We start from the raw sequence: 60948 nt of genomic DNA, 5'->3' as shown, positions 1-60948 counted from the left end.
CCCAGGCACAGGCCCTACCTCGGATATAGGCCAGGACATGTTGCTTTCCCACCTGATCTACCAAGGCCCCAGCTCCCACCTTCCCAGTTTCTCTGGCCTTCCTGGTTCTAGATCTGAATTTCTGCCTCCCCCTTAGACACCTACCTTCAGTAAGGGTCTGACCTGCCCCCGGCCCTAATCCCTGCTAGCAGACAGTTAACTCCAGGGCTACAAAGCCAGGTCTACAGGGTGTGAGGGTGGTCGTGTGGAAGAAACCAGCCCCGAGGCCAAAAGGGACGTCTTCAATCTGATGATCTATTTTCAACTCCTCATCTTTAATTTTCTGTAGCTTTGGTAATGTCCACTCTTCCTACCTTCTTAAAATTTTCCCCAAATTCCAGAATGTCACTTTCCCAGCATTCCTACCACATTGCAAGCAAGGCACTGGGGGTAGCAGGGGGAAGGATATTTAAGACGTAGTTTCTACAAGACAAGCACAGTTTCATGGGGGCTGTGAGGCAGACAGAGAAGGTCTACGGAATATCATTGCAAACCAGCAGGAGAGTTTCCGTGCTGAGGATTATATTATACAAGGTACGAGTGGTGCACAGAGGACGGGGTATGCATTTCCTACGACTGCTCTAATGAAAGGCACAAACTTTGTGGCTTACAATGCACAAATGTTTCCCCTTACAGTTCGGGAGGTCAGAAGTCTCAAATGAGTGGGCAAGGCTGCATTGCTTCTAGATGCTCCAGGGGAGAACTCACTTCTTGTGGCTTCTCCTGCTTCCCTTCTCCCCCTATGAGGATGCTTGTGACTACACTGACGTCACCTGGGTAGCCTAGGAGAGCCCCCATCTCAAGATCCTTAGTTTTATCACATTGCAAAGTCTCTTTTGCCCTGTAAGGTGATAGAGTCACAGGTTCTGGGGACAGGATAAGGATATCATGGGGTGACCGTGACTCTGCCTACCAAAGACAGAGTGTTCATTCTCCCTAGAGTGTCTGGAACTCTTCAAAGAGAAGAATCTTGGAGCTGAATCCTATAAGTCTGGTTATCATCCTCACTCACCAGAAGAAAGGCAGAGTGGATCAGGGAGTGTAAGCAAAGGAATCGTATTTGCTGGAACACTGGGCAGAGGAAAAGAAGCAAGCCCAGAGATCTGAAGCTTGCCAATGTGGAGGAACAACTGGAAGAGGGGACCTTCTGGAGCTCAGATTACAGAAGAAAAAAATAGAATCTAGATCCTGAAGGGTTTTTGTTTGCTTGTTTTGTTTTCTACCCTATTAATGAGTCTGAAATGTATCCTGTAGCTACTATTTGCTTGGCCAATGCTATTACATTAGTCTGCGCTACTGCTTCTTTAAACTTTTCTTTCAATCGACTCACTTTTTATTCTGAACATCAATGTCAGGGAAATCGCAGGTTTTACGTATTTGTTACTTCTCTCCAGTGGATGTTGACATGAATACCTAACTACAAAAAGAAAACGTTCTTCAGTGTGCCACCTAAACTCATCGGTGCACAGCCATGAATGAGGATCAGACTTTGAGACACGGGGCCGCAGACGAGGGGAGCTCCTTCCTGATTGTTAGCAGGGGAGAGATGTGATCAGCTTTGCCTTTGATAAATGTCATTATGGCAGCTCGAGTGACTTCGGGCAGACGGAAATGAGCAGAACAGCAAAAAGGCTATAAATTAGTATATGTCCACAATAGTGGAGGTGAGAGAGGAGAAATTAACAAAGCCACGAACCGTGGGGGTGGAGGAGAGGACCTGAATGTGAAAAGTATGCAGGAGGTAGAATCAACTGATAATAAATTAGGGACAGTCCCGAAAGACAGGGCAGAATCGGGGGGAGGGCCAGGGTTCTAGCATGTGCAACGCCGCAGACAGTTGTCCATTAGCCAAGACAGTGCACAGAGGGAGAGTAGGTGTGGGAGAGTTAGAAGGAAAATGATTATTTTGGTCTGGAACATGTTGACTTTGAAGTGTTAGTGTTTGTGGAACACTCGTGTAAGGACTTGAACATCTGTTTCTGGGGCTCCCGGGTGTAGGAATCCCCTTAGGACAGTGCTGTCCAGTGGAAAGGGAATGTCACCCACATGCTGCATCTCAGATGATCAATGGCCACATTTAGAAAGTAAAAAGGAACAGATGACATGAACTTTAATGATACATCTTATATAACTCAACATTTCCAAAATATCCTATTTCAAGATGAATCAACATACAAATTATTGAGATATTTTATGCATTTTGTTTGTTTAAGTCTTCGAAATTCGGTGTGCATTTTACACATAGATTACTGTCAATTCAGACATTTCCAGCGCTCAAAAGCCGCAGGTGGGGGTGGCTACTGTATTGGACAGCACCGTTCTAGAAGCCACAGGCAGCCTAAAAAGGAGACCGGCTTTGTAACACAACATATTCACAGTTCAATTCACAGGGATTGAACATAGACATCCTTGGGTGGGCCACCACTCTCTCTGCCCACCACCAGGGGTGTTCCATAGAGTTTCTCAGATCGGCCCCAACAGGGCCCAGCTCCAGTCACCTGTGGGGACACCCCACTCTCTGGCTTTTCCCCTTCTCTGTCTCATCTTGCCCACTTCGTGACATACGGTTCCTGGGGTCACCTCCCAAATCAACTTGCTTCTCCCTAAGCCTTGTCTCGAGGTCTGCTTTGGGGGAACCCAAACCAAGACAGTCACTTTAGGCAAGTTACTGAATCGGTCTGAGCCCTGGGTTTCCTCCCCTATGAAAGGAAAATACCTATAGTCCCTTCGTCACGGGGCTGTTGGGAGAACACACTTTGTAAAGTGGGTTATGGCATCATTCCTCGACAAGGTTAGCTATTGTTGGAGGGTGGAACTGGGGTGCAGTCAGGGAGCAGCCTTGGACAGAGAGCAGTCCTACCTCTGAGACACTGACCCTGGTGGTCAGAGGGGTGGAGTGGGTGGGGCAGGGTGGGGAAGGGGGTCAAGGGGTTCCTCCGAGGACATCCATTTTATCCTTAAGGTGCATCTGCTCTTGAAGGCAGTAAAGTGTAGACCAGCCCTTGGGAGAATCACGAACATCGGGAATAACATACTCAAGGATTTTTGAGCTGTCCAAAAAGCCCAGCTGCCACTGAAGATCACACATTCATAACGGCAGGATCTCCAAGCTCTTTTTCTCCAGCCCCGTGATGACAGGACACAGAAGAAGGTGGGTAGAGAGACCTAAGGCTGGGCATTTGGGGGTGAACATGGTCAAAGAAGGGGGCAGAGCGGGAGTGAGGCTGCAGGGCTAACCTCGGGGTCCAGGCTGGAAGGAAGATAATGGGACCCCTTTGGGAGACTAGTGGCCACCATGAGATTGGAGCACAGGTGTCAGGGTTTAAAGAAAGGAGAGGACTGCTGGATGCCAGATGGGAGACAGGGTGTTGGCATTTCGATTTCCAGGGTTGAGAAGGTTCACAGCACTGCCACAAGCATGGGTGGCGGAAGTCAGTGAACGTAGGCTCATTAGATTTGTGACTCCATTGCCTACCAGTGCTAGTCCTGAGAATGAATGCCCCCCACCTACAATGACAGATCAGGGGCCACTTGTGAATGGGCGTGAGTCAAAGAATGGAAGAGAGTAACAACCCTGGTGACAGATGGTGGCAATGCTGGACAGCACAAGCTTGGACGAGAAAGGCAGGTGATGGGAAGGTAATGTCACCAAAGCTGCTTTGGGGCGAGCAGAATGTGGGGTGCAGAAGAATGGGCAGGCTTTCATCCCTCTGGGTTTCAGAGGAAGCAGAATTCTCAGGGCAGTGTCCCTGCACAGCATCGGGATCACCCAGGGACCCTGAGAAAAGTGGACTCTGGCATCCCTCCCCACCACACACACCTCAGATCTGCGGGGTTCCCTTCCTGGGGCTCCCATAACAAAGGACTACAAACTGGGTGGTTTGAAACCACAGGACTGCATTCTCTCACAGTCCCAGAGGCTGGAAGTTGGGAATCAAGGTGTCACTAGGGAAGAATCCCTCCCTGCCTCTCTCAGCTTCTGCTGTGTGCTGGCAACCCACGGTGTGCCTTGGCTTGTGGCCTCATCACCCCAGCCTCTCTCGCGGTCTTCACACGGCTGCCTTCCCCACGTGTCTGCCCTGTGTTGCTGTCTCCAATTCTCCCTTTTCTTATAAGGATGTGAACCATTGGATTCAGGGTGCACTCTGATCTAGTATGACTTCATCTTACTTTGATTAAATCTGCAAAGACTTTATTTCCAAATGAGGCCACATTCACAGGTACCAGTGGTAAGGACTTCAAAACATCTTTTGCGGGAGGACACACTTCAACCCATTACACCTGCTAGATGTAACCTTGCCAGTAGGGCTGGTAAATGAATATTTTTAACAAGCCCCAGCCAGGTAATGCAAACCAGAACCATTGCTCAGATGGAGAGAGCAGCACCTGAGAGCCCGGGACTGCGGTGGGGTGGGGGTGGGGAGGGAGGGTGATTCCCCAGAATGGGGTTCTGTTGTGCCCGTGGGGGAGGACTTGGAGAGGGCTGTCCGAAGGGAGCAAGAGAGAGCAAAGCAATACCCAAGGGAGAAAGAAGCTTGAGTCTGGGGCAAAGGAAGGCAGGGGTGAGATGATCTTGAACTGGTGCCAAGGTTGTAGTCTGGCTCCAGATGAATCGAGGCATGTGTGGCTGACAGCCCTGCTTCAGACAACAGTTTCAGAGCTGGTAAGAGCTCCAACCCCGGTGGCGGGTGGGGGAGGAAGAGCTTGGTTCTGAGGATGCTTTCACCTCCCGCCTCCCGCAGACTTTGCAGGGATCAGCCTCTGGCCGGCCTCACCACTCGATTGATTTCCAAGTTCTGCAGAGCTCTGTCCAAGGTCTCTTTCACTTTTTTCCGGAGCTCTCCCTCCGAGTTAATCTCACCTCTTTCAGAGGCTTCAAACACCATTTACATACAGATGGAGCCCAGATTCGCATCTCAAACCCCAAGTCTCATCCCACCTCAAGCTCCAGATCAGTTTCCCAATGACCTTCGGTCTGGAATGTCCGACAGACCAGAAATTTAACATTTCCAAAGCTGAACTCACCCCAAAACTTGTTTGCCTCCCAGTAGTTGCTCTATCAGTTAGTAGCATCACGACTCACCCAGTCCCCCCAAAGTAGAAACCTAGGGATCATCTTATGCTTCTTCTTCTCCTTGATAACACTAAATTACATCCTTGTGGTTTTCAGGTCCTTGTCCTTGGTGGCGTTCCCCCAGCTTTCAGTTCAAGTACATCTCCAGGCTTGACTAGTACAATAACCTCTTGACTAGAAATGTGGCCGTTTTCCCTTCTGAAGAGGGCATCCTCTAACATCATCACCAGAGCTAAATTTGTAAAAGACAAATCTGACAAACCCTGCTGGTTATGGCATAAATGCCAAACTCCTCAGTGTGACATACAAACCTTCACATAGGGCCCCTACTCACCTCTGCTATATCACCTTTCCTCTACCCCACAAAATCTTTTTTCTAGTTGTAATTTTTTTTTCGCTTAAAAAAGACCCCCCTCCTCCCAAATTCCCATGACCCAAAATGTAAAATCTATTTTAAAAGGGGGAGGAGGAGGAGGGGAATAAAGAGATCTGCATCCTCCTTCCCTGATTTCTGTCCCAGAGGACTTTGTGTGTCCTTCATGGGGATTCCAAGGCAAATCCAGGTTGTCAAGCAGAGTCACGCCGTTCTTACAAAAGCCTAACCCATCACATTAAAGAACCCAGGCTACCATGTTCTTTCCAAACTCATTGTAGAGTATGGAGAAAGGACACAAAGACAGAGGGAGCCTGCATCCACCTGGTCTTCCAGGTGGCATCCCATCACGTCTGCATGCACACCTAGATTAAAACTCCGGGGAAGTGGCAAGCACAAGTTTTAAGAACGAAAAGGGCATCTGCGCAGCGTGCAGACGGTAACCCAAAACATTTCTGTCCCCAAGCACATCTGTAAAATGCTGACCCACCGCCTCGAAAAGTTTGGCCGGCATCCCTCCACGCTGCGCAGTTTTAAGGGAAGCCCTAAAATGTCTCGTCTTAAAGCATTTGCTTTATTTTCATCAGCGATGTATTAGAAACCCAAAAACCTTCAAAGCAGTTATTTCACCAGCCTAAGCTCCCCCATTTCGACGTCAATTCAAACATATATGATCGGGGCGCCACGTTTGCTGGGACGTGTGAGGGAAGGACAGTATAACGGGGGAGCCTTAAGCTTTCTGCCAAGACTTCCTACTAAGCACCCTGAGTGTTCAAGAAACTTTGCAGGGCATGTCCACATGTCCCCGGGGCTCCGGAGCCGAGCCAAACAATGGGAGGGACAGCGGACGGGAGTCACTGTGCACCGAACGCGCCGTTTGTTTTCGAGTCTCTGCCTGGGCAGAGGCCGCGTTCCTGGGCTCCTCTGCAAACTGTTTCAGGGCCATTGTCTTGGGGGCCGCTCGGACAGCGGTGCCCGGGGAGCGCGGCGCGGCCCGGCCAGGTGGCGGGAGCCGCTCCCGGCCCTTCCAGAGGGCCGCGGAGAAGGAGGTGGCCCCGGCGCCAAGTGCTGCTGCCAATGCAACTTGCAACTTTTGAAATCAATCCTTTTTGCATCATGCAACGGATGCCACCGCTCCTCGGGCTCGCAACCCCCCACCCCTCCCCCGAGACCAATCATTGCCGCGCTCGGGCCTGCACAGCGCCCCCGCCCCCTTCCCGGGCCGCACGCAGCCACCGAGCCGCCCCGGCCGCGGCCCGCCGCCTCTTAAAGGGAGGCGGCCGGCCCTAAAGCACCCTCGGCGCCCAGCCGGCGGGAGCGCGGCCGCCCGGTTGGCGCAGGGCCGCGCCGACCCAGGCGAGCCCCCACGGCGCCCCGGCCTGGGCCCGGGCCCGCCGCCGCCGCCGGAGCCGCATTTTTATTCAGGCGACGCTTAAGGGCGCCCGGCGCGCCCGGTGCATTGTGGGAGCGGCCGCGGCCCGCTCTCGGGAGGAGGCGGAGGGCGCAAAGCGAGCCGGTAAGCGGCGGGCCTGGCGAGGGGGGGCGAGACACCAGGCTTAAAGGGGAACATGGGTCCGCAGGCCCGCGGCGGCCGTTGCAAATCCCCCTCCGGGCCGCCCGGGACCGCCGGGGAGCGGTGCACGGCGGCCCCGCCAGCGCTGCCTGGAGAGGGGCAGAGCCGGGCTTGGTGGGGCCGCTTTAAAAAAGAAGCGCCGCCCGCGCCGCCGCCGCCGCGCGGGGCCGGGGAAGGAGGGAGGGAGGGCGGGGAGGAGTGGAGGGGAGGGCGGCGGCGGCTACGCAGGGGTTAATTTTTTCGCCCGCCGACATTTTTGCGCGGCGGTGGCGGCGGCCCGCGCGCGCGGCGTGGGGAGCCGGCCCGGTGTCCGGGGCGCGGCGCGCGGCGCCTCCGGGCCCTCCCCGCCCCCCGCGGGCCCCGCCGGCCCGGGGAGCCCCGGCCGGGCCGCTGGGCCGCGCGCGCCTCCCGCCGCCCCCGCCGTCGGGCGCCCGGCGCGGGATGGCCCGGCTGGGGGCTCCGCACCGCCTCCGCCCGCCCGCCGGCCCGCGGAGCCTCTAAAGGCGGCAGCCCGAGACTTAAGGTGTCCCCGAGTGCCGTCCTCCGCGCTCGGGCCGCCTCCGCCGCGGGCTTCATGGAGAGCGCCGGGCCCTGCGCCCACGCCGCGGGGGCCGCCCCTTTGTGCACTTGCGGGGCTCGGGGTGCGGGGGTAGGTAGGTCAGGGGGGCCAGGGTCGCGCCTGTCTCCGCCCCGCTGGCCGGGCTCCCCGGCTTCTCGGGCTCCGCGCCCCGCGCTCGTTTGAACAAATGGAAATGTGTCTGGGCTGGAAAGGGTTAAACGTTAGCTTTAAATATTCATGTCATTGTTTTAAAGGTGTAAACATGTGGCTTCTGGGTCGGTGTAGACGGTGTCTTATTTTGCACCTTTAGCTCCCACCCCCTTTGTTTAATTACTCCAAATTTCCCCAAGCACCCCCTCCCCCCTCCCAGCCCCTCCAGAAATGTAAGAATTTGTTCTTTCTTAAGGTCGAGATGTGATTCTGTGGTTCGCGTCCCTCGTTCCATTTGGAATTTTAAAACTCTCGAGCGCTTTCTTGATTGAAGGTGTTTCAAACTTTTTTTCCCTCAAAACTCTGGGAAAGTTAGTCCCCCAAATTCTCCTCCCCACTTTTTGAGGCTGGGGAGAGGGATATAGGGCTTGGAGGTAGGAAAATAACTGGATACCTCGTGAGTTGGATTTTTTTTTTTCCTGGTAGTGGTGAGGCGGTGTTAAATGCAAGGCATTTTGTGAGAGAAGGACTTTGTTGTTTTTGTTCCAAGGCCTTCCTAGTCTAAGTGGTGTGTTCAGACTTTTTGCTAGCTCTAAGATGGCTTCAGAAGTCCCATCTCTGTAACTTCCTTTGCTCGCCTGCTCTTTTGGGGCAGGTTGGTTTCTGGGAATCGTGTTGGAAGGTTTACTCCTGTAGAGTTGTAGGTTTCCCACTGAAATTCCTGCTCAACTGTTCATCCCAAACATGTTTTTGTGTAACGAGGACAGTCTGGATGACTGCCCATACTCAGGCTTTGTGAGATTTATTTTAAATGAGTGATATGCTTCCCAGGGGATGGAAAACTCTATAAATGGGAATTATGTTCTTAATCATAAATTTTATGGGGAAAACTGACCCTAAAACTTGGGGTGTCTGTAATTCTATGCCCAATAAAGCATCAGTCTGGAGGTTTGTAAACCCTAGGAGCACATGTTGGTTTTTTGTGTGAGCCCCAAAGGCTAAAAAACTTAGAAGGTCTTAGTCCAGAAACTTATGGTGGTACCCAGTACTATAAATGCTAGTGATTTAGTATGGTTAAATTTATTGTATTACTTCTGCAATGAAATGGTAATGAGCAGTAGCATGTTTTGTCAGTGATGTGTGTACTGGTTTGTTGGGCGGGATGTTTGCTTTCTAGGAAATAGCATTGCATTAAAACACCAGAGAACTTTCCAAGCGTTCTCTTGAAGAACACAAACCTTGCTGTGCTAAACAGCCATTTCAGTTTTTAAGTCGTGCCCTTGAGCAAGGCCTCCTATTGGGTTTGGATTGTTTTGTATAGTCCTGGCTCAGAGGGAAAACGTGTTTTTCTAAGATGAGGATTTAGCATCAAAAGGAATTTCGTCCAGTGCCTTTGAATGATTGTCCTTTTCCACTAAGTTTCTATATTAGGCGGTTCATTGTGCTGTGTGAGATACCAAAAGATATCAAAAGGTTTTCCAGAAAAGTCACCTTAGCGAGAACCTCTACTTTCTAAACCATAGTGCTCCCAGGTTGACAGACGAAGGGACCAGCAGTGCAGTTGTAATACCGCACCCTAGAAGAACCTTTGGGACTTACTGTTCGACCTGCTGTCCTGTCCTGTCCTTCCTTCTTCGGAGGAAACTTTCCTTGCTGGCCCTCTTGCCACAATTATAACCACACTCCAGGTGTCAGGTCTTCTTCCATAGCTGACTGTGGTGGTGTAGTCCCTTTATGAAATGATTTGTTCTGGCATGTGTATCACTGTGATGAGAGGATCAGTAGCCCTGAATCACATTTACTTTTCCCTATCATGTGTTCACCCAATTCTTGACAGTACCATGGGAATCCTTTGAATGGTGTCTTTGTGTTTTGGCAATACCTAGGTGGATCTGTCAAGAAGTCAACCAACCAGGAGAGGGAGGGGAGGGGCTGAGCTGTGAGGAGTGGGCCCAAGAACCATGTCTACGCGGGAGTCCTTTAACCCGGAGAGTTATGAGTTGGACAAGAGCTTCCGGCTAACCAGATTCACCGAGCTGAAGGGCACAGGCTGCAAGGTGCCCCAAGATGTCCTGCAGAAATTGCTGGAACCCTTGCAAGAGAACCACTTCCAAGAAGATGAGCAGTTTCTGGGAGCCGTTATGCCAAGGCTTGGTATGTATACAGTTGTTTCCTTGATAGTCTGCAACCCATCAGTGAGTAAAAAACCAGACTTCTCTACTTACCTCCTCCTATGTTGCCTTTTTTTTTCTTTCTTCAATTTTTGTAGGGATTCAAAGAGCAATCTAATGATAACTATTTTATGTTGTTCTAACTTATTTGGGGGAAGTACTTGAAAAGCATCAAGATATGCACTATAATGATTTTTAAACTATGGAGTATGCAATTGAGATAATTATATTACAGTAAAAGCATGTTTTAATTAAGTCAAATTTTCTGCTTAGCTGAAGATTAAGCAGAAACTCCTTTATGCCCTTTTCCTGAAGTGACCCCCAAAATGCTTACATTTGCTTCATTGCTCTAAGAAAGGCGGTACTTTAAGCATCCTCTACAGTACTTGGAGAACAGTGATTGTCGAGGAGGGAATTGGGGGTCCTCTGCAGTGTGCATTCATTGAAAATTTCGGGGTGGAGGGGAGTGGGGGACAGGACTGTCCCAGACACAGAAGGGGCAGAGACGACCAGATGAATTTGTGCTTGACGCCAGGATGTCATCAGGGATCCAGGGCAGTGTTTTTTTTCCGTACCAAATTCCTGAAAAAAATTTCTTTTTTCTCCGAACAGAGAGCTTGGAAAGAAATTCTAGGTGCTTGGGATATTGTTTATTAGTGTTTATTGTGTGGTTTATTAAGTACCTGATGCACGACTGTGATCACTTTGCCCGTGCGTGTTTGACATGTATTCTGGGAGTTTGGGTATTCTGTAGCGACCTTGTGACTTGATCAACTTTCTTAATATAAGATTTTCATTTCATTTTTGCCCATTATTTTGTTATAAAGTCCTGTCTTACCACATTGGTTCTGAGCCCAGGGTGTAGATAAAAGCAGAGTTGCCTTGGTTGGGAAGGAGGAAAACTTACAGCCCAGGCTCTAGTGGCCTGTAGGACTCAAGGAGTTCAGTTTGAAAACTGTCCCTCTTGTCCCGCTGATGTGTAAGCTGTGGGTACATAACGGTGAGTGAGTTGGATTCCATGTCAGCTTACTTGTCAAGAAATGAGAATGTACTGGGGAAGCTCTTAGGTAGCTGTCAAGAAAGATAATTGTTTAATGGTCAAAAACAAATGAAATAGAAACCTTATGGATGAAGTAATAATTCCTATTTATAACTGCCCCAACACTGTCACTTACTAGTCACTAATGTTGTTTAATTCTCCTGAGTCTCAGTTTCCGAATCTATGAAATGGGATAATGATGCTGTTAGACACTGTGGGTACCAGAAGTTTTCTGTGTATGTGTACAGTGTGTATTTGTACCTACATGCATAACACATATGTGTTTATGTATGCGTTCACATGTATATGTTTTTTGTGTATATACATATATGTATGTTTATGGTTTTAATTTTTTTCTAACTGAATGTCAATATTTCCTGGATTCTGAGATGGTTATAATTGAAGGGTGAACCAAAACAGCTTTTAAAATGTGTACTTGTCTGCTGGATGTATCCCAGCTGAAGAAATGTTAAATCTGTTGCCTGGTACTTAAGAGCTGTCACGTACTGATTGCCGCTGGTGATGGTGGTGGTAGTATGATGACTTGAGTTATTTCTCTCGATGGAAGGTGTCATTCTTGCTAAAAATGTTCTAGAATTCCCCATAACTTTTTTTTTTTTTGGAGACAGAGTCTTGCTCTGTTGCCCTGGCTAGAGTGCTGCAGTGTCAGCTAGCTCACAGCAACCTCACACTCCTGGGCTTAAACAATCCTTCTGCCTCAGCCTCCCCAGTAGCTGGGACTACAGGCATGCGCCACCATGCCCGGCTAATTTTTTCTATATATTTTTAGTTGTCCAGGTATTTCTTTCTATTTTTTCAGTAGAGACGGGAGTCTCACTCTTGCTCAGGCTGGTCTCGAACTCCTGACCTCAAGTGATCCTCTTGCCTCGGCCTCCCAGAGTGCTAGGATTACAGGCGTGAGTCACCACGCCCAGCCTAGAATTCCCCCTTACTTCTTGATAATTAAACCTAAAGTGGCGTTTAAGTCTTCCCTGACTCTGGCATTTTCCTGCCGTCCTGCTTGCCCTCTACCTGGTCTGTCCCTCTCTTTCAGTTTGAACTCCTAGTTTTTCAAGGTCTATAACCCATCTCAGGCTCACCCCTTCTCTCTCCGTTCCTTGAAATTTAGTAGGTGATTTCTAAACTGATCACTATATACCAGTGCTGTCCAAAAGTAATACGAGGCAAGCCACATGTGTAATTTAAATTTTTGCTAGTAGTCACATTTCACTATTTTCCAAAGTAAATCTTATTAGACACAAAATAGCCAGCTGTTGGAGTTATCAATTTAGGGAGAATCCATTAAGTTAAAAGTGCGATTCTTACCCTATTGCCACATAAGTGCTAAAGAGCATTGTTACATAAATTTCTGAGAGGCTGCGCACATAGCTGCTGTTCACGTGAATTATCATACGTGTTCTTGTCTGCCACATGAAAACTGATCACTAGTAAAGTGTAGTCCTGTTGTCTCAGATTTGTGAGACTTGCTATTCTGAAATTAAATTCTGTATTCCCTAGCTGAGTCTTCCATCGGAGTTTCTGTTTTGCCATCTAGTTTACTGAAAAATCAGCCTGACTTCACAATCTGTGGCTTTTTATTAAACTTGATTTTATTTTTGCATCAGGAAAGATAAGGTACCTGCATGGCCCAGCCTCTGTTAGGTCTTGTCGCTATCATGATACTGATATGGGGGTTCCCAATAGTTTTCTTTATGCAAAATGTGAAAGGTCATTTTAATGTGGTTCAGGTATAATTAAGTCTTCTTGTGTTTGGAATTCCAAATTTGTGGGGTAGAGTCCAATACGTGACTTGCTTCCTTTTGTACTTCTTCCTTATTTTTTCTTGCCTGTGGCTGTTGGACTGAAAAGTGCAAATACAGCCAGCCCTTCATATCCAATGAGTCCTCATCCATGGATTCAGCCAACCACGGACTGAAAACGTTCAGGGAAAAGAATGAATGATTGTGTCTATGCTGAACACATATAGACATTTTTTCCTTGTCATTTTGCCCTAAATAATACAATATAACAACTATTTACATAGCTTTTACGTTGTATTCGGTATTATAAGTAATCTAGAGATGATTTAAAGTACACAGGAGGGTGTGCATAGGTTATATGCAAATACTAGACTTTTTTATATCCAGGACTTCAGCATCTGGATTTGAGCATCTGTGGGGGGTCTTGGAACCAGTCCCCTGCGGATACTGAGGAGCAACTGTAGTTTATGAAAGGGCAGAGGCTGTCCTTCTGAAGGGGGTGCAGGGAAGCACTCTGTATTCAGCTCACCTGGTGGGAATGCCAGTCTGAACTTGTAAAATGTCAGCATTACAGGTGATTTTTAAAGAAATGCAGCCTACAGTAGCTAGTCTTGACTACTTCAAAGCTGATTTCAGGAAAGAGGAATTTCTTTCTAATTAGTCCGTCAGTTGTCCATACTGTCTTTCTGACTATTTAGAAATAACTTTTATTTCTAAATTTCTCCCAGGTTTGTTTAGCAGTTTTCTTTCTAATGGACAGAAGTTAAACTTAAGGCCAGTCCCTGTTCCTATTATAAGTTAGTACAGGTGGCATTTATAAGTTTTTTTTACTAAGGGAATAACATGAAATTTGAAGATTTTCTCTTAAAAAAGGCTTTTGGGAACCTGTAAAACAAATGGATTACATAGAAGCCAGAGTGGTTATATACATGCATAATTGGAAATGAGGAAATCGCTGAGCTGGCTTTGTCCTTTCCTTTTTTGTCATTTTTATTTTTGATTAATATGTAAAAGTAATAGCATTTTCTATATGTAAAATATTTTACAGATTTTCTGTTGGGAAAATAGGATAACATATAAAGATGTACTCAAAGTAACTACAGATAAAATAACCCAAGTTCCGTTTGTACTGTTCTTTAAAGAAAGTCTGTATGGTGCCAGGTACATGATACAGTACTACAGTAAAATAATACAAGAAAAAATAATACAGCAAAAAGGAAAATTTTTTATTCAAGGCATCATTAAGATTTAAAAATTGTGCCAGGCCAGGCGCAGTGGCTCACACCTGTAATCCTAGCACTCTGGGAGGCCGAGGCGGGTGGATCACTCGAGGTCAGGAGTTCGAGACCAGCCTGAGCAAGAGCGAAGACCCCGTCTCTACCAAAAATAGAAAGAAATTATCTGGCCAATTAAAATATATATAGAAAAAAAAAAATTAGCCGGGCATGGTGGCACATGCCTGTAGTCCCAGCTACTCGGGAGGCTGAGGCAGTAGGATCGCTTAAGCCCAGGAGTTTGAGGTTGCTGTGAGCTAGGCTGACGCCACGGCACTCACTCTAGCCAGGGCAACAAAGCGACACTCTGTCTCAAAAAAATAAAAAAATAAAAAAAAATAAAAATAAAAATTGTGCCATATTGAAATTAAGTCTTGATGACTACCATTTTTATTCCTATTTTCTGTCTTAAGCTAGTTATGTTTCATGTTTATTTCAGTTACGCTTCTTGATAGGAAGCACATGGCTTGGTTGGCAGCGTGCAGTTTCCATACGTATCTTGTGCAGGGCTCTTCCTGCTCAGGCGCTGGGGCTGTAATGTGCAATGGCTTTCCCGTTTCATGTGTGGGTGCTGATCACTTCCATCTCCGCAGGGATTGGAATGGATACTTGCGTCATTCCTCTGAGGCACGGTGGTCTTTCCTTGGTTCAAACCACGGATTATATTTATCCTATTGTAGACGACCCCTACATGATGGTAAGTTTGACCTAATGTGTTTCTATAATTAGAGCTGCTTACGCGTTCGGTTTTTGGTTATAGCTGGGGTTTTGTGTCTATGTGGGTGGATTTTTGGTTTTGTTTCTGTAACATCCAGATTACACCAACCCCGCCCTGCCTCCCCCGCTGGGGCTGTCTGACCTCTCCCCTGCTCACACTTGTCACAATGCATAAAGCAGCTACAGTGGGAGCAGGGAAGTCCCTCTGCTGCTGTGGCTGAGCCTGCATCTGTGTGTGAGAACACCTGTTGTTGAGTGTCTGCGGACAACATTTTTGTCGTTTTCTTCCTTTTTCCCTGTGCCTTTCTTCCTTTGACACTCTTGTATTTTAGGATGGAGATGTGGCTATACTTTGTAACAGGACTGATCCTAAATGTTTTCTTCCAGAAATATAGCAGCTTAGCATCTTATCACAGTTAGACTTCTTGAACATTTTCTCTGATATCCGGTTACTTCCCCGCTACCCAGCCACATACACCCACCCACCATGGTGTTACACGCTGCTGTGTGTAACGTGTCTCTGAGCCCTGAACTGAAGTTCCCGGCCGCTGATCATGCACCGTGCAGGTGTGTTTCCCAGTTGTTCGTTGCATGATTGTAGCCAGCCGCTCTTTGATCCACCCAACCTTTAATCCCACTTTTCTGCCAGCCAAGAGGAGCCAGTGAAGAGATTGGGAATATTCCATTTGCTATAAAATGCCAGATGCGACGTAGCCAAATGACGCTCATGTCTCAAGTGCCAGTGACAAGGAACAGTTTATGGGAAACCTGTATTCCCTCTGCGTATCCATCTGTTCTCTCCTCTAGAGTAGTGCTCTGGAGACTGGGCCGGGAGGCCACACCCTTGTCCCACCTGACCAGGTGGCATAGATGGCTAGAACCAGAAATGATCCCTTTTGCAGCATCTCCTACAGTGAGAGTGCCCAGAGCAGAAGGGGCAGTAAGTCACTGTCATGCTAACTGGTTACTGGCATCTCTAAGTTGCAGACCCCCTGTTAGCCTCAGTGATTGGCTTGGTGATGTTGAAAGTGCATCTGCACAAGGTTATTGAGCAGCATTGCTGATCTATTAGGAAATCATAAGAAAGCACAAAACAAGCCAATAAACAGCCATCAGGAATAATACTATGGAGTTTGATTGTCCTTATGTCAGAAGAATTGTCATTTTCTCTTTATTGTCTATAAAAAATAATGATTTAGACAATGGCAACTTACACTTTAAAAATCTCCAATGGCAAAAAAAAATCATCATCATCATATTTCTATTGAGTTGTATTTTAAAGCTCCTAATAAAATGGTACAGTTTACTGGAAACTGCTTCTCTTTTTTTTTTTTAAAAACAATATGACTTCAGCCCTGGATGTTTGTTCTTTTATTTATTTATTTATTTTGTTTTGTTTCTCAAACAAGACGATTTTCCTGTTTATCCTACAGCCTTGAACAGAAGCTATAAGAGTTTCTCAATCCAAGCCAAGCGCACAAAAACCATTTCCTTCTCTGTAACCACTAAGATCAACATTTTTTAGGATCTGCCTGGGATAAGTGGCTGTTTCTAAGTTTGCTTTAGGACAGTTGTATTCCGACGTTTTCACTGCACACCCCTCCCCTAAGCCATCGATTCTAACCTCCTCCTGTCATTACCCATCTGCCACACACGCACCCTCCCCTGTCTAAATAAACCACAGACTCCTCCCAATATTTAGAATGGGAAAGAACTTGTAAATTCTCTGTTCTGCACAAGAAAGAAGACATGGTAACAGAAATAACTGGGAAAAAAGTGAATGGCCTAGTGGTTCTGTGATTAAACAAACGTAGTCTGTAAGTCGTGGAAACTGAGGACCATGTCCCGGTAGATGCTCTTGCTGGAAAGTCCCCAGGCTCTCCTTGGAGGTCATTCCGTGGGCTCACGCTTTGTGTCTACAGATGGAAAGTCCCCAGTTGTCCTTTCTCACATTTCCCCTCTCTTCCCAGGGCAGGATAGCATGTGCCAATGTCCTCAGTGACCTCTACGCCATGGGGGTCACAGAATGTGACAATATGCTGATGCTCCTTGGAGTCAGTAATAAAATGACCGACAGGGTAAGTAGGAGACGCCCAGCTGCTCACTGGTCTGTGCTGTTGTGGTCGCATCGCTGGATTTGGTTAGACTTCATTTCCCATCTGGAAAGTGAGGCGCCCCGGCCATATGGCTTCCAGTATTCCTTCCGGCTCTCCACTTTTTGGCAGTTATCAGTAAATTAAAATGAGAGAGTCTGGCCTGTTCATCTTTTCATTTCTACCACCTGCTCCTTTTCTTCTGGGTAGACTGAAACCAAGACATTTCTATGTATTTGTTTTTAAAAAGTTCTGGCCATAGTAATAGTGCCTCAGTGCCAGGCCTGGGGATCAGGCACCGCCCTATGAATCCGGGACAGGTGGCACTTAGGGCCAGGCACCTTGTCTGTTGGTGGCTGGGGGTGTCACTGGTGTAGACAGGGATGGGGTTGGGCCATGACATGTCATGTGCTCGGGCCTCTGTGTCCTTGAACCAGAGGTGAATTTTCATGTAGGTGATTTTTGACAGGTACTTGTTTTTGTCCAAAAAGATGAGTTTTCAGTAGGCCCTTTTCTGCCCTAGAATGTGTGCTATGGTCATCGCTTGTGCACTGTGGCCTCAGCGAGGGCTTTGCAGGTGTGCGTTGTTTGTAGCCCTCAGCTGATCTTCGCACTCCTTGGCAGGATGGAACCCTCGAGGGCAGGGGTACATGTGCGTAGTGAGCTGGTCTTGGAATCCTTAAGCAACATCAGAGAGCTGACTTCTAATGGTTGTCACACTTAGGGCCAGTCCTGTGGACTGTGTCACATATGGTGTTGTCAGGCGTGGTTCACATTGTTACCTAGAACATCTTCCAGCATTGATAAAGTGGTTACGATGTAAAATACTCCCTAGCTTTTGTTACATTCTGCCCTGTGTAAACTTTCAGGACTTCCTTTAGGATTTTGCAATCCTTTTTATAGCAATAAATGTAGAACACTCTTTCTGGGTTTTGAATAGAACTTTTTGACTTTTCATTTGTGTCCTTTTAAATCCTAGGAAAGGGATAAAGTGATGCCCCTGATTATACAGGGTTTTAAAGACGCAGCAGAGGAAGCAGGAACCTCTGTAACAGGAGGCCAAACAGTATTGAACCCCTGGATTGTTCTGGGAGGAGTTGCTACAACTGTCTGCCAGCCAAATGAATTTATCATGTAAGTTGATTTTTTATATAACATACAATTCAGCATTTAAAAATATGCAAGTTATTGATTTTTAGTATTCACAAGGTTGTACAATCACCACTCTCCAATTCTGAAACATTTCCATCACCCCAAAAAGAAACCCTATGTCCATTAGCTTCATTCACTTACATAATATTTTCAAGGTTCATCTATACCGTCGCATAAGCCAGTACTGCATTCTCTTTTGTGGCTGAATCATCCATTGTATGATCCACATTTTGTTTATCCTTTCATCAGTTGATGGACCTTTGGGTTGTTTCCACTTTGCTGTGAACATTCAGGTGCAAATTTTTCGTGTGGATGTAAGTTCCAGTTCTCTTGGGTCTGTACCTAAGAATGGACCGGGTCGTTTGGTAACTGTGTCTAATTTGAGGAACCGTTAGACTGGTTTCCAAAGCGACTGCGCCATTTCACATTCCCAGGAGCAGTGTATGAGAATTCCTGTTTCCCTACCTCCCCTCCCAGGCTTATTTTTAGTCTGTCCGTCTGACTCGCACTGTCCTAGTGGGTGTGAAGTGGTATCTCGTGGGTTTCAATCTGCATTTTGCATCTGCCTGATGACCAGTGATGTTGAGCATCTTTTCATGTGCTTATTTCCCATTTGTGTATCTTCTTTGGAGAAGTTTCTCTCTTTCTTAACCAGCATCATCAGTTTCCATATTTGATGTTTTGTTAAGAAAAGCTACCCTGTTCTATTTGCTAAAGGAGGTGGTAACTCCAATTATTTATTTTATTTTTTGAATAGATACTAATAAGGTGCTCTGCTCACGTGGTTCAGAATTCACAAAGTATAAAAAGGCCCTCACCTGGGCCTGAGCCTCCCAGTTTCTCTCCCACAGGCAGCCTCTTTACCAGTCCCTGTATATTTTTAACCAACCTACTACTGACATTTAGAATATTTTCAATTATTTTGACATTACAAATAATACTCCAATGAGTTACCTTATGCTTAGATCATTTTTTTGCACGTGTGAATCTGTAGGTAAGATTGTTTTCAATAGAATTGCTAGGTTAAATGGTATGTGTGCTTCTAGTTTTGCTACCAGTTTATGTTCCATCGGCAATGAATGAGAGTGGGGATGAATGAGAGTGTTGGTTTCCCCACATCCTAACCAGCACAGTGTGTTAACAGACTTCTGAGTCTGCACCGATCTGTTGGGTGGTTTTAACCTCATTCTTGTAAGATTGAGCATGTTTTTCATATATTCTTATCTTTTGCCCATTTTTTAATTGATGGGAGCCCCTCTTAGGGTCAATATCTGACAGCTTTCCTGTTGGGGATCTTGCATTTTACTTAATCAAGGTTTTGTTTTCACAGTGTATGTTTCGTCATTAATTCTCAAGCTTTCCACTTAGATGGGACAAAAGGCCCTGAATTCCATCTGTCTCACAATCCAGCTTCCTGGTAGAAAAAGAACTTAATGGTAGCAAAAAATTGGAGGAGGAAAAAAAGGATAAAACCAGTTTTAATGAATTTTTTGCCAGTGTCATGTATGTTTACTTTGTAAAAGATGAATGAACCTGTATACATGATTATATTTTGTCTAATATTGCTCATAAACTTAAAAATAAGCAGTTTTATCACACCTGCCTTATTGATATGAATTCATAGATTGCATACAACTGTTAAAATGTAAGAACATAGCTTCATGGCTGAGTCTGAATTGAAAGACATTCGTGTCTTCAAGTCTAGTTTTTGGAAAACGGGTTTCTTGTATAGCATCACAAAATTATATTTTTTCAAAGCTGAGAGTGGATTCAAATAGTATAGGTTGAGCTGGGGAGCAAGGTGTTGGTTTGGAAGTCTGTGCCCTGGCTTTTGTTTTCCCTGACTTTGGTGAGTATTTGAGGAGTCCCGCGTCAGGCTGTAACAGCTACGTGGACAACTCCTCAAGCTGGGAAAGGGAGAACTGGCAGACCTGTGTCTTGGCAGTGAGGATACGAACATGGTAGATATGTGGAGGATCAGTCATTGTCTTTTTAGGGTTGCCTTTGTCCTATTGCTGTCTGTCACAGAGACTAGGTGGGAGTCTGGGTGCCAAGTAGGAAACCCCTTGAGGTCAGTCTGAGTTTGAGAACCTGGGTTCAGAATCACCAAGACATCAGACCCACAAATTCCAGCCAAATCCCCTAACCTGGGAAGTCCCACCTGAATCTTTCATATAAATGATTATAAACAAAGCATTCTTTGCTGCAGAAGTCTTGTTGCCTGGAATCACTTTGGAACTCTGTGGGTCTGCACTAGAAATTACACACACGCTCATAGACACCTGCAAGGGCAATGTGGGCCCAATGAAAGCTTTGACGGCTGCATGATTGGCGTCTTTGTACCCTTTTTCTTTAATCTAGTAGGTAATTTTGGCTCATGTGTTTAATGTTTTATTCCAGCAATAGCCTTAGTATCAAGTTGCAAGGCACAGTCTAGTACATGCTGGTAATTGGCCTAAATTTAAGTAAATGCAAAACCAAATATGTTTTGTACAGAATTTTCCTTCTCCTGTTATAATAATCATGAATTTATCTCCTGGTTGTTTTGATTAGAATGTGCCCTTTTTCTTTCTGTTAGGCCTGATAACGCAGTGCCAGGGGACGTGCTGGTGTTGACGAAACCCCTGGGGACACAAGTGGCTGTCGCTGTGCACCAGTGGCTGGATATTGTGAGTAAACCACTGTGCATGTGATGGGCTGGAGGGTGCATGAATTTTCAGGTAAATTAAGTACAAGTTTCGTGTAGCGAATGCTTGATCACAGTCGGTAGGCCACAGCTTGGGGCTTCATGGATTTTCTATAAAGAATTTGGGAGGCTTTTTCTGTTTATTTAGTGCCAGATAGCTTTGTCTTTCACATCGTAAACATGACTAAAAAATAAGTGTAGTGGTTTGGATATAAATAAGGCCCGGGTTGTTGACAGTTTAAATTGTTTTATTCATGGGGTTTGGGGTAGTTTTTCTTTGGTAGTTTTGTCTTTTTAAACTGATTAGTAACTCAGAACAGTTTAATAAATAATTCTCTTATGGAGAATGAATGTAGAATATGAGGATATTTCTCCTGAGCCATTTTTCCACTGAGCTGTAATCCTACTTAAGATTGACTTGTTTTCATTGCCATAACAACTCAAAAATTAATAAGATTGTGGTATATTCTCATATCATGGTGCTTTCAATTTCTACAACTATCATCTGAAACTACTAGTCCTGAGAAACAGTTGAAAAAGAATAATCAATAGTTGTATGTCTTTTATCAACCAGGTCTATCTTAGCTTGATATAGCAGAGAAATTCTCGAAGGTTGTCGCATTCTTTCGCTTTTTTTCCCTCCTCACCTGGTGATGTCAAGTAGGGTGGAAGGTCAGGTCCTTACCAAGGATAAGCCACAGAGGTGCTTCCCAGCAAGATTGCCCAGGCCCTCGTGACCTGGCAAGGGAGCTGGGAGCAGGCGTGGCAGGGCTGTTGGAGAACGGGGGCTTGGGGTTCCCTCTGTTCTCCCCACTCCTAGGTTGGCACCACCTTTGCTGTCTTTCAACCAGCATTTCTTAAAATGCTCAGGATTGAATAAAGCAAGTTCCAAAGACTGTGTAATAGCACAGTGTACTTGCTATAAGGATCAGAAACAACCAAGAGATGTATCGCTTAGGCATCTGTTAAGAGAGTACTATCTTTTAAAAGGCAGGGGAATGAGTGCAAAATTCAGAATAACTGTTACTCCTCAGGAAGCAACGGGGCAATGGGATGAGGGTAGACAAGTTACTGCTCACGTCTAGTTACTGCACTAGGTGGTAGGTAATTGGATTTTCATAATAGTATTAAAAAATAAACAAGTGAATGCACGCATGAGGGCCATTAACGGGCTGTGAGGTTAGTGTGCCGTGACCCCAGCATCATGATGCTAGATGCTTTGAAAATGAGATGGAGGAAAAAAGAGAATGGCTTTTTTTTTTTTTTTTTTGAGACAGAGTCTCACTTTGTCGCCCAGGCTAGAGTGAGTGCCATGGCGTCAGCCTAGCTCACAGCAACCTCAAACTCCTGGGCTCAAGCGATCCTACTGCCTCAGCCTCCCGAGTAGCTGGGACTACAGGCATGCGCCACCATGCCCAGCTAATTTTTTTTTTCTATATATGTTTTTAGTTGGCCAGATAATTTCTTTCTATTTTTAGTAGAGATGAGGTCTCACTCAAGCTGGTCTCGAACTCCTGACCTCAAGCGATCCACCCACTTCGGCCTCCCAGAGGGCTAGGATTACAGGCATGAGCCACCGCGCCCGGCATTACGAGAATGGCTTTTTTCGTCCTTTTTCTGACACCTATTTTGGTCACCAGAGGTTGTCCTCAGTGTGTTTGCAATTAAAGTTGTTTTCACTTTCATTGATCCATCGAGATAGCTTGACTTCAAAAGTCAGTTTAAGTCAGAAAAAATATAATTATAATTTGAAAAGTAAAAGCCAGCAGCTTAATAAGGGAGATGTGGAGGAGAAACAGAGGGCACGCAAGGCTGTTAATGCTGTGATTTACGTGCTGCCATGGAGGGACAGGCTGCAGCCCAGTGTACGCGGCGGCACAGCCGGACGTCCTGCCAGGTGTTACATACCCAGCAACCGTGATACTTGATCACAGAAATGTGAGATGAGAGCAGAAGAGACACTATACCGACAGGTCGAATGGATACTTAAAATACTAATCACAGAAAAACCAAAGAGTTAGAAAACTTAATTTTCTGTACAAAATTAGATAAAGCCCCCCCGAGGATGACTAAGAAAAATTCGTTGGTCTTTTTGTCCAGTGGCTAGAAGAAGTAAAGATTAATCGCATTTTTCCATCTTTTCTCCCTCACCTGTGTTCCTACTATTAGCCTGAAAAATGGAATAAAATTAAACTAGTGGTCACCCAAGAAGATGTGGAGTTGGCCTACCAGGAAGCGATGATGAACATGGCGAGACTCAACAGGACAGGTACGACGTCGGGTGGCGAGGGTTGGCAGACTTCCTCCAGCACTGAGATAGTAAATGTTTTAGGCTTTGTAGGTCACATGCAGTCTCAGTTTCATATTGACTCCCCTCCGCCCCCGAAACTCTTAGCTGGGGACACAGGCCATGGGCCAGATTTGGCCAGTGACTACAGACCATCTTCTGCTGGCACCTTTTTGGGTTCCATAGGTGGTGGGGCCCGACTTATGATGGAGCAACTTGTGATTTTTGACTTTACTGTGATGCAGAAGCATTACACATCCCATGGAAATTGTACCTTGAGTACCTGTGCAGCCATTCTGTTTGCATGTGTCAGCACAGTATTCAGTAGATTACACGAGATACTCAACACTCTGTTATAAAATAGGCTTTGTGTTCGATGATTTTGCCCAACTATAGACCAGTTGAAGTGTTCCGAGCACATGTAAGGCAGGATAGGCTAAACTGTGATGTTAGCTGCAGTAAATACATTTCAGCTTACAGTGGGTTTATGAGGACCTAACCCCATCATGAGCCGAGGAGCATCGGTATTAGGAATCTAAATACATGACGTGTCCTCAGCAGAAATGAGTGTTAAATGTGACTTGTACCAGAAAAAAGCTTGCCAAGGGAATCACCTGATGTAGTTTCAGCATCATATACTCACAGTTTGTATTGGCTTTCATATGTATGTAGAAAGCGCCAGTTACATTTTTATAATTTAGAAAGAAGCACTTCTTGTGGATCTTTTGAAGTCCTGATGTGACATGCCAGGCAGACTGTTTCTAGACATTTGTTGGGTTGCTCTATGTAAATGATTTGGAAGCAAACCAACATTTAGAATGGAAATTTAGAAAATTTATATTCCCGAAGCAATTTCCGGAACATGACCTTGAAAACCCAGAGGTGCCCGAACCCCATCTGCATTTCTGCTAAGGGATAACCACTGACTTTTGTGTTTTATTCTCTTGCATTTTAGAATATTTCTTATCACACAGGCTTATGTCTTTAAACAATAAATCAGTTTTGCTTTTTTTTTTTTTTTTTTTACTGGTTTCATCCACCATTTAATGTTCCTGAGATTCTTCCTTGTGTGTAGCTGTAGTTCAAACATGTCCACCACTGTGTATTTTCCACTGTGTAACCGACTTACCTGGTCCGCTGTGGGTGGTCTGGTCTCCAAAATATACAAGGAATTCTTAAGAACAATAAAACAAGAAAAATCCAATTAAAAAATGGTCCAAAGACCTTAACAGACACCTCACCAAAGAAGATATAAGAATGGCAAATAAACATATAAAAAGAAGCCCAGCATCATTTGTCATTAGGGAATTGCAGATTCAAGCACCAATGAGATGTCACTGCACATGGATCAGAATGGCAAAAATCTAAAACACTAACAACACCAAATGCTGGCAAGGATATGGAATGAAAGGAATTGTCATTCATCGCTGGTAGGAATGAAAAGTGGTACAGCCACTTTGGAAGACAGTTTGGCAGTTTCTTACAAAACTTAATATATTTACCATGTGATCCAGCAATTGTGCTCCTTGGTATTTACCCAAAGGAGCTGAAAACTTATATTCACACAAAAACTTGCACACAGATGTTCATAGCAGCATCACTCATAATTGCCAAAGCTTGGAAGCAGCCATTTGTTCAGTAGACAAATAGATAAACAAACTGGTGCATTCATATTATGGAATATCGAGCAGTAAAAAGCAATGAGCTATCAAGCCATGAGAAGACATGCAGGAACCTTCAATGCATATTGCTAAGTGGAAAGAAGCCAGTCTGAAAAGGCTGTGTGCAGTAGGGTTCCAACTACGTGACATTCTGGAAAAGGCAAAACTATGGAGACAGCAGAAAGATCAGTGGTTGCCGGGGGCCAGGGGGAGGGAGGGTGAATGGGCAGAGTACACCCGGGGCATTTTAGGGCAGGGAAACTGCTGCATGATCCTGTAATGTTAGATATATGTCATTACACATTTGTAAAACCCACAGAATGGACAGCAGGGTGAACCCTAATGTACACTGTGGACTCTGGGTAATGGTCATGCCTTAGCATTGGCTCGAAAGATGTCCTAGCTACACTAATGTTAATGTAGGGCACACTGGGGGCAGGGGTTACAAGCCAACTGCTTGTACTTTCTACTCAATTTCTCTCTAAACCCAAAACTACTCCAAAAAGTATACATTTTTTAAAATTAAAAAACAAAAAGATTAAACTTGCGGGCAATTAATCTAATTCCTCCCTAGCGAGAGTACCTTGATTTTAAGTCAGGCGTTCTTAAAAAGTCCTGTTCTTTGATTCTAGAACAGTCTTGTCAAGTTTACCTTCCATTGAGATTATAATTCCTCTGTATAGTTTTTATCATTAACTGGAAAATTACTATTGACTGAAGCTTCTGATGGTTTCCAGGTAGTTCAAGTTGAAATAAAAAAATCAGAATTTCACTCTGGTTTGGGTTGATTTTTTTTTTCAATATATTCCATTTTCACAATTCCTATTTGTCATCTCCCTGACAGATGAGGAGTTTTCAGACCAGTTGTGTGTGTGAGATTTTGGGTCGAGGAAAGGTACTTTTCCCCCAGAGTCACCCCTCTGTCCCCTCTCAGCTGCAGGACTCATGCACACGTTCAATGCCCACGCGGCCACTGACATCACAGGCTTTGGGATCCTGGGCCACGCGCAGAACCTGGCCAAGCAGCAGAGGAACGAGGTGTCGTTTGTGATTCACAACCTTCCCGTGCTGGCCAAGATGGCTGCGGTGAGCAAGGCCTGCGGGAACATGTTTGGCCTCATGCACGGGACCTGCCCGGAGACGTCAGGTACAAGCATGCTGGGTCCAGTCTGAGGACTAAACTAGTGAGGCTGACGGAAAGTTCCATGAGAAAGCAGCAGCCCAGTCCAAGCCTGGGACCCCACTTTGAAGGAGGCCAGTCCTGGTGCCTCCTGCCTCCTCCTGGGTGGGCTGCAGTCCCCATTGTCCTGGGTGTCATCGAGCAGTGTTACATCTAGTGACCTGTGCTCTCCTTTCTGATGTAGAAATACGGAGATGGGCATGGGAGAGGGAGAATATGGGGAAAATAAGTCATTACTCAATTTTCATTGGAAACTTAGCGTTTGAGATAAACTGTAATACATTGAACAGGCTGTATTTTTTCCCTTGAAAACAATGTCTAAAATTATTGTTTTATGAATGAAACAGTATATATTATGTCTTCAAAGTGCTATTTTTATTTTTGCTTTCTTTTCCTCTTCTCTCTTTACCTTGAATCCTGTTTCATCTTTTAAGGCTCCCTACTTTTTCCCCTTGATTTTAGTTTTTCTCATTCCTATTGCTTTTTCTCTAGAACTCAAGTTTTGTACCCTGGCAAAAGAGTGGATTCACCTGAGAATTTAAAAAATTCACAGGCCTAGACCCAGCCCCGGGGAAACCTGGTGTAGTCCGTCTGGGGGGGTCTGGGCCTCAGTAACCATAAATGCTGCCTGGATGATTCCGGTTAAGGGCCAGAGGTGGTGACCACACTGCTGGACCACAAAGCCCTGCTGACGTCAGCCCCAGATGGTGGGTGGCCTGGGGTGTCAGGACTCTGCTGGGCCTCTCACAGCCTTTACAGAGAGAAGACCCTTCAGATTCCCATTTAAAAACAAAAATTAAGGCCAGGCGCGGTGGCTCACGCCTGTAATCCTAGCACTCTGGGAGGCCGAGGCGGGTGGATTGCTCAAGGTCAGGAGTTCGAGACCAGCCTGAGCAAGACCCCGTCTCTACTAAAAAAATAGAAATAAATTATCTGGACAACTAAAAACATATATAGAAAAAATTAGCCGGGCATGGTGGTGCATGCCTGTAGTCCCAGCTACTCGGGAGGCTGAGGCAGGAGGATCGCTTAAGCCCAGGAGTTTGAGGTTGCTGTGAGCTAGGCTGATGCTTTTTTTTTGTTTGTTTGTTTGAGACAGAGTCTCACTTTGTTGCCCTGGCTAGAGTGAGTGCCGTGGGGCACTCACTCTAGCCAGGGCAACAAAGTGAGACTCTGTCTCAAAAAAAAAAAAAAAAAAAAAATTAAGCCCTAAGAGGACAGAGATTGTTTCCTGCTGGTTCAATATCTGACCAGAACAGTGTCTGCCCCCTAGTGGAAGTTAAATGGATGTTGAATGACTTAATGAATATTACCAGTTTGTTTCCTTTATAGATAGGAGAAGTTTTTACTTTTTTGTAGAGTAGAATATAAATTTTTTTTTCTGATTGTATTATTTCTACTTAGCAATAAGATGTTTCAGCCTGGCTACTACAAATAGCAACAGAAGTTTATTTAATTAAATTAATTAATTATTTTGAGGCAGAGTTTCTGTCACCGAAGCTGGAGTGCAGTGGTCTGATCATAGCTCACTGCAGCCTCAAACTCCTGGGCTTGAGTGCTCCTCCTGCCTCAGCCTCCCAAGTAGCTGGGACTATAGGTACACACTACTGTGCCTGGCTAATTTGTTTTTTTTTTTTTTTGTAGAGGTGGGATCTCACTGTGTTGTCCAGGCTGGTCTTGAACTCCTGGCTTCAGGCAATCCTAAGTGCTGGGGTTACAGGTGTGAGCCACCATGCCCAGGGACAAACGTCTTATTTTAATGTGTTTTATATTTTCTCTGTTTTGAAGATAATCCCAGAGTCAGGACTAGAATCTAGATATTTTGAGGCAAACACTCTTTGATGAGTCTTAAGTTTTAAAAAAACCCAACAACTACCAAAAAAAGGTTATTGGTAAGATGAAGGAATCCATGTAGACAGTCAAATTGAAAAGCAAAAGTTCTCTTTTGTTTGTCAATATTTCCTTCAGCCTTTTGTTTGTCAATATTTCCTTCAGCGTAGCATGGAAAAAAGAGCTACCATGTATCTTACTGAGGCCCAAACATCTTACTCCTACGCAGCGTTAAATGGTTCACGCATAGGTCATTTCACAGTTTAAAGTTTGTTGGTTTGTGAGTGTATGTGTGTTTTAATATAATAGGAGTTTACCAAGACATTGCCGAATTCCTTGGTAATTCAGCAGAACAGAGCAGGCTTCTTAGTTGAATGGAAGAGCAACTTGCAAATAGCAGCAAGTTGTTGATGGAACTTGGATCTGAGCAGAAGCTTTTTAGAAGAATAGAGGCATGACTAATGGCATTTCCTCTTTTCCTTTGCCAGGAGGCCTTCTGATCTGTTTACCACGAGAGCAAGCAGCTCGGTTCTGTGCAGAGATAAAGTCCCCCAAATACGGCGAAGGTCACCAAGCATGGATTATTGGGATTGTAGAGAAGGGCAACCGCACAGCCAGGATCATAGACAAACCCCGGATCATCGAAGTCGCACCACAAGTGGCCACTCAAAATGTGAATCCCACACCCGGGGCGACCTCTTAATCTAGACAGAAATAGCTGTTTGATTTTGTTTTTAAATAGATCTATTTCCTTTATCATCACTTCAATTAAAGACTATAAACAACAAAAATCTCATTGTGTCTACACATCTGGTGACCTTAGGTCGATTTGTGAGTGGATACAATTAATAAAATAAAATCCATTGCCTTTTTTTCCTGTTACATTAACTGAAGATGCACCTAATCTTGAGGCAGCTTCTGAGTTGAGAATTATATTGTTATCCAATACTGTTGATTCATTTTGAATCTTTAGACACTTATCTCTTGCCGCATAGGCTCTTTTTAAAGGTGCTTTCACATAGCACAGACATTACCAATAGTAGTGTCAAATAGCAGTTTGTGTCTTTTCATTTTATGTGTATTTATCATATAAGTCTGATCTTTTTTTTTAAGTGTCTTGAATGGTGTTCTGGAAAGACAGCATTGGTAAGTGGCACACGACGGTATCCCAGTAGTGAGAGGGTTGCATGATTCCTTTGAGTCTTTGATTTGTAAAGCCTGGTCTTGGCATTCAAGAGCATCTCGGACCCAGGACATTGTCCAGTAGTGCATTCAGTTCCACAAGGCAAGTGCTTCACTCTGCATGGAAAGCACTTCGAAGACAAAAAAGAAATCGGATTTCTTTTTTTTTTTGTAGCCTTCCTGATATTTACAGTAATACCATTAACTGTTTTCTTTGATAGCAAAAAAAAGGATACTTTTTGCAATGATACTATACTGTTCTACAGTGCAAGAAGCAATGGCCTTCCAAAAGGGGGGTCATGTATAGTACTCATTTACAATTCAATATATAATTACGCAAATAATTTTTAAATATAATCAATAATAAAGACTGTTCTGTGGATGGTAGTGTTTAATACATTTTATATTTTGTATAGTGATTTCAGGCCTTTTGTTTTCTTAAAATCAGCAGCTATTTAGCCTAATTCTTAGCATTATTTTGTCCTTTGCGCAGTATTTTTTTGTGCACGCTTTTTGTGATCTGTATTAAAAATCTGCATTGCCAACATTGCAGCTTGAACTTAAAACTTGTTATTCAAAATAAATATTTAATTTTTTTAATTGCTCTTGTATAATCAGATGCCCCTTTTAGTATTATTTTAGAAGCATTGGGAGGATTTTTGGCTAAAGTACAATTTATCGGGGAAAACTAGATTTTAGTTTTATAAAACTTTCAAGTCTTTCATGGGACCTATATTTTCTTGAATTAAATTTTGTAGTTCTAGAATAAATAGGCAACCTAAAAAGGTGTTATCTGTGTTACGTAAAACCAGAGGCTTTCTTATATTTTAACCTACTAAACAGTCATGAGGGATTCCTGTCACTAAGCACAAGGGCACCGAGTCCTCAAGTGTCTTGTCTTCGTAAGAGAAAACCACGTCTTTCAAGTTTCCGGATGCTTCCTGCTTGCAGGCACCAAAGCCGCGCGTGTAGACTGATCCACTTCTTGCCAAAGGAAACCACCGCTGGAAAGACGAAGCTCCCTGGAAGAGGCTTCAGCATGGATGCCCCTCCGCCCTCAGGAACCATTGAGCAGCCTTTATGCATGTGCAGCTGGACCTTGGGCCGCAAGCATGGTGTGCAGTACAGAAGAGGCTGCTGCAGAACTGAAACTAACTGGACATTTTATAGGAATTTATATGGATGTTGGTCCTCAAAAGCTACAAACTAGTGGTCTGCAAAATAAAATATGTTGGAAACCTCTGAGTAAGATAAGCATACTGTTGAGCTTTTTTTTCCCCCTCCCCCAAATAGTGATGACTCAATGTGAGCTGCTTTCAAGTGTGGAGTATGTCCCGAATGCTTGTGTTTTCTTTGGTGGCTGGCCTGTTGAGAGGAAATGAGCTAAGTGGAGTATGCACTTAAGGAAATCAGCTTCGTGAATATTTAGATTTATTAAGAGACAGTGTTGGGTACTTAAAGGTCCATATAATTCATGTGATCTTGGGAGGAAGAACTGTCTTTGGTGTTTTTAGAGAGTGGGCCAGACCCGTCTGCATTAGAATCACGTCTTTGCCAAAAGGACACTCCTGTGCCTGGTTCCCCAGATGTGAAATTTCAGGGCTGTGGGACTAGGGAATGCCTTTTAAATGAGGACATGATGGGGCTATGCCCCCTAAAATTGGAAAACCTGAGCTCAAAGGGAATATTGCAGAGGAAAGGGAGGGAAAGAGTGGATTTGCTTTTGCAGTATATTTTGTAGGAAATTTTCTTCTAAATCTTGACCATTCTGTTTATTTCCCATGTCTGACCCATAGCCCAGTGAGGGGGCGGGGGAAGACCTGTATCTTGAAAGTTCCTTGAAGAATCAAGTGATTGTTATTGAGTATAGTATCTTGAGTTCTTGGCAAAATTGATATAGGGCATTTTTAAATTTAGTAAACAATAAATAGACAACTATTTGACTTCCTGGTAGCGCTTTAAAATCTCACATTGAAGTATATTTATATTGGTGTACTGAATTTATTTTCTGTAAATCGTATGATACAGTTGCATCCAAAAGTGCAGTCTGTTAGAATTCATAGAATTAGTGAATACAGCCTAATCTGTTGTAGGCATCAGGAATTGCTTGCGAAGGAATACCAAAGCTTAGCTGGTTTCTTGCACAGGCTGTGTTGAAGCGTTGATTGTGTCTCAGTCCAAGAAAAATAGAAATATTTTGTAAGCAATATGTACTTTTTGGCTCAGGTTTTAAAAATAAGTATATTATAGTATTCCAAGTTCTGCATGCCTTAATGAATAAATGTGAATGATTAAAGTTCTGTTTATAGATGTATGAGCCAGCCATTTTCAGTCTGAATTTTGCGTTCCTTATAAAAGTTATATTTGAGTTCTAAATCTTAGTTTTATTCAGTAGAAACCAGAATAGCTATCCTATACTATGGCTGTACTAGACTGTATTTTTAGAAGTACTAGAGCAAGCACAGACACGGATGCACATAGGAATCATGGAATCATGAAACATGCCAGGGTTCACAATGAAAATCAAAGTCCTTTTAAAAGAGCATGGGAATATCACTTCGCCTGTGCTTAAGCCTCTGTATCTTGAATGCAGATGGGAGTGAATGGATTGGACAAAGCCTTCATTAAGTAAAATGGTAATAAGACAGGGTGCTTCAAGGTGTCTAGACATGTTCGAGAATTGCTAGAGTCCAAGCTTGCTGTCGATGCCAAATGCTTCGGTTTAGTCTGTGAATGCAGGGTAAATAGGTGTTGAAGCTTTTCCCTTTAGGGTTTCCCATATTTCACAGTTCTTAAATATGATCTACAACTCTGTGAACACAGTTGATGTTTTCAGTGGTTCTTTTCTTAATTAAAAAAAAAAATTTCTTGCTATTTTGCCCAGCCTGGCCTCAAACTCCTGGGCCCAAGGGGCCCTCCCACCTCAGCCTCCTGAATAGCTTGGATTACAGGCACATGCTTTTCAGTGGTTTTTAATTGCCCTTTCATTGTCCTAGGTCCTGTTGCCTTTAGAGAGTTTTAGGCTTAGGAGAACTGCATGTAGTAAAACCCATCAAAGCTACAGTGAAATAGAAAATTCACTGTATTAGTGATCTGATTGCAGAAAATCCAATGTGTTTTCTGTTGTATTTCTATAACAACATATGCTCATAGAAATTTACGGGAACCTATAAAATGTTGATCATTATCCATTATCTACCCCTATATTTTGTGTAGTTCTTAAGCAGAGTTGTATAATATTTCTAGAAAGAACATAGCGTTATTTTGGTCCATGTTGAGAAACTAAGAAAATTACAGTAGTTGAACGCTCCTGTTTTTATTTTTTAAATAAAAAGCTAGATTTCATCTCTAGCACATTAGGAACTAATAAAAGAAATCCGAAAGACATACCCATGAATAATTTCTCCAGTGTTACAATAATACGGTTCACCTGGACAATTTTAAAAGTTATAAAATTAAGCAGCCAGAGCTCACCGTGTGGCAGTCGAATCAGTCTAGTAAACCTGCTTGCATTAAGTTTTGCAGTGGTTTCAAGTCCAGGTGACATAATATTTCCCCATCTTTTTATTAATATTTTGAAAAATTTTAAATATACAGAGAAGTCCAAAAACTAGTTGAATGTATTCTCCTAGGAATGTTAATTTCTTGGTATTTCACCACACTTGCTTTCTCCATATGTAACATGTATGCACGCATGCTCGCACACACACACATACATCCTTTGAGTGGAGCCACTGCGTATAAGTATACACTGTCAAGTCAGGGTGGGAAACATTCACTCTGTATTGACATGTACTCCTTGGGTAATGATTGCCTTGCACCTAGCCATACTGTTTTCATGGCAGTAATTTTTATAGTTAAAAGGGAAGAATAAAAGAATATTCAGGGCCGGGCGCGGTGGCTCACGCCTGTAATCCTAGCACTCTGGGAGGCCGAGGCGGGTGGATCGCTCGAGGTCAGGAGTTCGAGACCAGCCTGAGCAAGAGTGAGACCCCCGTCTCTACTAAAAATAGAAATAAATTATCTGGCCAACTAAAAATATATATACAAAAAAAATTAGCCGGGCACAGTGGCTCATGTCTGTAGTCCCAGCTACTCGGGAGGCTGAGGCAGGAGGATCGCTTAAGCCCAGGAGTTTGAGGTTGCTGTGAGCTAGGCTGACGCCATGGCACTCACTCTAGCCCGGGCAACAGAGTGAGACTCTGTCTCAAAAAAAAAAAAGAATATTCAGGGTATAAAATAATTGAGGTGAGCAAAACTAAGAGAAGCACCCAGTGAAGGCTGGGGCTTTGTAAAAATGGGCATCTATATTGTTGTGCAACTTGCTTCTTTTCGCTTAAGATATTCTAGACATAATTCCATATCATATGGAAGGATGGAAAGGTTCTCATCCATTTAAAGCCTAACATGATATTTTATTCCAGTGTGTGACTGACTGTAGGATATTCAGTCATTGGAATGTAGGTATTGAAGATGTCTCTGTGTCCAGTTCTCTCACCTTAAGTTTTGTTGAATCATTTAAAGGTGGTACTTCCCTACCCTAGGTAATGAATTTGAGGATTTTTTAAAAGCAGCTATTTATGTAGCCCTCCGTGGCGGCATGACAGAACTGATTTCTGTTCAAGGCAACAAGTGTTCACTGAACATTATTTGCCAGACACTGCCGGGTGTTGGGATGGACACATGAACTACAAAAACCAAAAAAAAAAAGCCAGAAAACTTGGGTAACAAAGCTATTGAACTTTCTCGAAATTCTCATCTTCTCTAGCAATGAAGTTCCTCAAAGTTCTCCTCCTGCCTGTTACTCAAGATCAGGAAAATGGTTCAAATGCGAAACACACACATCCATATATCGCTGAAAACCACTACTCAGAAAGTTAAAAGAGGTGGTCAACACGTGGGCGGGTGGGTTAAAGTAGAGAACTGTATTTGATTTCTATTGCTGATGTAGCAAATTACCACAAAGGCAGCGGCTTAAAACCACACGCATTTATTATGGTACAGTTCTGAGGGCCTGAAGTCTGAGCTGGGTCTCACTGGACCAAAATCAAGGTGTTGGCAGGGCTTTGTTCCTTTCCGCAGGCTGCGGGGAAGAACCCATTGGTTCCTTTTTCTGGCTTCTAGAGTCTACCTGAATTCCTTTCCCCCTGCCTCCTTCCTCTGTCCTCAAGGCCAACAATGCAGCATCTCTCTGACCCTGCTTCCTTCCGCATATCTCTTTCTAACCAAGGCCGGGAGCGGTTTTCCAACTTTAAGGACTCGTGATTACATTGGGCTCACCCACATAATACACGATAATCTCCCACATCAAAGTCTTTTGCCTTAATCACGTTTGCAAAATCCCTTCTGCCGTACCAGGCAAAAGATTCCAGGGACTGGGACGTGGACATATTTTAGGAGGACCAATATCTGCCTACCACAAGGCCATATACCCACGGAGGGGGGAGATTTTTGCAGCCATGAAGCAAAGCTGTTGGTGCAAACACAGTATTCATGCCTAGATGAAAGTATATATGAAAGACCATGGAAGTACATTTTCCAGCAAGACTTACAGGCCCCTTTCTTTCTGCATTTTTGGGCAATTTAGAATTTAAACAGCACCTCCCTGTTGCCCAAGTGGTCTGATTCCAGCCTCCCCACCCAGTCTCTTGTGCATGCTCCCTGTTCAGAGCCTCCTGGTCTGTGGCGTTAGGGCCTTATCATGCACTGCCCTTTCCCCAGCTAGATTGTGAGCCCTTTGGTGACATGGATCATCGCTGTTCTATTTTCCCCCTGTACTTTATAGACAGCTCTGCACAAACTAGGCACTCAATAATTGTGTAAAGTTTTGCTGGTGGATTTATTTTCATTTCATGCCAGATAATTTACCCTGGTTCTCTTTATTTCTCAATCCAAATAATTCCATAAGCAATAATTTTATTCTTTGACCTCCTCCCAGACGGATACTTGTATATTTTTTAGTTTCTAATTTGTGTTGAAAGATAAAGGATTTCTTTGCACCACATGTGGTTCTCAATTCTTCACACTTGTTTTCATTATGTCTGACATCAGACACAGGCTTGGAGAAAATAAGCTTGCATCTCTCTGTTCAGAAATGATTTATAGGAAGTGTGTCTTACAACCACAACACCCAGCTTAATTATATGTGTGCCCTTAGAAATATCTTTATCCTATTTTTTCCTAAATTATTCTTAGAAGACTGTTATTTTTATGGCACAGATTCTGAAATGTAATTCCTGTCCAAAGGAATGGAAATGAATGGGAAGTGTGTGTTTGTGCCTGTTTGATTTTCTCCACATTTCCTTTCTCCCTACCCTTCCTCTACTGCGACATACCTTAGATCAAGTGGCTCTCAACAACATGGGAGTGGGGGTAGGGGTATATCAAAGTCACCCAGAGAGAATTTTGGTGGGTTTAAGGCCCACCCAGATAATCCAGAATGAGCTCATCTCGAGATCCTCAATTTAATCACACCTGCAAAGACCCTTTTCCCAAATAAGGTCACATTCGCCCTTTCCTGGGAGTCAGGAGGTGGACCTATTTTGGGGAGAGGCACCATCTTTTGTGGGGGAAGATCAGGAATTCTATTTTGAGGTATCTCTTAGAAATCCTCATGCCAGTGTGAGGGAGACCACTGGATACAGAGTCTGGAGTTGTTTAGTGGGGAGTCCAGACCAGAGATAGAAATTTCAGAGTCATCAAAGGATAGTGACGTCATGAGACCAGAGGAGATGACTGAGAAAACCAGCGTTTGCAGAAAAGCGATGTCAAAGGACAATCCAGAGGTGCAGAAAAGTCAGCAAGGGGGTGGCCAGGGAGGAGGGAGTGAAGTCTGATGGTCTGCGGTCCACTGCAGCTGACCGGTCAGTAAGCTGTGGCGTGAGAATCGACCACTGAACATGCACATGGTGGCAGCTGGGGACCTTGACAAGAGCAGCTTCAGCAAAGTGATGAGGGTAAAAGCTTGACAGGTTTCAAAGAGACTGAGACAAGAGAAACTGGAAACAGTGAATGTATACATTCTTTCAAGATTTGCTGCAAAAGGATGAAGAAAATCGTGAGTGTTACGTGGAAAGGAAGCAGATCAAGATAACAGCACGCTGGCATGTTGATGAGGAAGAAGAGATCCCATGAAGAGGGAGGAGAGGAGGATTGCTGGAACGAGGTTCTGGAATAGGCAAGACAGGGCTGCTTTTGCTAGGAGCGTTGAGCATCCTACTGCAGAAGAGAAGGTCGGATATGCAGAGTCGCATGTCGAAGGCAAGCATGCTTGCTTCTGTTGGTGCAGGAATGACTTAAAGGAACTCTGAAACTTGCACACAAATGATCTGGCCCGCAGCACGTCTGTTCTTCTCAGAATTTTTGAATCTGTGATGATTACAGGCAATTTCTCATTCATACAATAAAATTTTCTGAAGCATGCACTGAAAGGGGAAACCTTGCAAAATAAGTGAAAAATCTTTCTCCACCCACCTACTAAGCACCTACTAAGCTTTCCACCCTAACATACACTACTCTTGAACAATTAAATCCAGGACTTTTTAGTTCATACCATTCTAGTCAGCTGTGCAAATATAGCTACTATTTTAAAAATCATTTTCTTTAACTTACACATTTGGGGAAAACTTTCTTAGATAATTTTGAAAATTGTTGTGTTTCAAAACTTGTCTGCAAGGTCACTTTCAATATTTGGGTAAGTCAAGCACATTGCTTGCAGAGGGGGGAAAGAAGCTAATTTTGATGTAAACTTCACAATAATACCAACTTTAACAAGAAATGAATACATACCAAACACTGAAGGGCAAAGAAATTCTTATTCTTGTAATGATGTCTACATTCCATTAATGTTCTGTGTCAATCGTTCTAAAATATTTAAATTTTAGTAACCCAATGACTAAAGATGTCGACCGAGGGAATATTCAAGGAATCCAAACTGCTATTTATTTATTTTTAAAACAAAAGGTCTCACATATTTATTACTGAACCAGCTTATTAGTACAGAGCATATAAACAAAGAGAAAAATCACTTTTCCCAATGAAATGTGTCTGTCCGGATATTAGTGACATTTCCAACTTGATATGGTAAGATGATAGTGACGTGACCTTGATACAGCATAAATATGCATGCCATTATATCATGTGCAATCTTTATGACCCAGCTTGGTTCTTCTCCAATGTCTCCTCTTGGAATTGTACCTGATTTTATTGCCAGTCTTCATACGAATCCATTGGGGAATGGGACGATTTTGCTTCTGCTTCTTGGCCAGAAACCTCTTGATTCTGAAAGTCTTGTGAGAAGACATGGCGAGGGAGACTCAACAGGACGCAGCACGATGGCAGAGGAAGGGAGGAAAAAGGGCCAAATTGCTATTTAAAACTAGTAACATTCATCAAATTATCTCTTTACGTAAGGAGAAATTATTGTTTTAATTCCCCATGGGGTCTTAAATGAAAAATTTAAAACCCTGCATCCCTCTGATTTTAAAAAGGCAGCTAATTGAGAGCATTCAAGGATTTCCTTCATGTCTCAGGAACCATCAGAAACGTCGGTGCATCCTTTGGGGCTCCTGACCTTTTAGTGGTTTGGAGAAGAGTGAGCTGAATTCACGTCTTTTGGTTTATCTCCTCTCAGCAATGCCCGCTTTTCACCAGGAGAGGGCAGTAAGGGGACACGCATCGCGCAGTCCCCAGCCCCGGGGACCGTTCTCAGAGGCAGGAAGAGGCGGACTCTCTCCTGCCACCCAACTCCGGGCTTCCGTTCAGAGAGAGGTAAATAAAGAGGAATCCTGGCAGTGGGAGTCCGAAGCGGCGGCATCGCTTGAGTCCGAGAGTTCGAGGCTGCTGTGAGCTAAGGTGACGACACTGCTCTCCAGCCTGCCACAGAGCGACACCCTATCTCAAAAGAGCAAAATAAACAAACATAAGTGTGCCCCCTGAGAAAGAAGGAATCATGGAGAAAGGGGTAAAGGACCCAAAAGTGGAAGCCAAGGGAGGAGACCAGGAAGCAGTTCGTCATGCTGATTGCTGGCCTGCATCTCTCCTGGAGTGTGACGCTGTCACCAAATTACATAGCGGCATCATTTAAAAAATAACGACGCCGGCCGGGCGCGGTGGCTCACGCCTGTAGTCCTAGCACTGTTGGAGGCCGAGGCGGGCGGATCGCTCGAGGTCAGGAGTTCGAGACCAGCCTGAGCAAGAGCGAGACCCCCGTCTCTACTAAAAATAGAAAGAAATTATCTGGACAACTAAAAATATATATAGAAAAAAAAAAATTAGCCGGGCATGGTGGCGCATGCCTGTAGTCCCAGCTACTCGGGAGGCTGAGGCAGGAGGATTGCTTGAGCCCAGGAGTTTGAGGTTGCTGTGAGCTAGGCTGACGCCATGGCACTCTAGCCCGGGCAACAGAGTGAGACTCTGTCTCAAAAAATAAAATAAAATAAAATAACTACGTGAAGCAGACATTCTGAAAGTAGCTCCTTAAGCTAAAAGCACATTGAGAAAATGAGAGGAAAACACAATGAGATGTTATGCAAAAAAAAACCCCATGCAGCTATAGAATGGGAACGAGATCTTAGAAAAGATCAATTTCTGGTTCTGTAAGGAATGTAAAACTATATTAGACTGTGTGAATCAGACTTTTTGGGAGTCATTTATTTCATTCACCTTTTTTTTTTTTTTTTTTTGGTAACGACCAGCCAAACTGTTTCTAACATTTTGGGGCTAGATTCCCGGTAAATGAAACGTTTCTTTTGAACAGCATATCTGACTTTTAGGCATGAATCTTTGTGTTTTTGGTTTTGTTTTTTCATTGGTGTCCGTGGAAGGAACAGGGAGGAAACAGAAGCCGTGAAGTTAGGAGTGTGGGTCAGATCTCCGCTCTGCCGCTTGTCACTGGGTGACCTCGGCTAAGTCGCAGAGCCCACAGGCCCAGGTGCGGCAGGGAGGATCTTGGTGACTTAGAAACAGGATGAGGGAGGGGACGTCAGCGCGGTCCGGTGGCCCGGCGTGCGGACTGAGGGAGGCGGCGGCGTCTCTGCTCCCGGCAGGCCCGCTGGGAGGCGGCGCTGCCCGGGGTCCCCCCGCCCGCGGCTGGCCCTGGCCCGTGGCCCTCCAGGGCTGGAGGCGGGGCCGCCTGCATAGATAAATCGGAACACAGGCCGGCCCATCGGTCTCCTCGCCAGCGCCACCGCCATGAGCCAGTCCCGCGCTGTCACCCGCTTGCGGACCGTGCTGGCACACCTCGGTGGCCCCCGGGCCAAGGCCGTCGTATCCTTTGGGCTGTGCGGGTCTCGAGATGGACCCGCCGCCGCCGCCGTGGAGGCGGCCCGGGCCCCGGGGCGGGGCGGGGAGCAGGCTCTGCGCCTTCCTCCGCACGCCGGTCCCCGTGGTGGTGGCGTCTCTTGCGGTAGCCCGGGGGAGCGGGAAGGAGGCTGCGTCCCCAGGCGCCGGGCCCCCCCAGATCCCCAGAGGGCGCCTGCCCGGCCAGCAGGTGCGTGGCCGTCCTGGCCTCGGTGGCCCGTTCGGCGTCTCTCCACCGGTCTGGGCTTTCTTAGGGCCTCTGTTGCTCGATATGTGAAGTGTGAGGGCGGCAGGTCGTCACCAAGGGCCTTGTCATTTTCTTCCCTTGGCTGTGCGTGACGTCGCAGCTGCCCGGAGACCTAGAAATGTCCAGGCACAGTCGCACTGTAAACAGGGGCGCAGAGCTGCCTGGAAGGGACCGAGACAGGGGGGCAGGCGACAGGGGCCACACGGACCTTCCAGGGAGTGGGCAAGGGCGCCAGCCTCTCGGGACAGTGCTGGACACACGGGCCTCCCCAGGTGGGGTCCCCTTGCCTTCCTCCTGGACCGTGGTGTCCTCACCAAATTATCTAAAGACCTCATTTAAGGCATGATAGCGCGCTTATGAAAAATGAAATTTCCAAGAGTAACTCTTTAAGCTAAAGAAACAAGAGCAATGACAACAAAACCCTGAGGGCCTATGTCAACCGTCTGCGGTGACTGGATGGAAAAGAGATCTTACCAAAACAATTTCCGGTTCTTTCAGATATTTAAAGTTACTCTCAACTGTGTGGATCGTGCTGTTCTTGGAGCCATTCTTGATTTTATAGACTTTTTTTTTTTTTAATGACCAGCCACAGTTTCTAATATTTCAGGCTAAAGTCCCGCTAAATTAAATACCTTTTGTGACTAGCAGATGTTTCTCCTTACTTCTAGAGTTGAACCTTTGAATTTTTATTCATTCAGCAGTTTAGTGGAAGGGACAATCCCGTGGGATACAAGTATGGAACTATGAAGTAGAGTGTGTGGCCAGTTACAGAGCGCCCCAAGCCTTGATTTCCCCCTCTGCACAGCAAGGGTGATAAGAAAGCTCTGGATCTTCCAGCCACCTCCTCAGGCCATCAAGAAAAGGAAATGAAGGGTTAGAACAGGGACTTTACAGCCTGTATGTAACTGTCAGTTGTTAAGTATCAAATTGTCTGGTGTCTACTTAGGAAAACTCCTTTCTTCTATGAACTCATCCAGGCAGGCTGTTGTTTCTAGAAAAGGTTGGCTCCTACATTTCACTTTATTTGCCTTAATTCATGTCCTAGGTAGCTCACCCCATTTCAAAATCTATTTCCTCTGCCAATGTCCATCCTCAGCAATTCCAGTAAGTAGCTCGAATTTTCACTTTGAACTACACTATTATGTATGCAAAAAGTGTTTCGAGTGGTAACTACAATAGAATAGATAATACAATATATTGCCTGATTAGAATTTATTATACAAATCCTGTGCTTCCAGGGTTTATGCTAATTAGTACAATTGTGGAAAATTTCAGAGGCCCTGACTTTAATTTTATATGTATTTTAAAATTCAGAAGGAAGGAAAAATACCAGAAAATATATAATCTGACTTTTAAAAATCCAAGCATGGTAGATCACATTTACATTAGCTTGTAGTTTGTTTATGTTGCCAGAATAGCTAGCTAGCATTTTTGGCTTATCTTAAATCACCTTTTAAGGGGAAGACTTTGATCTTCATAAATTTTCTCAGACAGCCACCATTCCAGTCTTAAGGAATGGATTGAGTGATCTCAGTTTGTGGGTACGCTGTATACTTATTTGGATTTAGTTATTTTGATTACTTCTGAGAATGCATCAATGAGACAATTAAAAATATAAAATTTGTTGAATTTGTTTCCCATGTGAAAAACTATATATATTTATTACAGAAAAATTTTAATCAGAGAAATAGAAGAAATTAAAAAAAAATTATCCATAATTCCATTACTGAAAGACAATCACTGTTTAAAAAAAAAATATATATATATATTTGGTGTATTTGTTTGCAGTCCTTTATTTTCCAAATAGTGTCATGTTTTACATAATTGTAGTCATGTTTTACATAATTGTAATCATGTTTTACATAATTTTAATCATATTTTATTATAATAAGCATTGGCCATACTATTATTTCCCCTTTGTTTTTAACGCCTGAGTCATATTCCGCTGAGTGGACAGAACATCATTACTTTTCTTCCACTAATGCACATTATTTTGGTGATCATAGGTAATGTTTTGAACTTCAAGCTTCTTTTACTTTTTCAGAGTATTTCCTTAAAGTCTTAGAAATGGAAATGCTTTGCTGGGCGCGGTGGCTCACGCCTGTAATCCTAGCCTTCTGGGAGGCCGAGGCGGGTGGATCGCTCGAGGTCAGGAGTTCAAGACCAGCCTGAGCGGAACCCCGTCTCTACTAAAAATAGAAATAAATTATCTGGACAACTAAAAGTATATATAGAAAAAATTAGCCGGGCATGGTGGCGCATGCCTGTAGTCCCAGCTACTCGGGAGGCTGAGGCAGGAGGATCGCTTGAGCCCAGGAGTTTGAGGTTGCTGTGAGCTAGGCTGACGCCACGGCACTCACTCTAGCCCGGGCAACAGAGCGAGACTCTGTCTCAAAAAAAAAAAAAAAAAAAAAGGAAATGCTGAGTGTGAACATTTCTCAGGTTCTTGATACATACTGTTAGGATGTGATTTAAACATTGAACTTATTTGGGGATTTTTTTTTTTCTCCTTTAGGTATACTCTGGATAATAATGTTCTAAGCCTGGAACAAAGAAAATTCTATGAAGAAAATGGGTTTCTTGTCATTAAAAATCTAGTATCCAGTGCTGACATTCAACGCTTTCAGTACAGTAACCCTTTGTTATTTTCCAAAACTATGTCGTATATGCACGTCATGGAAATACAAGTTAGATTAGCTCCTGCAGATTCAGATAATTGTTGTTGATTTGGTTTTTTGGGAAGTGCTTAGGAGCACAGGCTCTGGAACCAGACTGTCTGGCTTTAATCTCAGCTCTAGCACTTAACATTGTGTGTCCCGGGGCAATTTACCTAACTTTCCATACCTGTTTCCGCATCTGTAAAATGGGAATAATATTATTATAATGGCACTTGTGTCCTAGAGTTGTTGTTAGGACTAAATAAGGTGAAATATATGGAGACTATTTTGAACAATCCGGCACATGGTAAGTGCAGTTCACTATTAACATCACAATGTAAACCAAATCATAAAAAGATTTCCCGACTGGTATGCTAAACGAAGGAATATTTTAATTTCGGTGGGGAGTTTCAGCCTGACAGTTAGGAGCCAGGACTTCTGAGTTGGCAGTTTCTTTTTTCTTTTTATTTATTTATTTATTTACTTTTGAGACAAAGTCTCCCTCTGTCGCCCAGGCTGGAGCACCAAGATGCTACTGTAGCTCACTGCAACCTTGACCTCCTGGGCTCGAGTGATCCTCCTGCCTCTCGAGTAGCTGGGACTATAGATATGCGCCACCACACTTGGCTAAATTTTTTTTAAAAAGGTTTTTTTTTTGTAAAGACTGGGTCTTGCTATGTTGCTCAGGCTTATGTTGGATTCCTGGCCTCAAGCGATCCTCTGGCCTTGGCCTCCCAAAGTGCTGGGATCACAGGAGTGAGCCACTGTGCCCAGCCCATTTGGTTTTTATTTGTAGATATTTGGGGTCCAAGTGCAATTTTGCTACCTTGATATATTGCATTGTGGTGAAGACAGGGCCTTTGCTTGCATCCACCTGCAAATTTCATTTTCCAGGAACGAGTTTGAAAAAATCTGCAGACAGGAGGTGAAACCACCAGGATTAAATATAATGAGAGATGTGACCATTTCGAAATCAGAATACGATCCAAGAAATGAAAACATGGTTTACAAGGTCCAGCACTTCCAAGAAGATAAGGAGCTCTTCAGATACTGCACTCTCCCTGAGGTTAGAGACCATCCTGCACTTTGTGTCATAGCCCGGGTGCACACCTGCCTCTGAAATCTGCTCTTTTGGTTTAGTCTAACCCTGTTCCACAGAGGGCTCTAAGAGCAGTGGTTCTCAGCTGGAGGGAATTTTGCTTCCCAGGGGACATTTTTCTGGTTGTCACAGCAGGAGGCAGGGTGTGCTGCAGGCTCCTAATGGGTAGAGGCCGGGGATGATTGCTGCCAGGGGGCCTAGACATCCTGTAATGCACAGAACAGCCCCGTCCCCCAAACAAAAAATTATCCCACCCCAAATGTCAATAGTGCCAATATTGAGAAACCCTGTTGTAGAGCTTGCCGATTCTCTTTTCTCTCACAGAGAGTTGAGAATTCTGTGGTAAAGAGAAAGATCTCTTCTAACAATAGTGGCACATTCACAGAGATGAAATTGCTGAGGCTGTTATTTGTAAATCCATTTATTTTTTTCTTTTTGTTTTATGAATCTAATCAGTAGAGGGGTGAGTTTGTTTTCAGATTTAAATTAGCTCTTTAAAAAATTATTATTCTTCGAGTAATTCATGTGTATGAGAAAAATCCAAGCAGTAGCCCATAAAGTGAAAAGGGAGGTGTTCCTCTGCCCTCCCAGCCTCAGTTTTTGGAGTCAGACAGAATCAGAGTTTGAATGTCATCTTTTTCATTTAAGTGACTTTGCCAACTTGGGCAACTTATTAGTCTCAGGTTTGTTTGTGTGGGACATTAATGTGAAGGGTTTATTAATTAATGGGGGCATGAATTTAAGGCATTGTTGTGTGGCTTACACGGGCTGATGTCTAGAGTCCATTTGAGCCTAAGCAGGGGGAGCATAGTAGGCCCTCAGCAGGAGGCGCATAGTAGGTCCTCAGCATGGAATCCTTTCTGCCTTCCCATGCGCAAGACAGCAGCCTGGCTCCTAGGCCCGGTGACTAGTTAGCACTCCCTGTCACATTCTTCATAATGCTACATGTCTCGGCCACTATGACCCATGTCACGATTGGTTTAACATCTTTCTTCCCGCAAGATGAAACTCCACGGAGACAGGGACAGGGACCTGCTTTTCTTGTTCGCTCTTTGCCCCATTTCCCATCCCTCTGCCTGGTTCATACATCTCAGGAACGAGTTGTGGCATGAATGGCTGCATCGATCGTCAAGTGTCCTCCGAGACAACTGTTCTGCTTTCATCTGGCAGCGACCAATCGTGTTGGGCCCTTCCATGGAGTCTCCAAAAAGAAAGAGGAAATTTCCTTCTCCCTGGTCAACCCTCTGTGGCTTTGTTTGGCAGAAGAGCCGTTCCTGTCCTTCCTAGCTGATATCTCGTAGAAACTCCTTTTTTTTTTCTTTTTGCAGTGACAGATCACCTTGGCTAGAATGCAGTGGTGTTGTTATAGCTCCCTGCAACTTCCAACTCCTGGGCTCAAGGGATCCTCCTGCCTCAGCCTCCTGAGTAGCTGGGACTAGAGGTGCACACCATGACACCCAGCTAATTTTTTTTTCTATTTTTAGTAGAGACGGGGTCTCGCTCTTGCTCAGGCTGGTCTCGAACTCCCAACCTCAAGCAATCCTCCTGCCTCAGCCTCCCAGAGTGCTAGGATTACAGGCATGAGCCACTGAGCCCAGCCAAAACTCCTGTCTTTCTTGTAGAAAAAAACATTGTTTCATTCCCAGCTGGCTAAAAAATAAAAAAAAAAAAACCCAAACAACAACAACAACAACAAAAACCATATAATTCAGAGGGCTGTAGATTTAGAATGATTTCCAAATGCTTTGTTTGCAGCGTTGTGAAATACCGATTGGTTTCTTAAACTATTGCCATCCTGGTTCTTATACGGGAAGTTGGACTTTGTGCCCCTTGCTTGATATTTCTGATTTCCCTCAAAGTTTGTTTAGTTTTTGCTTTCCTTTTTCTTAGCTTCTGAAGTATGTGGAGTGCTTCACTGGACCCAATATTCTGGCCATGCATACAATGGTGATAAACAAACCTCCTGATTCTGGTAAAGGAAAAAATTGTTTCATTAAAATATGTAAGGTCAATGTTCTGATGATAGTTGTGTGTATAACTGCCAAACTTTGGATGAATGAGTCTATGTACTTTTATTTAAGTCTTAAAATAGCTTACGTTACAACAACATAGAAGCGTGACAGTGATTTCAGATGTTATAGCTGAATTTTCAGATGACTGTCTCCCCCCAAAAATTCAGTTTAACAAACATGACTGTTCATATATTATAGGCTTCTGCCATTCACTATCTCTAAACTTGATCGACAATTCTTAGCTGTGACAGTGTGGATTTTGCATTCCTGGTCTGAAGGCATTATTATTATTAGTAGTAATACCAACAAAATTAAAATTATTATTGTGCATCACGCACTATGGTTGTTCTTAAAATGTCTCGTGTTGGCTAAAATGTAGAATGTAAGACCTCACTCTTAGAGAAACTGATTCAGAAATCGAACCCAGGTCTTTGCATTTTAAAAACACCCTCAAAGAGTCTAGTGCAGGTGGCTTGGACTGCACTGAGAAATCCTGCTATACCTGCGGTAGACATCAGCCATGATAGAGTCCTTGATCCTTTTTCACTTTTTCTTCCTGTTGATGGTGGGTGGAGTTTATGTGATAGGACTGAGCTTAGCACCACGTCTCTTCCTTCCTGGATGTCTTGCTTGGAAAGATCAGGTGGTGGGGACCAAGTTCAGAAAGCACCGCCAGGGGCAGATGTCAATGTGGTCATGGTGACTTTGACCAGACACTGTGCCCAGAATGCCTATAGTTGTGTGGGGGACACTTCGTAGAGCACTATTTTTTTTTTTTTTTTGACATCAGCCACTTGAAAGGGGAACTCAAACTTGACTCTAGACCTTTATTTTTAATTTAATTAATCCAGCTGTTTTTAGAATGCTTATTGCATGCTAAGCTGTGGGCCAAATCCAGAGTTACAAACGCATAAAGCGCAGTAGAGATGATTGGCATATGTACGAAAATCGTGTGAGTGCTCAGCTACCAGTAACCCAGCAGTACAGGATTTGGAACCACCATGTTGATTTGATGTTGTAATTCAGTGCTTATCTTTTGAGGCTGTGGCTTCATTTGTTGGATTTCTGCAGGGCTGGGCCATTGTTCTGGTTTTTCAGGCCAAGGGTAAGAATTCTGAGACTCGAGCATCTTTTAACAGCAGGTTCTGTTCCAGGCAAGAAGTCATCCCGTCATCCCTTGCACCAGGACCTGCACTATTTCCCCTTCAGGCCCATCGATCGCATCGTTTGCGCCTGGACAGCGATGGAGCACATTGACCGCAACAATGGTGGTCTGTGCGTGATCCCGGGCACCCACAAAGGCCCCCTGCAGCCCCACGATTACCCTCAGTGGGAGGTAGGTGTCTCTAGCAGCTGTGTCGCGGCCAGAATCTCTTTCTCCGTTGTTATTTCACATTGGTAAACAGCAAGAGCTTATAAAGGAGGTGGCATTTCCTTTCTTAGCAAAACATTGTCCTAATATTTGCAGTTAAGATCAGGGAAACTGCCGGGGGCGGTGGCTCACGCCTGTAATCCTAGCACTCTGGGAGGCCGAGGCGGCTGGATCCTTTGAGCTCAGGAGTTCGAGACCAGCCTGAGCAAGAGCGAGACCCCGTCTCTACTAAAAATAGGTAGAAATTATCTGGACAACTAAAAATATATAGAGAAAAAATTAGCCAGACATGGTGGCGCATGCCTGTAGTCCCAGCTACTCGGGAGGCTGAGGCAGGAGGATCGCTTGAGCCCAGGAGTTTGAGGTTGCTGTGAGCTAGGCTGACGCCACAGCACTCTAGCCTAGCCAACAGAGTGAGACTCTATCTCAAAAAAAAAAAACAAACAAAAAAAAAACAGGGAAAGTTCAAGGATGGCAGATAAAACATTCATCACTGTTGTTCTTTCAACAGGCATTTTCAGATGTTATTGCTGAATTTTCAGATGACTGGCTCCCCCCAAAATGCAGTTTAACAAACATGACTCTTCCTGTATCATAGGCTTCTGCTATTCACTATCTCTAAACTTGCTCAGCAATTCTTAGCTGTGACAATGTGGATTTTGCATTCTTGGTCTAAAGGCATTATTCTTACTAACAAAATTAAAATTATTTTCGTGAATCACATGCTATAGTTGTTCTTAAAATGCCTTGTGCTGATTAAAATGTGGAATGTAAGAACTTACTCTTAGAGAAACTAATTCAGAAATAGAACCTAGGTATCTGCATTTTAAAAGCACACCCGAAGATTCTAGTGCAGGTGGCTTGTACTACACTGAGAAATCCTGCTATACCTGCTGTAGTATAGAAGCGCCACCAAAGTGGGAAACCTAGGCAGGTGCCGATTATGGAATCTGAGATTGTAAAGCCTAATTGCAGAGGTAAGACATAAACACTTCGACCCCGCACGTGTGTGCTAAGTGCTAAGTAAGCCTTACTCACCGATGGGGTCTCTCGAGTAAGGAAGAGGAGGGGACGGGAAGGATCCCCGGGGCTCACAGGCTAGCTGGGGGCACATTTTGGGGAGTAGCAGAGGTGAGCCAGGAAAGGTACATTAGGACCAGATTAGGAAGGATGTTGTTTGTCATACTAACGAGTCTACAGTTTCTTTGGGGTGGAGAATGGGGACTTTTTTTTTTTTAGGATGCTAGAAGAGCTTTTAATTTTTTAAAAAAAGTTTTATTGAGGTATAATTGTTATGTAATAAACTGTACATATTTTGTGTGCATAGTTTGATCATTTTTGACGCCCCTAACCCCACCCCCTGCAAAATCATCATGACAATGAAGATAATCACTCTGCCCTCCTCCCAGCCCCAGGCAAACACTGAGTTGCTTTCTGTTGCTGTAGATGAGTTTGCGTTTTCTAAAATGTCATATACATGTGATCCTGTAGCACATGCTTCTTTCTTTTCTGTGGCTTCTTTCACTCACAGTTATTTTGAGACTCATCGATGCTGTTGCATGGATCGACTGTTCTTTCCCTTCCATTGCTGAGTGGTGTTCTGTTACGTGGCTATACCGCGGCTTGTTTATCCATTCAGCTGTTGATGCTGGAAGTAGTCAATGCATTTGAGCGCATGTGTGATGAGATCCTAGCATTTTGAGAGGCTGAGGCGAGAGGATCGCTTGAGGCCAGGAGTTTGAGACCAGCTTGGGCAATATAGCAAGACCCGGTCTCTACAAAAAAATGAGAAAAATTAGCTGGGTGTGGTGGCATGTACCTGCAGTCCCAGCTACTCAGGAGGCTGAGGCAGGAGGATCACTCAAGCCCAGGAGTTTGAGGTTGCTGTGAGCTATGATCACACCACTGCACTCTAGCCCAGGCAAGAGTCCCAAACCCTGCCTCAAAATAAACAAAACAAAACAAAAACCTGAAATTGTGAGATTCATCAATTAAAGTTTAGTGCAAGGGGCAGCATTGGGCTCTGGCTGACTGGAGGCACAAGGAATGATTTGGGGGGCTTCGGGAGCATTTGGGGGTCTCTGAATCTCTGCTCAAAGTAGGGGCGGTGGGCGGTCTGATTAGCTTAGCTTAGGTCACACATCCACGTTGGCCAGGGAGCAGGGCACCAGGTCAGAGTCTCAACACTCCCCAGGAGGGAAGTGGTCGTTCCCCAAAAGCAATCTGGGACACTCAGGAAGAGGAATGGGAGGCTCCCCCAACCCTGACCCATAAAAGCTTAAAAACTTCAGTTGCTTCTCACTTCTGTTTCCTTAATAAGATATAACCCATTACCTAAAGCAGTAATTGGCTTGGGAAATAGTTATAAACAAACACAGTGTTTCAATTTATTATTCTTTCACTATTCTGGATGTAACATGAGTGCTTCTGAACGCAGAAAAATTGAGCTTTTTCTCTCCCCCTGTTTTGGGAGAATCGTTAGCTTCTCAGAGACACTCCTGGGTAATAGAAGAAGAATTTGTACAAAGTTCTAGGTGAGGAGAACATCACGCCAGGGAGGGATGTTTACAGATTGAAGCTGGAAGCATCTAGAAGAAAGGTGGTTGCCACAAAAGGCGAAGCTGAGCTAGATCTTCATGTATAATTCTGTCACAAAGGGTAGGTAGAAATTCCACATTTTTCATTTGGTCCAAATATATATATATATCAGTGATTTTAATATCCACATGTGACTTTTTAAAACCAGACATCTGAGAGGCCTTTGTATTATATAATAAAGACACTCCTAAGAATCTAAATTGGGTATCTCTTTCTCTTGGGAGAATTTAGCGAGTTCCTACTTCCCATGGTGATTCCTGGACGACATTTTTAACTATGGTGTTTCCTCAAATATAGAGTCGGCCTTGCTTCTTCTTCTAGGGGGGAGTTAACATAATGTTCCACGGGATCAAGAACTTCAAGGACTACGATGCCCGTGTACACATTGAGTTGGAGAAGGGGGACACTGTTTTCTTTCATCCTTTGCTGATCCACGGGTCTGGTCGGAACCAAACAAAGGGATTCCGGAAGGTAGGTATTCACATTGCTGTGCTCTCTGGGTGAGAAACAAAAATTGCAAGATACGTTAAAATTTAAAAGACTTGTGATTCTTTAAACTGAACTTAAAGTTCAGTTTATTCACCAGGAAATAGTAATATATTTACCTTCCCTCTGCTTGTTTTGCTCTTCCGGTGAGAAGCCAGGTGACCTCAGGACCTTGACCTTGTCAACATTGAATCATGAACATTTGTGAACTTGCTTCCAAGCAACAGCTGACTTGCGGGCACCCAGCCCGTGCTTTCTGAGGCAAAAACAATGGCTGAAATACTAAAATACAAAAATGTGGAATTTCTATTGCTCATAGTAACCATAACAAAAGGAGAGTTTGTAATGATCTTTGCTATTGATAAAAATAGTAATTGATCCAAAACAAACATTCTGAATTGGCTGCCCAGAAATCCGATTTAGCAGATGGCCATGGTCTCTTCCCATCACTCATCCTTAGAGTGTTTTAAACTTAATAATGTCATTGCTTACATTTAAAAATTGACAAAACCCCTTGTAAGTTCCCCTAACCCCATTCCTCTTTTCTCTTAAATTAAGCAGATCTGACAAAACTGTGGGCTTACACTACCTGAAGGTAATATGGTTTTCCATACTAAATTTTGGGGGGCTTCCTGGGTCTTTCTAGTTCATTGAGCAGTTCCTACCAATAGCTCAAGGGTTAGGTGTCAAATTTCATCTTCTGTTCATTCATTTAGGCACTCTCCTCTGGAGGCAAAATTTCAGGGGATATCAAACCAAACCAAACCAAACCTTCAGCAATCAACTTACATAATATTTTAATGCAATATTTAAAAAAATCATGCAGAAAAAAATGCACACTGCACACAATACTGACATTTTATTTATTTATTTATTTATTTATTTATTTATTTTTTGAGACAGAGTTTCACTTTGTTGCCCAGGCTAGAGTGAGTGCCGTGGTGTCAGCCTAGCTCACAGCAACCTCACACTCCTGGGCTCAAGTGATCCTACTGCCTCAGCCTCCCGAGTAGCTGGGACTACAAGCATGCGCCACCATGCCCAGCTAATTTTTTCTATGTATATTTTTAGTTTTCCAGATAATTTATTTCTATTTTTAGTAGAGATTGGGGTCTCGCTCAGGCTGGTCTCGAACTCCTGACCTCGAGTGATCCTCCCGCCTCGGCCTCCCAGAGGGCTAGGATTACAGGCGTTAGCCACTGCGCCCAGCCAATACTGACATTTTAAATAAAAGACAGGATCAGATCCGGCACTAGCAGAGAACCCTCAAAGCCATGCAAGCAGGGAAGTGCAGGCACAATGATGCTAATAATGTTGTGAGTTTTAATATATTGGCTTTGTAGTTTTTCAATATTTTTTTCAATAACTGTAACGGTCTGGAAAAATATTAACTGTTACTACAGAAAGACATGGGTGTAGAAGGCACCTTTTTCCTTTTCCTTTTCCTCTGCGTGGCCGTTGGAGCTCCCATAGGCAAGGGAACTTGTGACTCCACTCCCCAGAAATTTGGTGTTCGGGGCAGAGTGGGAAGTCCTTCTGATGGGTGTAATCACCTTAAGATAATTAACTGATGACGAGGAAGGTGCTTTTGAACTACTGCCTTGCAGCTTAGATCTGTTTATAACATTTTCTAGTATGGGAAGAACCACGTAGCTTCATCTTCACCTCCCAAGCAGGAAACCACATGGGTAATATGTGTCAGCGGTATTGGCCTTGAACTGTCCTTTGGATTTGAGAGGAGGGGTGTGTGTAGTATTTTCCGTCTCAAGGTATTTTCAATTCTTTTCCCAATCTATGGCCATTAAAATAACAACCCATCCCAAGTTCACCTGGGTTACTAACTTTTGTGACTAGGAAGAGGATGAACTACAGTGGAATACGTTCCCTTTTAAGACTTTGGGATGTCTATTCATTAGGAAAATCAAATGCTAAAAATGTTAAAGATCTTTAGTTAACGTGATTACGCTTCCTATTCCATACATACCTTTTGGAAATAAATATCACAGATAGTTAAAGATCTTTTGTAACTTGTCAATTAGCCTTTAGCTGGGAACAAAAAAGAAAGAAAGAAAGAAAGAAAGAAAGAAAGAAAGAAAGAAAGAAAGAAAGAAAGAAAGAAAGAAAGAAAGAAAGAAAGAAAGAAAGAAAGAGAAAGAAAGAAAGGAAAAGAAAAGAAAAGAAAGAGGCTGAACTACAAAGAGATAGATATGGAACTTTTTTTTTTTTTTTTTGAGACAGAGTCTCACTTTGTTGCCTGGGCTAGAGTGAGTGCTGTGGCGTCAGCCCAGCTGACAGCAACCTCAAACTCCTGGGCTTAAGCAATCCTCCTGCCTCAGCCTCCCGAGTAGCTGGGACTACAGGCATGCGCCATCATGCCTGGCTAATTTTTTCTATATATATATTTTTAGTTGTCCAGATAATTTCTTTCTATTTTTAGTAGAGACAGGGTCTCGCTCAGGCTGGTCTTGAACTCCTGACCTCGAGCAATCCTACTGCCTCAGCCTCCCGAGTAGCTGGGACTACAGGCATGCGCCATCATGCCTGGCTAATTTTTTCTATATATATATTTTTAGTTGTCCAGATAATTTCTTTCTATTTTTAGTAGAGACAGGGTCTCGCTCAGGCTGGTCTCGAACTCCTGACCTCGAGCGATCCTCCCGCCTCGGCCTCCCAGAGGGCTAGGATTACAGGCGTGAGCCACCGCACCTGGCCTAGATATGGAACTTTGAGTTTAGAAATCAAACTGCAAGGGAGAAAAGGACTCCTTCCTTAGTTGCTGGTATTAATGGGATGTTTTTCTCCAATATCAATTTGTTTCCTTCCACAGGCAATTTCCTGCCATTTCACCTGTGCGGATAGCTACTACATTGATGTGAAGGGCACCACTCAAGAAAACATCGAGAAGGAGCTTAAGGGGATAATAACTGAAGGCTATGAGCTTGATGACAGCATCACCTTGAAGGTATGTTTGTATAAAACAATGTGGTAGAAATCTGGGCTTTTTTCTGCAGATGCTTCATACTTCTTATACCTAATTTCATTTGAAAGTATATAGTGCGGCCGGGTGTGGTGGCTCACGCCTGTAATCCTAGCACTCTGGGAGGCCGAGGCGAGAGGACTGTTTGAGCTCAGGAGTTCAAGACCAGCCTGAGCAAGAGCGAGACCCCGTCTCTACTAAAAATAGAAAGAAATTATATGGACAGCTAAAAATATATATAGAAAAATGAGTCGGGCATGGTGGTGCATGCCTGTAGTCCCAGCTACTCGGGAGGCTGAGGCAGGAGGATCGCTTGAGCCCAGGAGTTTGAGGTTGCTGTGAGCTAGGCTGATGCCACAGCACTCTAGCCCTCTAGCCTGGGCAACAGAGTGATACTCTGTCTCAAAAAAAAAAAGAAAGAAAGAAAGTATATAGTGCGTGGGTTTAGAGTTTATTCTAGAAACATTTGCTCAGCCACCACCAAGAATGATAATGAATTTTCCATTTGGATTCCCTCATGGGGGATTTTGGAACTTCATGCTGCTTCTTTATGTCTTTGTGATAGGCTATGCAGGCAGTCCCAGCCCGCACAGGACAGTCAAGATAAAAAATGCAGATTTAGACAAGAGAAAATGAAGAACAAAGCACTGCCTTCTGAAGGCCTAGAAGGAAAGTTAAAGGTTTAGGATCTCAGTCGCAGACTGCCTTTATTAGCGTAGAGTAATTTATGCATTAGGAAGTCCAACAAGATACCCAGAGGGCAATTCTTGAGCAAGCTTTTGTTTTGGCAAATTTGTAGCTGGAGTTATATAAGAGGCCTTGTTTGCGCATAGCAGAGATTAAAGATCACCAGTGCAAACTGATAAGGACCCCGAGACAATATGTCATAGGCTTTCCTAGCTAATGCACAATGGTTGTAAAGTATTTGTTTTTAACCAGTGGATATTCAATGCTGTTGATCACCCATTGACAAATTATCAATCAAGGCAAATAAATAAGCATATGTACTTCATAGAATATGCACACTTTAGCCTCTGAACCAAGAAGCTGATCCCATTTTTAATATTTGTATTAGATGATCATAAATGCATGCATGTGCCCCAAATTGAGGACATGCTGTCCTGCCACTGAGAACTGTCTTCCCAGATACCGTCCCAGCTCAAGAAACTTGCCCCTCCCTTTAGAACCCACAAGTGTGTCCCATATCTGAAAATGCCCTGATTTCGCCTTTGCAGATCCTAGAAATTCTTGTCCTTCTTCTCCGTTTGTACAGTACTTACAATGCCTTACAGAGCCAATGTATTTTGTCATTTGGGACTTCAGTCTAACACACTTAATCTTTTCTTTAGCATTAATTAATTAATTTTATTTTATTTTTTTATTTCAGCATATTATGGGGGTACAAAAGTTTACATTATGTATATTGCTCTTGCTCCCCCATCCCCCCCAAATCAGAGCTTCAACCATGTCCATCCCCCAGATGGTGCGCACAGAGTCTTGCTCTGTCTCCCAGGGTAGAATGCAGTGTCATCATCATAGGTCACTGCAACTTCATATTCCTGGGCTCAGGGATCCTCCTGTCTCAGCTTCCTGAGTAGCTGGGACTACAGTCGGATGCCACCACACCCAGCTACTTTTTCTATTTTTTTTTTTTTAGGGATGGGGGTTTCGCTCTTGCTCAGGCTGGTCTCAAACTCCTGGCCTCAAGCGATCCTCCCACCTCAGCCTCCCAAAGTGCTGGTATTACAGGCGTGAGCCACTGCACCTGGCCTAACACCCTGAATTTTAAGGCAGAAAACTAAAATGTGTACATTGTGTTCGAGGTTTGTCAAGGTTGTGCTCAATGAATACCTCCTGTATTTATTTTAGGTACTGTATAAGTTACAGTTTATCAGGTTTATTTAGGATAGCAGTGTTAACTTCTGCTATGTAATTCTTTGTCAGACACAACAGCATTTTCATCTCCCTTTTCTTATTTTCCTACCAAAACCCAATGGAGTAGTCAGTAGCGCTCTGTACTGTTAATGTGTAATGAACCCCAGAAGTTGGCCCAAGTTATGTAAGTGACAGAGCTATAGATTTCAGAGGTTTAATGCAAAAATCATTCTTTCCACCATACCTTGATGTTTGCTCAAAAATAAACAAAAGTTAGGAAATAAGAACATTTAAATCTTTTTATTAAGAGCAAAGGGGGGAAAAATAAATAAACCAGTAACCCATGACACCATTTTCACAATTATGCTCTCATCAGAGGTAGGCCAGTCAAAATGGTTCAGTCAGGTATCACAAAGGCCAGCAGGAAAATGGTAGTGAGCTGTTTGTACGTGACCAGACGTGACACCGACCCAATTACACCGTCTGTCATCAACAAGTGCACTCAATGAAACAGGGCTGACAGCTTGGAGACCCAATGATTTAGTTTAGTTAACACCATATTACATGTCAGTAAGTAGATTAATTGGAGTCTCAGGATATGTTTTATTTACTAATCAATATAACAGTTATGGGCATTTTTTTCCCCTATATAAGCTTTTGTAGAGGCTAGAAATCTACTTTGCCTCATGGTGAAATTGAAGACAAATTGAAGTGTTCCATAAACTCATTCTGTTTGGCTTTGTTTCCAGGACATATGGAAGTTCCAGGCTCGTCTGGTGAAAGGAGAAAGAACCAACCTTTGAAATAGCCCTTTGCTACAACTCTTTTAAAGGAAACCAAAATGAAACAAGGTGTCTAAGGACACCTTTTTTTTTGAGACAGAGTCTCACTCTGTTGCCTGGGCTAGAGTGCTGTGGCGTCAGCCTAGCTCACAGCAACCTCAAACTCCTGGGCTTCAGCGATCCTACTGCCTCAGCCTCCCGGGTAGCTGGGACTACAGGCATGCGCCACCATGCCCGGCTAATTTTTGCTATATATATTTTAGTGGCCAGATAATTTCTTTCTATTTTTTTTTGGTAGAGACGGGGTCTCGCTCTTGCTCAGGCTGGTTTCGAGCTCTTGACCTTGAGCGATCCACCCGCCTCAGCCTCCCAGAGTGCTAGGATTACAGGCATGAGCCACCGTGCCCTGCTGGAAAATGTTTTCTTAACGAGATGATGTAATCTTTTCTATCGCTTGTTAACAAAATAACAAAACATGTATGAGGTACTTCATTGCCTATAGTTAATGTTGCAGTGCAATGGTGTTACTTTAATGGAAATAAAACAGTAAAAATGAAATGTTACTGTTTTAATAGAAACTAATTTAGGGTTTACAACGAATAAAGACCATTGGTGTATCATTTAAGTGTGTTAAATCCATTTCTTTCATTCAATTAGCTCTTTACTAGAGCAGAAATGAATGCTCTGGAACTGAGGGTGTGTTGAGTTTTGTATCCCTTTCCTGGTAGACCCACTACCTTTTCAAATCTAGGACAATGTGTAATGCATTAGCATTTAATGAAAGGCATAAGAAGGACATTGTGGCTTCCAATTAAGGGGTGAATATTTGTGCTCTGACAAAGGCAGCCTTCCGGCAGGTCTTCAACCCACCCCCTCCCCCTTGAACAAGCAGACTGGGTCTTTCCAATCCTTTCCCCTGTCCCTAAAGAATGAAGACAAGGGTGACTTCATCTGATGTGTCTTACTGGCTAGGGCAGCGGGAGATACTTTTCCCTGGATTTGGAGTGGGGGTGAACCAGAGGGATTTATTTCAAGATAGCACCATCTTTCTAGACCACCTGAGGGCAGCAAGGAGACATAGTCATTTTTTGAAATTCTAGTTAGGGCTTTAGTAAGAAAGAAATATTAATAACTGGGAGTTCTTATTCTGGTAAGCACAATTGTTCCTCAATCTAGTGTTCCCGCCTTTGCCGTTTTCTTTGCAAGGACAGCCAATTTGAGTTCAGTTCCCGCTGGAAACTGGAAGGCCAAATGAATCACTGCCAGGACCTAAGGAAATCAGATTCTGGAATGATTGGAAATAAACTGTATTAATAAGGAATGTTTGTGTAAACAGCACCTGGGAAGCACAGTTTTATTGTGCAATCAACTTTTCAAACTGTTTCACGCTTCAATATAAATTTGAAAAAGTCAAGTTCAATAGGAAAAGCAGAGCACAGTTTGTCATTTGCCATGTGCACCTGGGAGTGGAAGCCATCAGGAAACATTCGTTTCCCATCTTAACTGTGTCCCTTTTGTCCATTAATTCATGTAACTAATGCTCAAGCGTCTACTGTCTGCACTGGGACCAGACACAAGGATGAGTCGCCCATGTGGACCCTGCTCTGGGAAAGGAACACCACCGGATCCGGGATCTCAGCAGACTGAGAAGTCTGGCTTCCCTGGGGGTGGGAGGGGGCTTGTCCTGGGCTCACAGTCACTTCACCAGAGACTAATCTATAAGGAGCTCACACAAAGCACAAAACAAAACAAATAACAGGGGTCCCCTTCCATGAATTTTGGGACTGACAGTTTAGGAAAACCAGAGCCCCTCGCCCCTGTGTGTGCTTGGAGCTACCCTCCCTCCCCCACCTTCACCCTTGTTTTCATTTCCTGTACTTTCTTTAATATTGTGCCTAAATATACACAACATAAAATCTGCCATCTTAACCATTCTGAAGTGTACCATTCTGTGGCATTAAGTGCATTCACATTGTTGTGCAGCCATCACCACCATCCGGCTCCAGAGCTCTTCCATCTTGCAAAACTGAAGCTCTGCACCCATTAAACAGGAGCTCTGCAAGCCAAGGAGAGAGTCAAGCAGGGAACCAATCCCGCCGGCACCTTGATCTTGAACTTCCAGCCTCCAGGACTGTGAGCAAATGCCTGTTTAAGCCACTCAGTCTGCAGTGTTTTGTTGGGCCACCCTGAGAGAACTGACACAGTGTGAGCCATGAACTAGGCTGGAGGACTTCATACTTTTTGACTGCACCCAACAGCAACAAATTTCATTTCACGTCATGACCTCAAATTTTTAAAACACATTTTAAACTGAAATACCACTTTCCCTTACTACAGGTGGGACTCCTCATCCTTTTCATTTTTTTTTCATCTTATTCTTTTATTTAAAAATTGAAGTTGTGACCTGCTAAGTTAATATCAATGGTGGGTCTCTTTTTTTTTTTTTTGAGACAGAGTCTCACTCTGTTGCCTGGGCTAGAGTGAGTGCCGTGGCATCAGCCTAGCTCACAGCAACCTCAAACTCCTGGGCTCAAGCGATCCTCCTGCCTCAGCCTCCTGAGTAGCTGGGACTACAGGCATGTGCCACCATGCCCGGCTAATTTTTTTCTGTATATATTTTTAGTTGTCCATATAATTTCTTTATATTTTTTGTAGAGACAGAGTCTCGCTCTTGCTCAGGCTGGTCTCCTGAGCTCAAAGGATCCAGCCGCCTCGGCCTCCCAGAGTGCTAGGATGACAGGCGTGAGCCACCGCGCCTGGCCCAAAACAAATGTTTTCAAAAACACCTGGGTGACCCGCACACTAGGTGATGATCTGTTATTGTTGTGACAATCTGCCTCATGAAACTCAGGCGACGAAAAAGAGATGTGGAAAACGTGGGCAGGGTGAGCGTGCTTGAAGACAAGGAAAGGGTTGGAAGCCAGGACTTCATAAATGGCAGAGGCAGCTTTAGGAAAAGCTCTTGGGCAGACCAACATTTTGAGTGATGAGAAAAATTTACATGTGTTCCTTCCTTGCTTCTGACTCAGTCGTCAGAATTTCACTCCCGACAGTCTCACGCCCCAGTGGCTCAAACAAACTCCCTTTCATCCCTCCTTGCACGGGAGACTTCCCTCGCACACAAGCCCACAGTCACCCGCTTGTTAGTGCTCATCCCGTCCACACAGGCTCCCTTTCATGCCGTCCCCCAGCAGAGAGGTACAGACAGCAGTCAACACGTGTGCGCACACACCCTCCCACACCACACGCCGCGCCCTGGCATCCCGGCCCTTGTTCCCTCAGATCTGTTCTTGCTCCTGCCAGCCGGCAGCCAGCCTGTCCACATCAGTGTCCTGCAGTAAATATTTACTGAGTGACCACGACGTGCCAGGCAGTGTGGTGACCCCTGGGAGAAACAGAACAGAATAAGACACCCTCTTTGCTCTCAAGAAGCTCAAAGTCTCCTGGAGAAGGGGGCTGGGGCCAGGTAAAAATCTGTGTGCATGGAGTGAGTCTGGACCTAGAAGTGAGGTAGGGTACAGGGAACAGCAAGGGCAGAAGGAGGAGAAGGGGATGGGGGACAAGGGAGAGAAGATCACTTCTGCCGGGAGAGGAGAGGCAAGAGAGGCATTGAAGAGAAGAGGTGCTTGAGAATAATGTTGGAGAATTAGAAAGGTATATGGGAATTACTCGACGTTCAGTGGTAACTGAGGATGCTTTCGGTGGCAAGTAAGAGAAAAAGTTGATTCTGCAGGTTTAATCAATAAAGAAAATGTATGGGCCGGGCGCGGTGGCTCACGCCTGTAATCCTAGCCCTCTGGGAGGCCGAGGCATGGATCGCTCGAGGTCAGGAGTTCGAGATCAGCCTGAGCGAGACCCCATCTCTACTAAAAATAGAAATAAAAATTATCTGGACAACTAAAAAATATATATATAGAAAAAATTAGCTGGGCATGGTGGCGCATGCCTGTAGTCCCAGCTACTCGGGAGGCTGAGGCAGGAGGATCGCTTAAGCCCAGGAGTTTGAGGTTGCTGTGAGCTAGGCTGACGCCACGGCACTCACTCTAGCCCAGGCAACAAAGTGAGACTCTGTCTCAAAAAAAAAAAAAAAGAAAGAAAGAAAGAAAATGTACAACCTTATATAACTGGAAGCCCAGAGTAGGGGCACAATATGCTCAGCGGTCATCAAGCACTCAGGTTCTTTTTGCCTGTTCCCTATTCCATCCTCATTATATTGACAATTCTTCTCATGATCACAAAATGGCTGCAGTGGCCCCAGGCATTACATCGTTACACATCATCATCCAGAGGCAGAAAAGAATTACATTTCTTCTTTGTGCCTCATTTTAAGTACCAGGAATCCTTTCTTTGTCTGTAGCACATTAACTACCATGTGAGCTGTTTTTAACTCACGCTAGTTTTGAGCCCGGGGCTTCATGAATCATTTGTAACTCACACGTCTCTTTGCCTTGGGAGCAGCGTGAACCATTTTTCAAGTTGCACATAACTCATGCCCAAAAAAACAATAAAAAATAATTTTTTTCATTAAATTAGAAAGGATCATTTTGTTTTTGATGTTTTTATTCTATTTTCATAACAAAACACTGTGGTGCCATGGAAAATTTTTTTTCTAGTGTGGCAGTCAATGTGTTAGAAACTAAGAGTCCTTTCCTGGAATCTCCCCTACTTTCTCAGGCTTCCTCTCCACCTCGAGTTCATATGCACCTCCCAAGTCAGTGATTAGTGAGGGAGGCACTGGACTGGCTTGACTAATCAAGACCTATCTGGAGATGGGTCTAGATGTCCCTGAAGCATGTGGCTGGCAGAGAACTGGACAAAATCTCAGCTCTGTTGGCAAAGAGGGGGTGGCCATGTGCAGTGCACCCCTGGAGGGTTTCGGGTGGTGGTGTAACATGGTCAAATTTGCCTTATAGAAAGATGAGCCTGATAGTAGTTGGTAGGATGATGAGAGAGGACGATGAGACTCAATGCAGGGAAACCTTCATGGGAGAGTTTGAAACGACAGCCTCAATCAGAGCAAACCCATTCAGGGGAGACGGGGTGAAAGTGGGTCGTATTTAGGACATAGAGGTGATGATTGATGGGAGGGTGACCCCTGGTCCCTGACGGATACTCCCACTTGCCTCTGACAAATTCACCTGGCAGACCCCACGAAAGCCACTGCTGGTGCCCCCCAAGTAATGGCTTTCCATACCTGTAGAGGTGCCACTGAGAATGCATGCCTGTGTTCCCCACATGTACGCAGGGACTTCCGCCGTGAACTCACCTTCTAGGCCTACCAGCGGCTCCTGACCCAGTGTCTTCCTTCTCTAAACACATTGCTGCCTGGGTCTCCAACAGAACCTTCTCTTGACCCACTCCAGCTCCTTCCCCATCTCCTTTGCTCGTTCCTCTCTTTCTCCCTGGTCTCTGAATCTGTGCACGCTTAGGCTTCTCGGACATTTTCTCTTCTCTATCTACTCATTCCCAAGGTCAGAGAACTTCAGAAGTGGATGCATGAAGTCTTGTAGGTGTAGAGGCCACAGAGAGTCTTAAGGGGATGAAGTTCTAACTCCTTGACTTCTGCGTCCTGTTTCCTGAATCTGTTCTGCCAGGGAATGTGCCCCCCGGGGTGGAGGTGTGCATTCTCCAACCCTTCCTACTGTTTTTCTCTTCTGAGACAGGGTCTCCCTCTGTCCCAGGGCTGGAGTGTAGCGGTGTCATCACAGCTCACTGCACCCTCAAACTTCTGGGCTCAAGCCATC

General features: G+C 44.3%; 3 protein-coding genes across 6 annotated transcripts; 2 read left to right on the top strand and 1 right to left on the bottom strand.

Annotated features, from left to right (window-relative positions):
* The first annotated feature begins 6709 nt into the window (after positions 1-6709).
* SEPHS1 (selenophosphate synthetase 1) lies at positions 6710-30054 on the top strand. 2 transcript variants are annotated; one of them, XM_045533619.1, is made up of 9 exons: positions 6710-7002; positions 9655-9922; positions 14606-14709; positions 16700-16807; positions 17802-17956; positions 20553-20643; positions 22830-22929; positions 25543-25755; positions 28107-30054. In XM_045533619.1, exons 2-9 carry the CDS (start codon positions 9730-9732, stop codon positions 28319-28321), a joined length of 1179 nt encoding a protein of 392 aa, XP_045389575.1. In that variant the 5' UTR covers positions 6710-7002; positions 9655-9729; the 3' UTR covers positions 28322-30054. The 2 variants fall into 2 exon arrangements, with proteins under 2 accessions (XP_045389575.1, XP_045389585.1); XM_045533629.1 differs by lacking the exon at positions 6710-7002 and having other exon boundaries at positions 8121-9922.
* Positions 30055-36935: 6881 nt separating this feature from the next.
* LOC123641538 (60S ribosomal protein L39-like) lies at positions 36936-37116 on the bottom strand. Its single transcript, XM_045556442.1, has one exon. It carries the CDS (start codon positions 37101-37103, stop codon positions 36936-36938), a length of 168 nt encoding a protein of 55 aa, XP_045412398.1. The 5' UTR covers positions 37104-37116.
* Positions 37117-38949: 1833 nt separating this feature from the next.
* On the top strand, positions 38950-55332 carry PHYH (phytanoyl-CoA 2-hydroxylase). Of its 3 annotated transcripts, XM_045533592.1 has the most exons (9): positions 38958-39066; positions 40392-40450; positions 41862-41972; positions 42898-43069; positions 44993-45074; positions 46269-46450; positions 49406-49555; positions 52398-52532; positions 55172-55332. In XM_045533592.1, exons 1-9 carry the CDS (start codon positions 38992-38994, stop codon positions 55223-55225), a joined length of 1020 nt encoding a protein of 339 aa, XP_045389548.1. In that variant the 5' UTR covers positions 38958-38991; the 3' UTR covers positions 55226-55332. The 3 variants fall into 3 exon arrangements, with proteins under 3 accessions (XP_045389564.1, XP_045389548.1, XP_045389554.1); XM_045533608.1 differs by lacking the exon at positions 49406-49555 and having other exon boundaries at positions 38950-39066; XM_045533598.1 differs by lacking the exon at positions 41862-41972 and having other exon boundaries at positions 38959-39066.
* Positions 55333-60948: the final 5616 nt, after the last annotated feature.

This window comes from Lemur catta, chromosome 1 (genome assembly GCF_020740605.2).
Source record: "Lemur catta isolate mLemCat1 chromosome 1, mLemCat1.pri, whole genome shotgun sequence".
In the NCBI taxonomy this organism is placed as follows: domain Eukaryota; kingdom Metazoa; phylum Chordata; class Mammalia; order Primates; family Lemuridae; genus Lemur; species Lemur catta.
This window is presented reverse-complemented; position numbering and strand designations above follow the sequence as displayed.

What these genes read in the sequence shown, in the direction of transcription:
- LOC123641538 (XM_045556442.1), bottom strand. Translation starts at nt 37,103, where the DNA reads ATGTCTTCTCACAAGACTTTCAGAATCAAGAGGTTTCTGGCCAAGAAG.
- PHYH (XM_045533592.1), top strand. Translation starts at nt 38,992, where the DNA reads ATGAGCCAGTCCCGCGCTGTCACCCGCTTGCGGACCGTGCTGGCACAC. An exon ending in AAACAAACCTCCTGATTCTG is followed by an intron (nt 45,075 to 46,268) that starts GTAAAGGAAAAA and finishes GTTCTGTTCCAG; the next exon opens with GCAAGAAGTCATCCCGTCAT. An exon ending in ACGATTACCCTCAGTGGGAG is followed by an intron (nt 46,451 to 49,405) that starts GTAGGTGTCTCT and finishes TTCTTCTTCTAG; the next exon opens with GGGGGAGTTAACATAATGTT.
- SEPHS1 (XM_045533619.1), top strand. Translation starts at nt 9,730, where the DNA reads ATGTCTACGCGGGAGTCCTTTAACCCGGAGAGTTATGAGTTGGACAAG. An exon ending in TAGACGACCCCTACATGATG is followed by an intron (nt 14,710 to 16,699) that starts GTAAGTTTGACC and finishes CTCTCTTCCCAG; the next exon opens with GGCAGGATAGCATGTGCCAA. An exon ending in CAGCCAAATGAATTTATCAT is followed by an intron (nt 17,957 to 20,552) that starts GTAAGTTGATTT and finishes TCTTTCTGTTAG; the next exon opens with GCCTGATAACGCAGTGCCAG.